Source organism: Euleptes europaea, chromosome 1 (genome assembly GCF_029931775.1).
Source record: "Euleptes europaea isolate rEulEur1 chromosome 1, rEulEur1.hap1, whole genome shotgun sequence".
In the NCBI taxonomy this organism is placed as follows: domain Eukaryota; kingdom Metazoa; phylum Chordata; class Lepidosauria; order Squamata; family Sphaerodactylidae; genus Euleptes; species Euleptes europaea.
The window spans coordinates 177,873,618-177,944,283 of record NC_079312.1 but is presented as its reverse complement, the minus strand read 5'-3'; the positions used below and the strand labels follow the sequence as shown (position 1 = coordinate 177,944,283).

The 70,666-nt window shown below is 50.3% G+C and overlaps 2 protein-coding genes across 2 annotated transcripts; one reads left to right on the top strand and one right to left on the bottom strand.

The window, feature by feature from the left end:
* Nucleotides 1-24,305: 24,305 nt before the first annotated feature.
* Nucleotides 24,306-32,681, top strand: DUSP9 (dual specificity phosphatase 9). The gene is made up of 3 exons (XM_056862117.1): nt 24,306-24,680; nt 27,810-28,232; nt 32,383-32,681. Exons 1-3 carry the CDS (start codon nt 24,320-24,322, stop codon nt 32,679-32,681), a joined length of 1,083 nt encoding a protein of 360 aa, XP_056718095.1. The 5' UTR covers nt 24,306-24,319.
* A 19,719-nt stretch (nt 32,682-52,400) lies between these two features.
* PNCK (pregnancy up-regulated nonubiquitous CaM kinase) lies at nt 52,401-69,956 on the bottom strand. The gene is made up of 11 exons (XM_056858495.1): nt 69,860-69,956; nt 67,607-67,738; nt 66,630-66,704; nt 63,428-63,566; nt 61,123-61,246; nt 59,390-59,465; nt 59,185-59,297; nt 58,465-58,543; nt 55,442-55,529; nt 53,595-53,713; nt 52,401-52,558 (listed from the first exon to the last, which is right to left on the bottom strand). Exons 1-10 carry the CDS (start codon nt 69,934-69,936, stop codon nt 53,603-53,605), a joined length of 1,014 nt encoding a protein of 337 aa, XP_056714473.1. The 5' UTR covers nt 69,937-69,956; the 3' UTR covers nt 52,401-52,558; nt 53,595-53,602.
* Nucleotides 69,957-70,666: the final 710 nt, after the last annotated feature.

The following is a 70,666-nucleotide window of genomic DNA, read 5'->3' as shown; positions in this document are numbered from 1 at the left end:
TGCCTATTCTATTAGGTGCTGTGGAACGCAGGCAGGACGGTGCTGCTGCAGTCGTCTTGCTTGTGGGCTTCCTAGAGGCACCTGGTTGGCCCCTGTGTGAACAGACTTTTGGACTTGATGGGCCTTGGTCTGATCCAGCAGGGCTTTCCTTATGTTCTTATGTTCTTCCCCTCCCCACAAGAGACAACTTGTGAGGTAGGTGGGGCTGAGAGAGTTCAGAAAGAACTGCGAGTAGTTCAAGGTCACCCAGCAGGCTTCATGTGGAGGAGTGAGGAATCGAACCCGGTTCTCCAGATTAGAGTCCGCCGCTCTTCTCCACTGCACCAAATAAAAATAAAGAAGCCCAGAACTCTTCTGCCGAACCGAGAACTCGGCCTAACTCGAACCCGCACTGCGGTTCAGCCAATAAAAGTTTTTGTTTGTGCTCTGTTGGATGCTGTCTATATGTAGAAAGATCTGGAGCTGGAACCATAGGAGAGACTGTGGGTGGGAGAAGGGGAAAGCATCTGTTTGGACCAATGCGAAACATACTTTCACGATTCCAACCTTCATCCCATCTGGCGGTCGGCACCGGCAAACCCTTGTTCCTCCGGCACAGACGTTTGCCGCAAAATCATATACTGCGCGAAGCTCTACGACAACTCCCCAGGAGAAAAAAGCCATAGGTGAGCTAAACGCCCCCCCCCCCCCGCCACACACCATTTTCTGTTCCCATGGTTTCCATTTGCATGTGTGCTATCCGTTTGCCACTGGAAAATGTTCTCTGAGCTGGGGGGAAGAGCAAAGCACGCCTCTCTCATCTCGAATCTCTGCTGATTTCCAGCGGCCTTTAAAAAAGAAAAAAAGAAAAAGATAACCGCAGCCTAAGAATCAATGAGACCCATTAGCTGCACTCCAAAGAGCTGGCTTTTAAATATCTCAGGTATCAAAGCTCCTTGAATTCACCGCAGGCCAGCAGGGAAGTGGGCGGAACGCTAGCAGCAAAATCAAATCCCTCTGGGGGCAGCGAAAAAGACATCGCGGGTCACCACGGGAGGAGAGCGGGGAGCCTCGTGTCGTAGGCTCCGGCAGTGCTAAGGGGACTGAGCGGCAGCGCTGAATGCCACCATTATCTCGGTGTGTTCAAACCACCGGCCCCTATCTGTTAGAATCATAGAAGCCACAGTGTTGGAAGGGTCCATAGAGGCCATCTAGTCCAACCCTCTGCTCAATGCAGGATCAGCCTAGAGCATCCTTGACAAGTGCTTGTCCAGCCTCTGCTTAAAGGCTGCCAGTGAGGGGGAGCTCACCACCGCCCTAGGTACCCGATTCCACTGTCCAACAACTCTTACTGTAAATTTTTTCCCTAAATTCTGCTGGTACCTTTCCTCCCGCAATTTATGCCCATTATTGCGAGTCCTGTCCTCTGCCGTCAACAGGAACAGCTCCCTGCCCTCCTCTAAGTGACAGCCCTTCAAATACTTAAAGAGCGCAATCCTGTCCCCCCTCAAGCCTCTTTTCCAGATTGAACATTTCCCAAGTCCCTCAGCCTTTCTTGGAAGTCTTGGTCTCCTGGCCCCTGTTCACCCTTGTCGCTCTCCTCTGCGCCTGCTAGATTCTGTCCAAATCTTTTTGGGAGTGAGGCCTCCAGAACTGCACACAGTACTCCAGGTGCGGCCTGACCACTGCACTGTACACCGTTACTCCTTAGCAGGAGCAGATTTGACAGTGATTGGATTGCCAAGGTGCGTAGACAGGGGAAGCAGGTCTGTGAATCTCCCCACATAGTTCTTTCCCTGCAGGAATCGGTCCCTCGGTTAGCTATTGAAGGCCCCTGGGCCAAATCCGGTCCTCTGAGAAATGCCCCTCCAACCATCTTGTGCAAATGGAAAGGCACGGACGTAGGGTTGCCAACCTCCAGGCAATAGAAGGAGATCTCCTGTTATTACAACTGATCTGCCGCTGACAGAGATCAGTTCACCTGGAGAAAATGGCAATTGGACTCTATGGCATTGAAGTCCCTCCCCTCCCCAAATCCAGGCTCCACCCCAAAAATCTCCACTTATTTCCCAACCCGGAGCTGGCAACCCTATCTCCCGCCATAGAGATCAGTTCACCTGGAGAAAATGGCCGCTTTGGCAATTGGACTCTATGGCATTGAAGTCCCTCCCCAAACCCCGCCCTCTTCAGGTTCCACCCCAAAAACCTCCAGGTATTTCTCAACCCGGAGCTGGCAACCCTATCTCCAGCCAATAGAGATCAGTTCACCTGGAGAAAATGGCTGCTTTGGCAATTGGACTGTGTGGCATTGAAGTCCCTCCCCTCTCCAAGCTCCACCCTCCTCAGGCTCCACCCCAAAAACCTCCTGCCATTGGAGAAGAGGGACCTGGCAATCCTAACTGCACGGCACGGTATAATGCAAGTGTAGGGTATAATGCATATGGCGTTATACCCTGAACCCCTCTCCCAGGCTCCACCCTCAAATCTCCAGGTATTTCCAGACCTGGAGTTAGCAACCCTAAGACGACCCCTGGGGCGTGAATGTGTCTACAGCCTTGGACAATGAGGCTGTAACAGGCCTTGAGCTTACTGCGCCGAATAATTGTCGTGTGTCGCCACAATCTGCCAAAGGAAGACGACAAACTGTTTATACGATGGGCTGCCAAGCAACGAGCAAGGAGTCTGCGGAGCAGGGTTTGTGTGGGAAACAAGGACTTCCGTTGGGATGCGTGGGACCGTGCATGCACGAAATTCTGCTCGCCGCGCTGTGCCGTGCTCTTCCGTTCTAATGCATGAGAAGTAACCCGACGGACAGGGTCGAACTGCTCACAAACAGCTGAAAGGCTCCGTAAAAAACCAGCTCTCTGCTTGCAACCGGTGAGTGGAACGTGAACCATACCAGAGGATGTTCAAGCACCCATAGTGGCCATAACTTTGTTGGCTCTGATGAATGAACTCAACGGCCAAATTCCTTTCTTATTTCAGGGTTTCGGCTTGACGAAACCCCCATCTTCCCTTTTAAAGGTTTTTTTTTTCTCTTGCCTGGCAGGAAGGGGGAAGTCAGTCGCTCCCAAATATTGCCCAGGTACCAACCTTCAAAGCTTTAGAAATGCTAATGGCCACCTTGGCTAGAGACAATGGGCATTTATGCAAGGGAGTTTTACCTGTGGTTCATTGGACCCACACTTGCCTGTTGGGAGTCTATGCACCAGCAGTCTCCAAGCTCAAATCAGGGAGTATTTGAATCCCCGCCCCTTGAAATGCTGCTTTGTAATTGGCTGTAGTGAGAGAAAAGTTCCCTCCCCCTGCAACCCAATTGTTGCATAAAAAGGCATTTTAAGGACATAAAACAAAAAATGGAGCAATCTGAAAAGAAGGGGGGAGGAGAAATCCAAGCCTCGGCTTTAAAAAGCCTTTCTCCCTCTCAGAATGAGCTCTGAGGAAGCAGGAAGCATTTGAATCCCCGCCTCTGGACATCCTGCTTTGTAACTGGCTGTGAGCGAAACTAAGCGTGTGTGTTCCGCGCTTTGCCTTATGCATGGGGATTTCACACGGGCTGAGCTCAGGGGAGAGGGAAGAAGGGTTAACAGAGGGACGGGAAGTCCCGGGATTTGTGAGGGCTGGCAGCGAGGGCATCTCTAATGGAGGGAAAACTCATGCGTAACTCCAAGGAACAACTGAGACAGACGGGGGGGGGGTAAACATGAAATGACCAATGGAACAGGCTGTTCACACCTTGTCTGGAATCTGACACCTAGAAGGGACACAGAGACGGGGGGGGGGGGAGTTGCCACATCTCTCACGCAATCGACCGATCTATTTGACAGCAGATAACGCAGTATCCGCTTCACAAAAAGAGTCTTTAGCTGTTTTATCCAGGCAGCGATATGTTTATTTCGTGCAATATTATTTTGTGGACATGCTAAAACAATGTGGGCCAGGGAGTCTATTTGATCCGGACAAAAGGGGCATTTTCGTTCTTTTGATTACGCATGGGTTGGCCACTGTGTGAACAGACTGCTGGACTGGGTGGGCCTTGGTCTGATCCAGCAGGGCTTTCCTTATGTTCTTATGGAGGATGGTGCTATCCATGGCTACTAGTCAGAATGTATACTAGTCATGATGCATGCCTATTCTCTCCAGGATCAGAGGAGCAGGCCTATTAGGGGCTGTGGAAGACAGGCAGGATAATGCTGCTGCAGTCGTCTTGCTTGAGGGCTTCCTAGAGGCACCTAGTTGGCCACTGTGTGAACAGACTGCTGGACTTGATGGGCCTTGGTCTGATCCAGTAGGGCTTTCCTTATGGGGCTATCCATGGCTACTAGTCAAAATGGATACTAGTCATCATGCACACCTATTCTCTCCAGGATCCGAGGAGCCTGCCTATTATATCAGGCGCTGTGGAATTCAGGCAGGATAATGCTGCTGCAGTTGTCTTGTTTGTGGGCTTCCTGGATGCCCCTGGTTGGCCACTGTGTGAACAGACTGCTGGACTTGGTCTGATCCAGCATGGCTTTTCTTATGTCTTTACGGAGGATGGGGCTATCCATGGCTACTAGTCAAAATGGATGCTAGTCGTGATGCAGACCTGTTCTCTCCAGTCTCAGAGGAGCATGCCAATTATATTAGGTGCTGTGGAACGCAGGCAGGATGTTGCTGCTGTTGTCTTGCTTGGGGGCTTCCTAGAGGCACCTGGTTGGCCACTGTGTGAACAGACTGCTGGACTTGGTGGGCTTCGTCTGATCCAGCAGGGCTGTTCTTATGTTCTTATGACTTTTCCGCCCATCAGAGGTCAAGTCGCTCTCCCCGCATGTTTGGCCTGCATTTTCAAGATTCTGGCTAAAACAGCTTCTGGAAAATGCGGGCAAAATGCGCGGGGAGAGCAAGGCGACCTCTGACTGGCAGAAAAGGCCTGCATAATCAAAAGGAAGCCCCAATGCAGTCAGCGGGGATGAGTGCGGGGAAACGTCCCTGCATAAAATGCCAGAGATAATAAAATCCCTTTGCTGCCCTCTGCTGGCTGGGACATCCCTTGATGTCATAAGAGCATCATGCATGCTCATGTCTCACTAACAGTGCATTCCTAAAGAGAGCTACACCATTAGGGTTGCCAGGTCCCTCTTCACCACCAATGGGCAGTTTTGGGGGCCTGAGAAGGACAGGGTTTGGGGAGGGGAGGGACTTCAACGCCATAGAGTCCAACTGCCAAAGCGGCCATTTTTCTCCAGGGGAACTGATCTCTATCGGCTGGAGGTCAGTTGTAACAGCAGGAGATCTCCAGCTAGGACCTGGAGGTTGGCAACCGTAAGCCTCAGCCCATTCATTTCCGTGGGCTTAGACTTGTGTCACCGTGCTTAGGACTGAAACGAAACCAAAGGGCTTGAGCTAAACACTATTAAAATATCAACAAATATATCTGTTCTATTATTATGATGCACAATTATGTTAAAAACACAGGGCCTACAATGCAGGCTAACTAAAAATAGTAAACATTTACATACAACACATTCACAGTTGATGTATATCGATACAATGACCAAACTAAGACCAGATGCTTTATGGCCTTCCTCAGTGGTCATACAGAAAATTATTATATAATACACATCCTGACATCTCCAGTAACGTAATACAAGGTAAATATGTAAAACCCTTGTATTATGTGTGGCTTTGTGTAGCAGGGTTGCCAACCTCCAGGTACTAGGTGGAGATCTCCTGCTGTTACAACTGATCTCCAGCTGATAGAGATCAGTTCCCCTGGAGAAAATGGCTGCTTTGGCAATTGGAATCTATGGCATTGAAGCCCCTCCCCTCTCCAAACCCCACCCTCCTCAGGCTCCGCCCCCCAAAATCTCCAGGTATTTCATAACCTGGAGCTGGCAACTCTACTCCTACGGTTGCCAGGTCCCTCTTCGCCACCAGCGGGAGGTATTTGGGGCGGACTCTGAGGAGGGTGGGGTTTGGGGACGGGAGGGACTTCAATGCCATAGAGTCCAATGGCCAAAGCAGCCATTTTCTCCAGGGGAACTGATCTCTATCAGCTAGAGATCAATTGCAATAGCAGGAGATCGCCAGCCACCACCTGGAGGTTGGCAACTCTATCTACTCCCCATGCCTGCGCGGCCATAATTGTGGCCACCACCCTTCCCATGGGCGTAGGGTTGTCAACCTCCAGGTACTAGCTGGAGATCTCCCGATATTACAACTGATCTCCAGCCGACAGATCAGCTCCCCTGGAGAAAATGGCCGCTTTGGCCATTGGACTCTATGGCATTGAAGTCCCTCCCCTCTCCAAAATCCACCCTCCTCAGTCTCCGCCCCCCAAACCTCCCACCGGTGGCAAAGAGGGACCTGGCAACCCTACATGGGTGCTACCAGCCCCGCTCTCCTCGGCTATCCCTCCTCCCCTTTCCAGGTGTCTGCTGCCTTTCTCAGGGAGACAAGCTGGCCCGGTTTCCACTGGAGCCTCCCCGGGAAGAGTATCCGCCACTGAGTGAAGCGGCTATAAATAGAGAAAGGAGGAAAATCAATAACTTGCAGGCCAGACATAATGCAATTGTAAACCACGCTCCCACCCCGTACGGCTCGCACTCCGCCACCTCAGGCCTTGGCTGCCTCGTTGATGTTCAGCCTGGCCCCCGATTGACTTTCGGACCAAGATGAAGCTCTTGTTGCTTCCAGAGTATTTTCAGCCACTGGAAATTGGCTTAAAAAAAAAAAACTCTCCCCCAAAACTCCACCTGGATTTTTATTAATGCCGGGGGTGCTACTAGGGTTGCCAGGTCCCTCTTTGCCACCGGCAGGAGGTTTTTGGGGCAGAGCCTGAGGAGGGCGGGGTTTGGGGAGGGGAGGGACTTCAGTGCCATAGAGTCCAATGGCCAAAGCGGCCATTTTCTCCGGGGGAACTGATCTCTGTCGGCTGGAGATCAGGTGTAATAGCAGGAGTGCTCCAGCCACCACCTGGAGGTTTGGAAATCAAGCAGCAGAACTGGTGCCTAAGATAGGAAGTGATATAAAACAACGGCACTTATGGTAAAAAAGCATAGAACTACTAAAGGCTTAACTAGGAATTTTCAATATGAATTGAAAGATTCAATTCAATATGAATTCAATATAAATTGAAGATATGAATTCATAAGGACAAGCACAAAACACAAAAACAATGTCCATATCAAGACATCATAGAATTGGTAAAGTCCAAGAATAAAGATACCGTAGGTATCCAGTATTGAGTCCTATTTCGGGTTAGCTTTTTCAATTCTGGCAATCCCGCGACGATCTGTCATAGTTCAACAGAACATAAGTTCCAGAACCAAGGCTTGTAGCCATCTAATACAAGCGGATGTGTTTTGTGCTTGTACTTATGTATTCATATCTTATTGAAAATTCATAGTTAAGCCTTTAGTAGTTCTATGCTTTTTTGCCGTAAGTGCCGTTGTTTTATATCAGTACCTGGAGGTTGGCAACCCTAGGCGCTACAGTTTCTAAATTCAAGTCGCGTCCTCGCTGTCATCCTCACATAGGTAAGCGTGTCCCCAAATGACCCTCGATCACAAAAAGGACCGTATTTTCAAACCTGACTCCTTCTGAGTCACCGAAATCTGATTTATTTTCCTGGCAGGGGAAGGACAGTTCATGATTCTGAAGCCCTTGGAACAGGAAATATTACATCAAGTAGGCGTACTGTCTGCTCATGTGCGATCTAAACAGATGCTGTCATTCATGCCGTTGGAACCTGGAGGGTTGGCTCCCGAAAGGAGGATTTCCCCCCAGGACTGTCCTTGAAGATGGTTAAAGAGCCCCACCCCACCCCACCCCGCCGTCAAGTCACAGCTGACTTGTGGTGATCCCGTAGCATTTTCAAGACAAGACAGTTTCTGAGGTGGCTTGCCCTTGTCTGCCTCCGCGTCATGACCCTGGTATTCCTTGGAGGTAGGGCTGCCAGCTCCAGACTGGGAAATACTTGGAGATTTTTGGAGGAGGGCGGGGTTTGGGGGAGGGATTTCAATGCCGTAGGGTCCAATGGCCAAAGCGGCCGTTTTCTCCAGGCGAACCGATCTCTGTCAGCTGGAGATCAGCTGTAATAGCAGGAGATCTCCAGCTAGTAATTGTAATTTTAAAACATTGGGCACTCAGGCTGAAGAAGCCATCATTGGTGAAAGCGTCTATTACCTGGAAGACGTTTCCATTCTACAATAAGTGCCAGCTTGGTCTCCGTTTGAAACACCTGCAGCACATAGCCAGTGGATATAAAAGTCTGATTGGACTCTTGGAAAATCTGTAGGAATTCTTTCTACTTTCGGGACCAGCTCTTACAAAGACTGAAATTATACTGGAAAGTCTTTAAGACTCAAAGAGAAACATTAGACATAGATTTGTTGTATATATTGTTCTTTGAGTTGTCTTTAGATATTTGTGTATAATGTTCTCTTGTTTGTCGCTCACCTATAAATATTGCTTGCACCACATTTTGTATCGACTATCTCCTTTTGAATATATGTATAGAACTGAGCCTTGTGTGGATTGTTTTTGCATAGTACCCGGAGGTTGGAAACCTTACTTGGAGGTCTCCCATCCAAATACTAACCAGGGTCAGGCCTAGGGTCTTCCAAGGCCGTGGTCCAATACTCTAGCCGCTACACTTCGCTGTCTCTCTTTCTGTCTTTTTTTAAAATCCCCTGGCCGTGGAAGAGCCACACGTTTAGCATTTTCAGAGGCCAGTATTTTCAGAAGCTTAAAAACATAAAATAAAATTATGGCCTCAATTCGGATTGCCAACCAGGTTTTTCTTCTTCTGTTGAGAAATCATACCGGCATGGGTACCTGTATATTGCCCCAGCAGGGCAAACGGTGGCTCCCCAGGGCTGTCCTATAGACTTGCCAACCTCCAGTTGAGAGCGGGAGCGCTCTCCTGGAATCACAACTGATCTCCAGGTGACAGAAGTCAATTCCCCTGGGGGAAATGGATGGTTTGAAGGGTGGACTCTATGGCACTGTACCCCACTGTCCTCCACAGGCTCCCCCCAAAAAAAATCTCCAGGAATTTTCCAACTTGGTGTTGGCAACCCTAGCTGGGTGCCATATTCTGAGGCCTCCCCCCGGATCTCTCACCCATATCCTTAACCCTGTTTTCTTCTCTGTCAGCATTCACTCTGATGATGCTCTGGAGGAGGGGAAGAAGAAGAAGAAGAAGAAGAAGAAGAAGAAGAAGAAGAAGAAGAAGAAGAAGAAGAAGAAGGAGGAGGAGGAGGAGGAGGAGGAGGAGGAGGAGGAGGAGGAATTGGTTTTTATATGCTGACTTTCTCTCCCACTTAAGGAAGACACAAACTGGCTTACAATCACCTTCCCTTCCCCTCCCCACAACAGAAACCCTGTGAGGTAGGTGGGGCTGAGAGAGCTCTAAGAGAGCTGTGACTAACCCAAGGTCACCCAGCTGGCTTTGTGTGTAGGCATGGGGGAACCAACCCGGTTCACCAGATTAGCCTCTGCCGCTCACGTGGAAGAGTGGGGGGATCGAACCCGGTTCTCCAGTTCAGAGTTCACTGCTCCAAACCGCCGCTCCTAACCCTCTGCTGGTGGCTGGAGGGTGGGGGGGACGGGACCTGGCAACCCTACCAGTGGGCTATCCTTCATCGCTCCCTTTCCTGCAGCTTTCCCTCCTGTCCTCTTTGACCGTACCTGCCTGGTGACATCACCTCTCTTAAGAGAGAGAGAGAGAGAGAGAGGCCTGGAGAGCGTCAGCCTGGCACACGCAGAGGAGCTGACGGACAGCGAGAATCATCCCCATGAAACAAAGGGCTAGTTTCCCCGTCCTTAAAAGCCTCCTTCCCCTCCTCCCTACTTTAATGGGAGTCGTGTGAGCATAAACAGATGATCTCATCCCTTGGCCGGCTGGTTCCCTTTCTCCATTACCCACTCAGAGATTGCCAACATGATTCCCGTATTCTCTGCAGAGCTGGGCCGGCACATAGGATCACGCAGTGACAGCAAGCTTGGCGAAGTGGTTAAGAGTGGTGGTTAGGGTGGCCTCTTCACCATCAGCAGGAGGTTTTTGGGGCCAGTTGTAATAGCAGAAGGTCTCCAGCTAGTACCTAGAGGTTGGCAACCCTACAATGGGCCCCGACCTGACCTGTAAGCACTGTAAGGTAGGGTTGCCAACCTCCAGGTACTAGCTGGAGATCTCCTGATATTACAACTGATCTCCAGCCGACAGAGATCAGTTCGCCTGGAGAAAATTGCCGCTTTGGCAATTGGACTCTATGGCACTGAAGTCCCTCCCCTCCTCAAACCCTGCCCTCTTCAGGCTCCGCCCCAAAAACCTCCTGCCGGTGGTGAAGAGGGACCTGGCAACCGTAGTGTAAGGTGTAGTTTAGGGTTGCCAGATCCCTCTTCGCCACCGGTGGGAGATTTTTGGGGTGAAGCCTGAGGAGGGCGGGGTTTGGGGAGGGGAGGGACTTCAATGCCATAGAGTCCCATTGCCAAAGCGGCCATTCTCTCCAGGCGAACTGATCTCTGTCGGCTGGAGACCAGTCGTAATAGCAGGAGATCTCCAGCTAGTACCTGGAGGTTAAGCAATCAAAATATACACCACCATACCACTACTCACAGTCAAGAAATAAGTACGGATACGGCTAATCAAATTTAAGTCAATCACAATCACAATACAATTCAAGGTTCTCAAAATTTATCTTCAGTTCTTTCTCATCTTTCAGTTCTTCCTCGGCCCCTTTCAATTTGGTTCAAATTGCATTCATTCAAAAAGTCATTTCCATTTCTCCCGGTCAGGATGCAGACGCAACCACGTATAATTTCTTTTCAAAATTCCTTGCAAGGATATACAATTCTAAATACGTAGGCGCACAGATGCTACTAACCATTCCCATAGGGATATATAGTGTTACTGAAACGATCGTCCCCCTCATCATTCTTCTGAGAACAATTGGATCTTACCCTTATGGGACTTTGGACTCTTTGACTTCTAGCCTACATTTGAGAAGACTACTCAAGATAGGACTGTGGAGATTGTTACCGTGTAGGATTGTGAGCATAGGATTGTAAATAAAATTGTATGTTGTATGTCTTTCATTGCACATTTGCATGAGATTGAGATAAATTTTGAGAACCTTGAATTGTATTGTGATTGTGAGTACCTGGAGGTTGGCAACCCTATCCCAGTTGCTGAGTGAGGTGATGGTTAGAATCTGGCAACTGTAGTCCCTCTTCCCCAAAAGTAAAACCTACGCGATTCTGGCCGAGTTCAGGGCATGGGTGTCACATGGGAGATGTGCAGTTGGATAGCCTCCAATGTTTTTCTAATTATTATTATTTTTGCTTTGAAAGAGCACTCTTGCGGGGGCCCAAATTGTGGGAAAGCGGAGTCATTTCCCCAGTATAAACCGTGTCCGTGAGTTGGCGTTTGCCCTGCTGGGCAAAAGAAATAAAAATAAAATCCGGGTCTCTCCACAGAAACCACTTGGGCAATAAATGTCAGAATGCTGTCATTGCTACGGATTTGTGCATTTTAATGTTATCTGATCATATTGTACTGATTTTACTCATCGCATGTTCTCTAAAAGAAAGTGGCAATTCATAAATATTAGAAGTGGAAAGGGAAGGGAAGGGAAGGAGAGAAGAGCCATTTCTTGCATAGGTGGGATGCATAATAGGTCTTAGAACGTCAGTGGGGACTGATTAGGGTTACCAATGGGGTTGCCAGCCTCCAAGTGCTGATGGAGATCTCCTGCTATTATAGCTGATCTCCTGCCGATAGAGATCAGTTCCCCTGGAGAAAATGGCCACCTTTGGCAATTGGACTCTATGGCATCAAAGTTCCTCCCCTCCCCCAAACCCTGCCCTCCACAGGCTCCGCCCCTAAAATCTCCAGATATTTCCCAACCCAAAGCTGGCAACCCTAGTTACCAAGTCCAGTTGGGAAATTCCTGGAGATTTGAGGGTGGAACCTAGGGCGGGGCGGGACCTCAGTGGGGTATAATGCCATAAACTCCACCCTCCGAAGCAGCCATGTTCTCCAGAGGAACTGAAATCTGTCATCTGCACATCCAGTTGTAATTCCCGCCCGGAGTAGGGTTGCCAGGTCCCTCTTCACCACTGACGGGAGTCTGAGGAGGCCGGGGTTTGGGGAAGGGAGGGACTTCAATGCCATAGAGTCCAATGGCCAAAGCAGCCATTTTCTCCAGATAAACTGATCTCTATCACCTGGAGATCAGTTGTAACAGCAGGAGATCTCCAGCTACTACCTGGAGGTCGGCGACCCTAACCCGGAGGTCAGTAACCCTAGCATTGATGCAGGCTATCCAGAAACTGCGGGAGGACCCAAGTTCATTTCACATCCTGGTCAAGAAAACGCTCTCTAACTGGGATGAATAGATGTCTTTATTTGTGCGAGGGAGAAAAGGGTTATGTGTGCGTCGGCGCATGCATTTTGAAGCAGGGTGGCGGCGGCAGGGTGTAAGGCAAGTCTTCCCTCTGCTTTTGTGAGCTGGCGTGTCTCTCCGTGGGATGAGTGTTATCAGCTGCTTGCATCCATGGCTCAGGGCACGACTGGGACTAGTATGAAAACGGCTGTGTACTAACAAATGCGTGTCCTTGGAATAGAGTCGGAAGGGGCCATACAGGCCATCTAGTCCAACCCCTTGCTTAATGCAGGACCAGCTGGCTTCATGTTTCGGAGTGGGGAAACAAATCCAGTTCTCCAGATTAGTGTCTGCCACTCATGTGGAGGAGTGGAGGAATCAGACCTGGTTCTCCAGATTAGAGGGAGGGAGGGAGGAAGGAAGGGGCTGAGAGAGCTGTGACTAGCCCAAGGTCACCCAGCTGGCTTCATGCGTAGGGGAGGGGAATCAAACCCAGTTCTCCAGATTAGAGTCCGCCACTCATGTGGAGGAGTGGGGGAATCAAACCCGGTTCTCCAGATTGAAGGAAGGAAGGAAGGAAGGAAGGAAGGAAGGAAGGAAGGAAGGAAGGAAGGAAGGAAGGAAGGAAGGAAGGAAGGAAGGAAGGAAGGAAGGAAGGGGCTGAGAGAGCTGTGACTAGCCCAAGGTCACCCAGCTGGCTTCATGCATGGGGGGGAATCAACCCCAGTTCTCCAGATTAGAGTCCGCCGCTCATGTGGAGGAATGGGGATCAAACCCGGTTCTCCAGATCAGAGTCCACTGCTCCAAACCACCGCTCTCAACCACTACACCACACTGGCTCTCAGGGGAGCAGTATCTTGCTGCCCGCCGTGACTTGAAAACGTTATAAATAGAGAAGAGTGCCCACTCAAAACACAGAATGTGGAAAACCCTGTATTGGATCCAAACACCCCTCCCCAACTGTACGTCTTCATTTTTTTTCCCTGCACAGGATGAAAATGGATATGTTGCCAAGGAGATTAGAACCGGAGGAGGATGAGGACGACAGGAACGTGCGCGTGTTTTCATAAAACTATTCTTGGAAATTTACTTTGCCTGGATTCTTTCTTTGCTGTGAATCGCCGAGAGAGGTTCCACCTTGGTTGGCATTAAGATGGCGTTCTCTGTGGTCGAAACTTGGTCCTTGGCACATTCACCCTTTGGCACAGTAGTAGTGCGGGGCGGGGAGATGGAGAAGGAAGTACGAAGATCACATCCATCTCACATTGTTCAACCTGTACAGCGGATGCTAATGGGAGTTTTCAGACAATCTTTGCAAGCGATTTATTGTGTCAACCTCCAGGTTGTGGCTGGAGATATTCCGGAATAACCTACATGACATTGCTTGAACTGACAGACGCCAGGACCATCATCCCCTGAGGTGCCCAGATCTAAAACTTAGTTTACAAATGAATTTAACAGTGCGTTCCTGGGAGGAATGCCTGCGCCGGCCATAGGAGGCAGCGCGACTGCGTTGCCTCCAAAGGAGGTCCCCTCCCCCGAAACCTCCCCGTGGCGTAAAAAATTGGTGCAACCATAGTGTTGCATGGGAGATACACCACCTAAAAAGGTGGCATATCTTGCAAAAATAAAAAAGGGTCGTTCTCGGCCCGAAAGGGCTTTGGAGGCTCCTCCCCCAGCCCGGCGCCGGAACACCTTGGGAATGCCTTATGGGACACCAGAACACCTCCCGGGACGCCGGCACAGGCTTTTACACTGGTGGGACACAGGCGGAAGGCCCCGTTGGTGTCCCGGTGAGGCACTGCCACGGCAGTATCAGTGCCCGGGCTTTCCCACTGGCATTCGGGTAAGGTTGCCAACCTCCAGGGACTAGCTGGAGAACTCCTGCCGTTATAACTGATCTCCAGCTGATAGAGATCAGTTGCCCTGGAGAAAATGGCCGCTTTGGCAATTGGACTCTGTGGCATTGAAGTCCCACTGGTGGCTTCCTGGAGGCACTTGGTTGGCTACTGTGTGCGAACAGACTGCTGGACTTGACGGGCCTGGGTCTGATCCAGCAGGGCCTTTCTTATGTTCATGCCTATTCTCTCCAGGATCAGAGGAGCACGCCTGTTATATGAGATGCTGTGGAATGCAGGCAGGACAATGCTGCTGCAGTCGTCTTGCTTGTGGGCTTCCCTAGAGGCACCTGGCTGGCCATGGTGTGAATGGACACAGGGGAGGAGCCGTAACTCGGTGGTAGAGCATCTGCTTGGCATGCAGAAGGCATCTCAGGTTCAATCCCCAGCATCTCCACTTCAAGGGACTAGGCAAGTAGGTGATGTGAAAGACCTCTAGCCTGAGACCCTGGAGAGCCGCTGCCGGTCTGAGCAGACAATGCTGGCTTTGATGGACCCAGGGACTGATTCAGTAGAAGGCAGCTACATGTGTTCATGCGACTGCGGAACTGGATGGGCCTTGGTCTGACTAGGGTTACCAGGTCCCTCTCCGCCACAGGCGGGAGACTTTTGGGGCGGGGCCTGAGGAGGGCGGGGTTTGGAGAGGGGAGGGACTTCAATGCCATAGTTCAATTGCCAAAGTGGCCATTTTTCTCCAGGTGATCTGATCTCTTATCGGCTGGAGGTTGGTTGAATTAGCAGGAGATCTTCTACTACCTGGCAGTTCAATAAACACGATGGGTACTGATATAAGATATGCAATCCTAAAGGAAATAATACTCAGTACACAGCCACTGATAATTACAAATATATTCACTACTGTAATTACAAAATGAACATCAATGTGTATACAAGTTACCAACTTTTCACATTCAATTAACCTATCTTTGGTTATAAATTCAATTCACGGTGATCCTGGAATCTGTTGATTCCAGGATCACCGTGAATTGAATTTATAACCAAAGATAGGTTAATTGAATGTGAAAAGTCGGTAACTTGTATCTGTTGATTCCAGGATCACCGTGAATTGAATTTATAACTAAAGATAGGTTAATTGAATGTGAAAAGTCGGTAACTTGTATCTGTTGATTCCAGGATCACCGTGAATTGAATTTATAACCAAAGATAGGTTAATTGAATGTGAAAAGTCGGTAACTTGTATCTGTTGATTCCAGGATCACCGTGAATTGAATTTATAACCAAAGATAGGTTAATTGAATGTGAAAAGTCGGTAACTTGTATCTGTTGATTCCAGGATCACCGTGAATTGAATTTATAACCAAAGATAGGTTAATTGAATGTGAAAAGTCGGTAACTTGTATCTGTTGATTCCAGGATCACCGTGAATTGAATTTATAACTAAAGATAGTACTCAGCTCAAACCCAACCCCTCTCTGACTCTTCCTACACACTTGACACTGAGAGACACTGTCCTTCAGTGTCACTCCTCTGAAGATGCCTGCCACAGCTGCTGGCGAAACGTCAGGAAAGAAAATTCCAAGACCACGGTTACACAGCCCGGATAACCTACAAGAACCAGTGAATGTGGAAAGTTGGTAACTTGTATCTGTTGATCCCAGGATCACCGTGAATTGAATTTATAACCAAAGATAGGTTAATTGAATGTGAAAAGTTGGTAACTTGTATCTGTTGATTCCAGGATCACCGTGAATTGAATTTATAACCAAAGATAGGTTAATTGAATGTGAAAAGTCGGTAACTTGTATCTGTTGATTCCAGGATCACCGTGAATTGAATTTATAACCAAAGATAGGTTAATTGAATGTGGAAAGTCGGTAACTTATATCTGTTGATCCCAGGATCACTGTGAATTGAATTTATAACCAAAGATAGGTTAATTGAATGTGGAAAGTCGGTAACTTGTATCTGTTGATTCCAGGATCACCGTGAATTGAATTTATAACCAAAGATAGGTTAATTGAATGTGAAAAGTCGGTAACTTGTATCTGTTGATTCCAGGATCACCGTGAATTGAATTTATAACCAAAGATAGGTTAATTGAATGTGAAAAGTCGGTAACTTGTATCTGTTGATTCCAGGATCACCGTGAATTGAATTTATAACTAAAGATAGGTTAATTGAATGTGAAAAGTCGGTAACTTGTATCTGTTGATTCCAGGATCACCGTGAATTGAATTTATAACTAAAGATAGGTTAATTGAATGTGAAAAGTCGGTAACTTGTATCTGTTGATTCCAGGATCACCGTGAATTGAATTTATAACTAAAGATAGTACTCAGCTCAAACCCAACCCCTCTCTGACTCTTCCTACACACTTGACACTGAGAGACACTGTCCTTCAGTGTCACTCCTCTGAAGATGCCTGCCACAGCTGCTGGCGAAACGTCAGGAAAGAAAATTCCAAGACCACGGTTACACAGCCCGGATAACCTACAAGAACCAGTGAATGTGGAAAGTTGGTAACTTGTATCTGTTGATCCCAGGATCACCGTGAATTGAATTTATAACCAAAGATAGGTTAATTGAATGTGGAAAGTCGGTAACTTGTATCTGTTGATCCCAGGATCACCGTGAATTGAATTTATAACCAAAGATAGGTTAATTGAATGTGGAAAGTCGGTAACTTGTATCTGTTGATTCCAGGATCACCGTGAATTGAATTTAGAACCAACGATAGGTTAATTGAATGTGAAAAGTCGGTAACTTGTATCTGTTGATTCCAGGATCACCGTGAATTGAATTTAGAACCAACGATAGGTTAATTGAATGTGGAAAGTCGGTAACTTGTATCTGTTGATTCCAGGATCACCGTGAATTGAATTTAGAACCAAAGATAGGTTAATTGAATGTGAAAAGTCGGTAACTTGTATCTGTTGATTCCAGGATCACCGTGAATTGAATTTATAACCAAAGATAGGTTAATTGAATGTGAAAAGTCGGTAACTTGTATCTGTTGATTCCAGGATCACCGTGAATTGAATTTATAACTAAAGATAGGTTAATTGAACGTGAAAAGTCGGTAACTCGTATACACATTGATGTTCATGTTGTAATGACAGTAGTGAACACATTTGTCATTATCAGTGGCTGTGTACTGACTACCTGGCCGTTGGCAACCCTGCCTCTGACCCCGCCTGGCCTTCCCGATGTCCTTAGGGAGGATGGGGCTATCCAGGGCTACTAGCCCAAACAGCTGCTAGTCCCGACGCACGGCTACCCTCTCCGGGACGCGAACCCTTCCAGGCTCCCACGACGACCCCACATCTCCCCCCCACCCCACCCCTCGGGCACATTTACATATCGGCCCCTCCTCCCGCCGAGCGGCCAATGGGGGCGCGGCGGGGCGGGGCGGCGGGTCTGTACACAGCCACCACGTGGAGGCGGGGTGGGGAGTCGGGGGGAGCGCAGAGGCGGGCGGGCGAGCGGGGCTCGAACGCGCGGCGGGCGGGGAGGCTGGAGGCGGCCGGCGGGCTCTCTCCCTCCCTCCTTCCTCCGCCCCGGCCTGCCTGCCTGCCTTCCCTCCCTCCTGGCCGGGCTCGCCCAGCGGAGCGCCGCCGGAGCGCATCCCTCGCCCCTTCCCTTCCCTTCTCCCCCGGCTGCGGATGGAGGCCGGTTGATGGGCGGCCGGCCGGCCGGGCCAGGCTCGCCGGCCGCTGCAGGGGCGGAGAAGGCTCGCCTCGCCCGCAGGATGCAGGAGCCGCCCAGGGGAGCCGGGGAGCCCAGCCGGCGGGTGAGTGCGGCGTCTTGGCGGGGCCCGGGGAGGCGTCGGGGCTACCGGGACCCCCCCCCCTCTCCGGGTGACCGGCCGTGGGGTAGCAGCTGGAAAGGGGACCTATCGAAACCAGGGACGGCCGTGGCCCGTAGAGGAGGCACGGTTGCCCGTAGGGAGGAATGGGGGACGGCGCTTGCCCGTAGGGAATCAACGCGCGCTCGCCATGGGGAGCGAAGGAAAGCGCGCTTGCCCGTGGAGAATCACGGATGCTACGCTTGCCCGTAGAGAATAAAGGCACGCGTGCCCATAGGGGATAACCCATAGAGAGTGAAGGAAAGCACGCTTTCCCATAGAGAGTAATGGGAACCATGCTTGCCCATAGGGAATAATGAAAACCGCGCTTGCCCATAGGGGATAAAAGCGTGCTTGTCCGTATAGAGTCAAGGAAAGCACGCTTGCCCATAGAGAATAAAGGCATGCGTGCCCATAAGGGATAACCCATAGAGAGTGAAGGAAAGCACGCTTGCCCATAGAGAATGATGAAAACCACGCTTGCCCATAGGGGATAACAGCGTGCTTGCCCATACCGAGTCAAGGAAAGCACGCCTGCCCAGAGGGAATAAAGGCGTGCTTGCCCATAGAGAGTAATGGGAACCATGCTTGCCCATAGGGAATAATGAAAACCGCGCTTGCCCATAGGGGATAAAAGCGTGCTTGCCCATACCGAGTCAAGGAAAGCACGCCTGCCCAGAGGGAATAAAGGCATGCTTGCCCATAGAGAGTAATGGGAACCATGCTTGCCCATAGGGAATAATGAAAACCGCGCTTGCCCATAGGGGATAAAAGCGTGCTTGCCCATACCGAGTCAAGGAAAGCACACCTGCCCAGAGGGAATAAAGGCATGCTTGCCCATAGAGAGTAATGGGAACCATGCTTGCCCATAGGGAATAATGAAAACCGCGCTTGCCCATAGGGGATAAAAGCGTGCTTGCCCATACCGAGTCAAGGAAAGCACACCTGCCCAGAGGGAATAAAGGTATGCTTGCCCATAGAGAGTGAAGGAAACCATGCTTGCCCATGGGGAATAATGAAAACCGCGCTTGCCCATAGGGGATAAAAGCATGCTTGCCCATACCGAGTCAAGGAAAGCACGCTTGCCCAGAGGCAATAAAGGCATGCTTGCCCATAGAGAGTAATGGGAACCATGCTTGCCCATAGGGAATAAACACATGCTTGCCCATACCCTACCAGAAAAATAAAGCTCATACCCTACCAGAAAATATTTTTGTTAGTCTTTAAGGTGCTACTGGACTCTTGCCCTTTTTGACTACTGCAAACAGACTAACACGGCTACCCACTGTGAATTATGCTTGCCCATAGAGAGTCAAGGAAAGCACGCTTGCCCATAGGGTACAATGGGAACCATGCTTGCCCATAGAGAGTCAAGGAAAGCACGCTTGCCCATAGGGTATAATGCTTGCCCATAGAGAATAAACGCATTCTTGCCCATAGAGAGTAATGGGAACCATGCTTCCCCATAGGGGATAAAAACATGCTTGCCCATAGAGAGTCAAGGAAGGCATACTTGCCCATAGAGAGTAATGGGAACTATGCTTTCCCATAGGGAATAAACACATGCTTGCCCATAGAGAGTCAAGGAAAGCACGCTTGCCCATAGAGAGTCAAGGAAAGCACGCTTGCCCATAGGGTACATTGGAAACCATGCTTGCCCATAGGGAATAAACGCATGCTTGCCTATAGAGAGTAATGGGAACCATGCTTGCCCATAGAGAATAACCCATAGAGAGCGAAGGAAACCACCCTTGCCCGTAGAGAATAATGGAAACCACGCTTGCCCATAGGGAATAAACACATTCTTGCCCATAGAGAGTAATGCTCATGAGAGGGAGGGCATCTTGGCCATCTTCTGGGCATGGAGTAGGGGGTCACTGGGGGTGTGGGGAGGGAGGTAGCTGTGAGTTTCCTGCACTGTGTTGGACTAGATGACCATGGTGGTCCCTTCCAACTCTATGATTCTGTTCTATGAAAGCACACTTGCCCATAGGGAATAATGGAAACCACAGTTGTCTATAGGGAATAACAGAGAGCGTGCTTTCCATTACTCGCTATGGGCAAGCGTGCTTTGTATTACTCCCTATAGGCAAGCGTCGCTTCCATTGTTCTCTGTGGGGAATCTTGCATTCTCTGTGGGCAATGGTGAATTGTCTGTGGGCAATCGCTGTCCTTAGCTTTAGTACATCCTGGGGGAAATGGCCTCTGAGCACGCGCAGAGCGTCTTTTCCCCCTTGAGAACACTATCATAGAGTCGGTCTGCAAGTGTTGTCTAAGAGGAAGATCCTCTTGTGTTGTCTGTGGAGCATCCCACTCGGTTGACTGTGTTGATTTATTCTGTGGCATCTGCCTTGCGTCCCAGTGAGCAAGGTCTCTGAGCATGTGCGGAGTTGCCTTTCCCCCTCGCAACTGTGTAACCCGTCTTGGCATCAGGTGGCAAGTCATCAGTGCCTCTGAGCATTGAGTCCCATGATTAAGGACCCCACAGTAAATCCGTTTTGTAAAATTAATATTTTGGAAGGGGCTATGCCGCCTAACATTTGCCGTTTTTGGGAAGGAAGCAGCCAGGGGTGGATCTCACCCATCCCCCACCCCCTACTAAGAAACTCAAAGAAGCAAAAAATAATTCCTCCCTCCTCCTTAGTATCCTCAGAACAACCTTGCAAAGTAGGATTGGCAGAGAAAGAGCGACTGACCAGATATCACCCAGCAAGTTTCCATGACAGAGCAGGGATTTGAACCCAGGTCTCTAGGATGGCCCAGGCGGCCCTGATCTCAGAAGCTAAACAGGGTCAGCCCTGGTTAGCACTTGGATGGGACACCACCAAGGAAGTCCAGGGTTGCTACGCAGAGGCAGGCAACGGCAAACCACCTCTGCCTGTCTCTTGCCCTCACCTGGATGGCCCAGGCTGGGGCGATCTCAGAAGCTAAGCAAGGTCAGCCTTGGTTAGCACTTGGATGGGAGATCACCAGGGATGTCCAGGGTTTGCAAACCACCTGTGCCCGTTTCTTACCCTCACCTGGATGGCCCAGGTTAGCCCAAGCTAAGCAGGGTCAGCCATGATTAGTATTTGGATGGGATACCACCAAGGAAGTCCAGGACTGCTATGCAGAGGCAGACAATGGCAAACCGCCTGTGCCCATCTCTAGCCCTCCCCTGGATGGCCCAGACTAGCCTGCTCTCAGAAGCTAAGCAGGGTCAGCCCTGGTTAGCACTTGGATGGGAGACCACCAAGGAAGTCCAAGGTTGCTACGCAGAGGCAAACAATGGCCAACCACCTCTGCGAGGGTGACCAAGTTCTTGAGTTAGCAGCAAGAGTACTCTGCCTTGTGGATGGTACTGTGTTCCTAATGAAGGAGGGGCTTTATTTTAATCGCCATCCATTGGAGCACAAGGAGGTTTTGCAGTCTGTGAATCAGCTCTCGATGGGGAGGGTAGGAGACTGGTCTGTGCTTAGAGGGGAACCATATTTGTGCAGGGGGTACACGGGTGCGGGGGAGATGATTTTCCTGACTGAAGTGGGGAATTAAGAGGGAAGCAATCCCCAGATGAGTCAGGCGTGCCCGCGGAGCTTCCCATACAGGCCTTGGAAGTTGATAGGAACACCACGTCCAACGATACTAGGGCTGCCAACCTCCAGGAAGTAAACAAGCAAAAAACAGCCCGCCGGCTCAGAATCAAGAATATAATGATACACATACCAAAGTAAGCAATTACTAACAAAAGCACAATACTAATAGCCACAAATAAGAAACATCCAGCCGATGAACAGGTAATCTGCAAACGGAGCAACCAGAAGTGGTCCACAAAGGAGTCTAAGACCACTCAGCAGTGGCCGATAAACTCAGCTGGTAAATGACACGAAAAACGCTGAGCCTTGCCTCTGAGTCTTGAAAAATCACCATAGGCTTGGTAAAGCACACGATTGTGCGATGCAACAATTGCCTTTGAACCCTCTGCGGTCTGCACTTAATTGATGAAGCATACAGGCTGATGAAGCTTCGGCGAAACGTGTTTCTGTCATCTGGAGGGCACGTTCTAGTCTGTTATTTACCAGGCCTATGATTTTCCAAGCCAGCATAGAAAGCAGGTTAGATACAAAATGAATTTTCCGGATGTCTTTTTGAATAATCACGTTTTCTGCAATTTGACCACCGAGGAAGGCCCAATAGTCCGAAATGCGTATGGTCTATCGGACGGTCATTTATATTTTACATACCATCAACGGTGCTGATTATTTTTGTAACGGTTTGCAGCCTTCAGTCCAGGCTCAGTGTTTTTATCCATTACACCTAATGTGCACCTAATAAACATATAAATATTTTTGTGAAGAATTTTTAGTTCTCAGCTCAACCCTTAGGTTCCCTGTTCTCTAGGGTGCTCTTTAGAGGGAACAGGGAACCTGTGGAGAACCAGCATGGTGTAGTAGTTAAGAACGGTGGTTAGGAGTGGTGGACCGGATTTGGAGAACCGGGTTTGGTTCTGCACTCCTACACATGAGCAGCGGAGGCTAACCTGGTGAACCGGGTTGGTTTCCACACTCCTACACCTGAGCAGCGGACTCTAATCTGGAGAGGATTCCCCACTCCTTCACATGAATCCAGCTGAGCGACCTTGGGCTAGTCACGCTCTCTCAGCCCCACCTACCTCACAGGGTGTCTGTTGTGGGAAAGGGAAGGTGACTGGAAGCCGGTTTGAGTCTCCCTTAAGTGGTAGAGAAAGTCAGCATATAAAAATAAACTCTTCTTCTTCCTTAAGTGGTAGAGAAAGTCGGCATATAAAAACAAACCCTTCTTCTTCCTTAAAAAAAACCCAAATCTGATCCTGAAAAATGAGTCTGTCTCTTAAATTTTTGAGCTGGATTCTAGAGCCAAAGGAAGGTTGTCTGGGTCTGTTACAAGGCACCCCCCCCCCAAAAAAAAAGACTAATCACAGCTTGTGGATGTGTGGAACTGGGAATAAAAGAGTTCCAGGGCGCAGGATGCTGGGCAGCTTTGAGCCCCCAAACCTCTGGGTTGAGAAGCCCAGGGGAGGGGAGGGAGTGTGTACACAGCCAATGTTGTCATCCGGCTCTCTCGGCAGTTGATGCCGTCTTCACTCCAGTTGCCAGGAAGTCCCGTCAGCATCTAGCCAGGATGAGGGGGGGACAGGCTAAGGTGCCAGGAAGGGAACGCGCACTTCCCCTCTTTCCCGTTGCCTTCCTCCTCTCTTTCTCTCTCTCTCTCTCTCTCCAACCTCACTCTCCTCTTTTGCTTTCCCGCTGCAGGTTGGTCCGGCAACAGATCCCAAAGCCATGCGTGCGTTCTCATGTTCTCCGGGACCCTGAGACCTCGCACCCAGCACCCGGGCCAAGGGGGCATCTCTCGCTTCCAGGCCCTCTCCTGCCATTTTCCACCTGGATGCCTGCTTCTGACGGACCCGGCTCTCCCCCGGCCTCTGCTTCAGCACGTCCTCTCCAGTGGTTTTGGGTAGGGCGACGGGCGGGAGGGACCATAAGGATTTTCTGAGGGCCACGAACTGGGTGCTTCTCAGCCGGCAGAACCCTCCTCGAACTCAGGGCAACAACCTCGGAAGCTTGGCCTCGACCCCTTCAGGCGAACAAAGCCAGATCGATCGACGCGGATCGTCCGGCGTGAATTCTGCCCTACCCGGCCTAATTTGGTAGGCGGCAGCTACCTCTAAAGTAGGGGATCCTTCCTACGCATTGACAGCGGGTGAACCGTACCAGAAAGGCATACCGAGAACACGGGTCCCAACAGAGGTGTCTGGGAAGCAGCTTTTTTTCCAAAGAACAGCCAGTTTCAGAAATGTTTTTCCTTGGGGCCATAAGCCCCCACGATCCAGCCCGTCCTTTATAACTGCACTGTTTGGTTTTGGGGAAGCCGGCTCCCGTCCTTCTCCCCGAAAGATCCTTTCTATGCAAAGTTCCTTTCTAATAACCCACAGTGCCCGCCAGCTACCTGTCTAGCGAGAGCCGTCCCCTTGCAATGGGTAAGACGAGCCAGTCTGCGTTTGCAACGTGACGTAGAGACGACTCCGGGACCGAGTTCCGTCGGGATTTGGGGTCCTACATTTGGGACAGCCTCCTTGAAAATTGTGCCCCTATGGATTCCCGCCACGAGCCCCGGAAGAGTGGAATCGCGGGAGGCGGCAGGCGTCGCTTTTGATACCGCCGATTGCATCCTTTTGCCTAGGACAACCGGGAGATCCGGGCGGGGGGCTCAATGCGCTGATTCTGACCCTCCGGACGGTGGCTCGCAGCCGCATGGAAGACCTGGGCAAGCCCACGGCGTGGCTGCGGGCGGAGCTGGCCTCCCCTTCCCCCCGTCTGCACATCCTCGACTGCCGCAGCCGGGAGCTGTACGACTCGTCCCATGTGGAGCGGGCCCTGAGCGTGGCCCTCCCGGGCCTCCTGCTCCGCCGCCTCCGCAAGGGGAACCTCTCGGTCAGGGCGCTGCTCCCCGGGCCGCCGTGCGGACTCGGGGGGGACACCGTGTTGCTGTACGATGAGGGGACGCTCCACCTCTCCCCCGTGAGGGACCCGGAGGAGGACGTCGAGGAGCCGGTGCTGATGACCTTGCTGCAGAAGCTCCAAGAGGAAGGATGCCTGGCTTACTACCTTCAGGGTAGGTGTATGGGGGCGGTAGGGTTGCCAAAAAAAAAACCAGGTGGGGCCTGGAGATCTTCCAGGATTTGAACTGCGCTCTGTCTAGGGTTGCCAGCTCCGGGTTGGGAAATACCTGGAGATTTTGAGGGCGGAGCCTGAGGAGGGCGGGGTTTGGGGTGGGGAGGGACTTCAATGCCACAAAGTCCAATTGCCAAAGTGGCCATTTTAGGGGCGGGGCTGTGGCTCAGTGGAAGAGCCTCTGCTTGGCATGCAGAAGGTCCCAGGTTCAATCCCCGGCATCTCCAGTTAAAGGGACCAGGCAAGTGGGTGACGTGAAAGACCTCTCTGCCTGAGATCCTGAAGATCTGCTGACTGTCTGAGTAGACAATACTGACTTGGATGGACCAAGGGTCTGGTTCAGTATAAGGCAGCTTCATGTGTTGGGGGGGGGGGCTCAGTGCAGAGCCTCTGCTTGGCATGCAGATGGTCCCAGGTTCAATCCCCAGCATCTCCAGTTAAAGGGACCAGGCAAGTAGGTGATGTGAAAGACCTCCACCTGAGACCCTGGAGAGCCCTTACCAGTCTGAGTAGACAGTACTGGCTTTGATTGACCGAAGGTCTGGTTCAGTAGAAGGCAGATTCATGTATTCAAAGCTTGATGACTTTGATGTTAAAATGAGATCACCACGTAAAAACATTTTTAAGGTACCATGGAAGAATTTGTTCAGTTTGACTGGTAGATTTTTATGACAGTTCTCCTTCGTGGCGTAGTAGTTAAAAGCGGTGGTTTGGAGCGGCGGACTCTGATCTGGAGATCCAGGTTTCATTCCCCACTCCTCCACTTGAGCAGCGGACGCAAATCTGGTGAACCAGGTTGGTTTCCCCACTCTTCCACATGAAGCCAGCTGGGTGACCTTGGGCTAGTCACATTTCTCTTAGAGCTCTCTCAGCCCCACCTACTTCACAGGGTGTCTGTTGTGGGGAGGGGAAGGAAAGGCGATTGTAAGCCGGTTTGAGTCTCCCTTAAGTGGTAGAGAAAGTCGGCGTATAAAAACCAACTCTTCTTCGGCACTTAGAGATGCAAAGGGGGAGGTTCTAGGCTCGGCCTTGTCTTCCAGGCCCAGAGCCTGGCGAAATCCACGCGGATTTCTAATTCTCACAACGCCCAAGCGTCTTCCATCACACAGGGCACTGCTGCTGAGTCTGTTGTGCCTCTTGTTCCCTTTGCAAAAGCAAGAAATTCAACAGGTGAAGTCCTGGGCCACACGGGGGTGCAAAGATACAAAAGGCTGCACCTGCTTCTTGTGCCGCTGTCAAGGACACGAAAAGCAGGTACAGCCTTTCGTCGGACTTCCTTATACATTCCTTATAGTATACATCCCTCTTGGGTACCCAACTTTATTTTCAGGTTGGGTCTTTCCCCCCTCTTTGTTTCGTCTTGGTGAAATAGGTTTGCCAGGCCCCCCTAAAGTTCTGAGCTGGACACTCAAGGGGTGGCGTCTGAGAGTTAGGAAATGGGGCCTCATAGACCAGGGGGTGCAGTCTGGTGGGATGGGGCGAAGGGGTTGTACCCAGAGTGTCAGGGTAGGGTCCTGGCTGTGTCTGGTGCACAGAATTCATTATCCTGAAAACATCACCTTTCATTTAAGACGGGGGGGGGGGAGTTAGTTTCTCACCCTCGCAAAGAGAGGTGTGAAAGCGGCGTAGGCGATACTTGTCAAAATCTTAGTCGCCGGAAGGGGGTACTCGAGAAAATTTTGCAGTGGTTGTGGACAAGGATCTGCAAAGCATAGGGCTGTTCAGCTTGGAAAGAAGGCGAATAAGGGGAGACATGATAGAGGTCTAGAAAATTATGCATGGTTTGGAGAGAGTGGACAGGGAGAAGTTTTTCTCCCTCTCCCGTAATACTAGAACATCTGCTAAAGTTGGAGGGCGAGAGATTCAAAACAGATAAAAGGGAGTATTTTTTCACACAACGCATGGTTAAATTGTGGAATGGCGGTGGCGATGACTGCCAACTTGGACGGCTTGAAGAGGGGAGTGGACATGTTCATGGAGGAAAGGGTTATTCACGGCTAATAGTCAAAATTAATACTAGTCATGATGCATACCTATTCTCTCCAGGATCAGAGGAGCAGGCCTATTATATTAGGACCTGTGGAACACAGGCAGGATAATGCTGCTGCAGTTGTATTGCTTGTGGGCTTTCTAGAGGCACCTGGTTGGCTACCAGTGTGAGAGCCACCGTGGTGTAGTGGTTAAGAGCGGTGGTTTGGAGCGGTGGAATCTGATCTGGAGAACCGGGTTTGATTCCCCACTCCTCCGCATGAGCGGGCGGAGGCTAATCTGGTGAACCGGGTTGGTTTCCCCGCTCTTACACACGAAGCCATCTGGGTGACCTTGGGCTAGTCAGAGCTCTGCTAGAGCTCTCTCATTCCCACCTACCTCACAGGGTGTCTGTTGTGGGGAGGGGAAGGGAACGTGATTGTAAGCCGGTTTGAGTCTTCCTTAAGTGGTGGAGAAAGTTGGCATATAAAAACCAACTCTTCTTATACTGTGTGTGAACAGACTGCTGGACTTGATGGGCCTTGGTCTGATCCAGCAGGGCTTTTCTTATGTTCTTATGGAGCATGGGGCTATCCATGGCTACTAGTCAAAATGAATACTAGTCATGATGCATACCTATCCTTTCCAGTCTCAGAGGAGCACGCCTATTATACTAGGTGCTGAGGAACACAGGCAGGATGGTGCTGCTGCAGTTGTCTTGCTTGTGGGCTTCCCAGAGGCACCTGGTTGGCCACTGTGTGAACAGACTGCTGGACTTGATGGGCCTTGGTCGGATCCGGCATGGCCTTGGTCTTATTTTCTTATGGAGGATGGGGCTATCCATGGCTACTAGTCCAAACGGATACTGGTCATGATGCTTACCTATTCTCTCCAGCATCAGAGGAGCATGCCTATTAGGTGCTGTGGAACGCAGGCAGGATACTGCTGCTGCAGTCGTCTTGCTTGTGGGCTTCCCAGAGGCCCCTGGTTGGCCGCTGTGTTAACAGACTGCTGGACTTGTTGGGCCTGGGTCTGATCCAGCAGGGCCTTTCCTTATGTTCTTATGTTCATGTTTCATCTTTGGGTTCTGTCCTCCCCACAGGAGGCTTCAGCAAGTTCCAGGCCGAGTGCCCGCACCTTTGTGAGACCAACCTGGACCCAGCCAGTGCCAGCAGCTCGCCCGTGCCCGTGGCGGCCTCCGTCGTGGGGCTGGGGGGCTTGAGCCTCAGCTCGGACTGCTCAGACGCCGAGTCGGAGCCCCTGAGCAGCGGCATGGAGTCAGAGGGGGCCAGCCCCCCCTCCTTCCCCGTACAGATCCTGCCCAACCTCTACCTGGGCAGCGCCCGCGACTCCGCCAACAAGGACACGCTGGCCAAGCTGGGGATCCACTACATCCTCAATGTGACGCCCAACCTGCCCAACCTCTTTGAGAAGAATGGTGATTTCCACTACAAGCAGATCCCCATCTCGGACCACTGGAGCCAGAACCTCTCGCAGTTCTTCCCCGAAGCCATCGAGTTCATTGGTGAGTTGCCAGGAAAGGGAGAGCGATCCTGACCATTCTCGGTCTCAGGCCGGTGTTGCTAGCAGCTTCTGTGCTTAGGGCTGCCATATGGAGGATGTTGCCAAGTTGTTTTCTGTTGCCCCAGAAGGTCGGACCGGAACCAATGGGTTGAAATTAAATCAAAAGAGTTCCCGTCTAGACATTAGGAAGAATTTTCCAACAGTTAGAGCGGTTCCTCAGTGGAACAGGCTTCCTCGGGAGGTGGAGAGCCTCTCCTTCCCTGGAGGTTTTTCAGTAGAGGCTAGATGGCCACCTGTCAGCAATGCTGATTCTGTGACCTTGGGCAGATCATGAGAGGGAGGGGATCTTGGCCATCTTCTGGGCATGGAGGAGGGGTCACTGGGGGTGTGGGGGGGGAAGTAGTTGTGAATTCCCTGCATTGTGCAGGGGGTTGGACTAGATGACCCTGGTGGTCCTTTCCAACTCTATGATTCTAACCTTCCCCCCCCCCCCCATTCTGAGTATACATACAGATTGGGACTTCCCACCACCACCACCTTCACCACTGCCTTATTTATTTAAAACATTTATTAGTTTCCACTCTCAAGGCAATAAAATACATAAAACCGCTAACAGAATAAGAAGAGTTGTTTTTTATAGTCCGATTTTCTCGACCACTTAAGGGAGACTCAACCCGGCTTACAATCCACCTTCCCTTCCCCTCCACACAACGGACACTCTGTGAGATGGGTGGGGCTTAGAGAGCTCTTAATAGAACTGTGACTAGCCCAAGGTCACCCAGCTGGCTTCATGTGGAGGAGCAGGGAAACAAATCCGGTTCACCAGATCAGAGTCTATCGCTGCAGGCCACCGCTCTTAACCACTACACCATTAATAATTCAAACTTGCCAGTTGGCAGAAAAACTAATAATAACAAAAAATGTATTTGTGGCTATTATGCCAGATAAAATCGAAACTGACCTTACAAGGAATAGATTTACAAACCAAGGCTAGCAAAATTAAAAGTCACCTGATTGGGCAAGAGAACTAGAATTAATTGGATGCCATCCTGAATAAAATCTGTGGGAGGCCTAAACTGTACTTGCTCTTAGGGGATTGATAAACCCAGCTGTAAAATGCATCTGGAGGGGTGGAACTTGGATCGAACTTGGGAGGGGCTGTGGGTCAGTGGGAGAGCATCTGCTTGGCATGCAGAAGGTCCCAGGTTCAATCCCTGGCATCGCCAGTTAAAGGGACCAAGCAAGTAGGTGATGGGAAAGACCCCTGCCTGAGACCCTGGAGAGCCGCTGCTGGTCTGGGTAGACAATACTGACTTTGATGGACCAAGGGTCTGATTCAGTATAAGGCAGCTTCATGTGTTCATGAGACTGCAGTGCTGGTAAGAGGTGGTTAAATCTCCCCTCCTGTGCCGTTTCTTCAATTGGGAATGCCTCCCCAGGGCTAGTTTAAACCCCAGGTTGGGAGGAGAAAAGACAAGCACAGGGTGGTTATCTATTGGGGCCAATTCACACTTTAAAGCTGTTCCAAAGCGTTTTGGGTCAGGAGCGCACCTGAAGTTCCATGGTGGGGGTCAATTTCCAAGGCACGCAAGCCCATCTAAGATTAGGGCTTGGCCCCCCCACCCTCTCCGCACTGTTTTCCCAACATGAAACAGCCCCAGGGAGCCGCTATTTCCCCCACTGGGGGAGCACGTGTATAGCCATCGACTTTCCCCATTGTGCGAACAGCCGTTGCTGATTTCACATTTGTCAAGCTGGGGGGTGGCGGGGAGTCTGGAGCCCGTCCTCCATGTGGACTCTCCCGGGATTGACAAGGATCTTGGCAGGAGTTTTTAACAATGCGCAACCGGCCACAAAACGTGTCATTCCGAGAGAACATTTGTGCCGTTCAGTACGTCGAGTTACGCAAAAGTCGCGTGACATTAGCCGATGTTACATTCATCTGAATTTTTTAAAAGCCATGTAAGCAGTAAAGCGAGCAGTTGAAGCAGGGCTAGAGACCCAAACCCTCGTCAGCAATACTCATTTTTCCTCCCCTGCTCACGAGTCCACCGCCCTTCCGCATTTAGTACTGTTAAATTCAAAGTTCTGAGGATTCCCCACCCCGCTCTCTGTAGCCACATTTCTCAACCTTTTTACCCTTGTAGAACCCTTGAAATAATAGTCATGTCTCAGGGAACCCCTACAAACGATTATGTATGATTTATGTGTGATTACCTTATTCATCACTATTTCTCACGGAACTCTTTTTACCCTTGTGGAACCCTTGAAATAATAGTCATGTCTCAGGGAACCCCTACATACGATTTACGTGTTATTATCCTTTTCATCACTATTTCTCGCTGAACCCTTTTTACCCTTGTGGAACCCTTGAAATAATAGTCATGTCTTAGGGAACCCCTACATACAATTACATATGATTTACGTGTGATTATCCTATTCATCACTATTTCTCGCTGAACCCTTGAAATAATAGTCATGTCTCAGGGAACCCCTACATACAGTTACATATGATTTACGTGTGATTATCCTATTCATCACTATTTCTCGCTGAACCCTTTTTACTAGGGCTGTTGAAAAAAAAATTCGGTATAGTTCGGCTTCGGCAAAATTCAGCCCGTTTTTATTCGGGCCGTGCCGAAGTCCGAACTCCCCCACTTTGGATCCCCGGAAATTCGGGGGGATCCGGAGTTCGGGGGGAAATTCGGCCCCCCGCGCGCCTTCACGGGGCTTCCAGCTGGGAGGCGCAGATCTGTTTAAAGGGCCCCCCACGCGCCTTCAGGGAAGCCCTTTAAACAAGCCCCTCTGCGCTGTCTGTGCAGGCCACGCAGAGGGGTTTAAAGACCCCCGCCCCCCCTCCCGGGACTCCCGGGAAGGCAGGCGGGAGGCTGTCAAGCCCCTCTGCGCTGTCTGCGCAGAGAGCTCAGAGGGGTTTAAAGACCCCCCGCCCCCCACTCCCGGGACTCCCGGGAAGGCAGGCGGGGGGCTGTCAAGCGCCTCTGCACTCTCTGCGCAGAGAGCGCAGAGGGGTTTGAAGACCCCCGTGCTCCAGGGAAGTTCCCTGGAGGCGCGCGCGGGGGGTCTTCAAACAGATCTGTGCCTCCCGGCCAGGAGGCATAGATCTATTTAAAGCCCCCCCCCCCGCGCCTCTAGGGAAGCTCCCTGGAGGTGCGCGGGGGGGGGGAGAAACTGATCTGCGCCTTCCAGCTGGAAGGCGCAGATCAGTTTAAAGTGGCCGAATTTGCCGAATTTATTCGGGAACACCCCAAACTCGGCTAATTCGGCTCCCCGGTTTCCCCCTTTTTTGAGTTCGGTCCAAACCGAAAAACCGCCGAATTGTGGGAAATTCGGCTGTTTTTCGGTTCAGACCGAACCAAATCAACAGCCCTACTTTTTACCCTTGTGGAACCCTTGAAATAATAGTCATGTCTTAGGGAACCCCTACATACGATTGCATATAATTTATGTGTGATTAGCCTGTTCATCACTATTTCTTGCGGAACCCTTTTTACCCTTGTGGAACCCTTGAAATAATAGTCATGTCTCAGGGAACTCCTACATACGATAACATATGGATTTACATATGATTTACAAGTGATTAGCCTATTCATCACTATTTCTCACGGGACCCCTAGCAATTTCTCGCAGAACCCCCGCGAGAATACGCATACCCCTGCCTTTAAGCTGAGCTTTCAAACCACGCTTCTTTTCTATCTGGACCTCGCCCATTTTTGGCCTCCTGCTTCCCCGCAGTGGTGTCCTTCTCTATCCCATGTACCCCGCTACAGGGCCGCTACTAGAAGAAGACGAAGAGTTGGTTTTTATATGCCGACTTTCTCTACCACTTAAGGAAGAATCAAACCAGCTTGCAATCACCTTCCCTTCCCGTCCCCACAACAGACACCCTGGGAGGTAGGTGGGGCTGAGAGAGGTGTGACTAGCCCAAGGTCACCCAGCTGGCTTCATATGGAGGAGCTGGGAAACCAACCCGGTTCACCAGATTAGCCTCCGCCGCTCATGTGGAGGAGTGGGGGAATCAAACCCGTATTCCAGATCAGAGTCCACCTCTCCAAACTACCGCTCTTAACCACTACACCATGCTGGCTCCCACTAGAATTCACCCCCTCCATATTTCTCTTGTCTCTCCCCAGATGAGGCCCTGTCTCGGAACTGCGGCATCCTGGTGCACTGCTTGGCTGGGATCAGCCGCTCGGTCACCGTCACTGTCGCCTACCTCATGCAGAAGCTCCACCTGTCCCTCAACGACGCCTACGACCTGGTGAAGCGCAAGAAGTCCAACATCTCGCCCAACTTCAACTTCATGGGGCAACTGCTGGACTTTGAGAAGTCCCTGGGGCTCAACCGGGGAAGCCGACGCCCCGCCGCCTCCGGCCAGAGCTTCTTTACCTCCCCCACCGATGACAGCGTCTTCGAGCTGGACCCGACGTAGGGGCGGAAGGGGCTGGCTGGTTGTCGTCCTCTACTCTTCGGTCCTACCTGCCACCCCGGCGGCAGAGCTCAGTAGGCCCGACGGAATACCTCACGCCTGAGAGGGAGGCCCGTCTTTCGGGACTGGCAGCCGCTTCTGGAGAAGGTTCAACTTGCCTTTGTCCTTTGAGGCGTCCCGAGTGACGCTTCGTACCTACCGATCTCGCAAATGAGCTGGCACGGCCATAGAAGTAACCAAAGACCCTCCCTGCCCCTCTCCTGGAGAGCCCTGTACAATTTCTGGAGACCATTGTTTCTTGAATAGCGTTTTTTTCTTGGACACCATGCATTGAACAGTCCAGATTAAATTAAGGATGCCAAATGGGCCGTGTCAGTTCTGGAAGCTGCCGGTTTCTGGTGGCGTCCATGTTAATGTTGAATGTTTCCCGTTCTGTAGACCGGATGTTAGAAATGAAGGTCCATGCTTTTCTTACACATGAATACTTTGTGGCTAGGACTTCTGGTTCTAGAATGATATCCAGCTTACTGGAAGACTTACCATAGCATGGAATGAACAAACGTTTTCCCAGGTCAGGAACCCACTTCTCAGTGGTGAGTTGCTCTCTCCCTAAAATGTTTTTTTTTTCCCTGGATGGTTTCAGAGCAACAGGATCCACAAACGTCAGCATATCTAGAACCCAAGAACATCAGCAGACTCTAGAAATTGCCTTAAGGAGACCTCCAATGCAACGTCCGGTCAGGTTGCCTGAAACTGTAGGACGAGGATGGGGACAGCTCCCTCCCTTCGCTTAGCTCTTCGACCACAGGAATCGATTCTGCCCCATGGGGGCTGGAGACCTTGCAGCTCTGGAAACGAGCCACGTCAGCAGATCTCTAAGACCGTAACCGGTTGGGAACCGTCAGCTTTGGCCGCAGGGTTCAGAAGCCTGCATAACCATACCTCATCTTCGCCCCGCCCCACAACTTTGGATGGCCTGCCTTGTCTCAGCAGGCGATCCACTCAGCCACTCTGCAGTTAGTCCAGCAGAAGGGAAATTCAGAACAGGTTTGCACCAGGAAGCCGGCTGGAGGACGCCGCTCATGGGCGGCGGCTGTTGACCCTGTAAGGTGGCGTAGCCAGTGGCCGTGTGTTGAAGTTTGTGTGTGTGTGTTCATGCCAGCATGTGAGCAGTCCCATCTGTGGTGTGTGTGTGTGTGTACACACCGGGCAGTGTCGGGCATACCTGCACGCAGGGCTCCATTTGTACCCCAGATCTTAGCCCTAGAACTTGCTTTCGGTTGCTCCTGCCAGGGTCCAGCCTCGGAACGGAACAGCGAGAGAGTGTATCTGGACATTCACAGAAGAGACGCAAGGAAAAATGAACGAGCAGGGTGTGTTTTTTGTCGTCGTTTTCCTCCGTCTCCCCCCGCCCCACAAGTCCGAGAGGCCTCCGTACATCTGGGACCAAGTGGCAGAGCTTTTGCCTGAAAAGATATAACTCCTAAGCAAATGTGATTACCAGCAATTCTGGCTTTAGAACAGCAGCATTAAATCAACCGCCGCGCATGCGCAGTGCGTGTGATCGGACAACACATGGTGTCTGTACGTTAAAATGCACCCAGAGGGTTCCGTCATTTTCCGCTGAAGGTCCTCGGTCTGTTCGTTTGTGTGTGTGTTTGGTTTTACTTTGGAAAGTTTTTACCCCTCTAGCTGTGAAGAAATGCTTGGAAGTGTGTTGGCCAATAGCTTGCTTAGGCCTCCGGAAACCAGAGGGGGGTCGCTCATTGGGGCTGGGGGTGGGTCAGCTCCCCGCCTAACGGTCTTACCTTAGTACGAGCAAAACCAGAAAAAAAATTATGCAAAATAGTACCAACGGCAGAATAAATTATGCAAAGATCTGAACAGTTATGCAAATTTGCTCCGCATAATTTATGTGCGTTGCGGAATTCAGATTGTCTTTGGATTGCCTGGGTGTAGAATTTAAAAATAAGCATGGAGGACACACTGTACGTTTCTTTCGTGCATAAGCAGCAGGTCCGCAGCAGGTCCGCGTATGGGTGTTTCTCTCCGGAGTGGTGCTCTTTAATGGAAGCTGAACGCCCGTATGGAGAGGAGCTGCCCTTTGCAAACTGGTTGCCATCGGGGCTTCCTGGCCCAGATTTGGTTTTCAGATTAATGTAAATGGCTCCGGAGCCGAAGGGGAGGTGGGCAAACGCCCTCATCGCCACGGATAACAGTCTCTTCAATAAAGCAGGACTTTAAAAACAGTACAAAGAGATGTGACTTTGTGTGAATTAAAGGTGACCTGGGCGAGAATAAATGCATGGATCTTCAGCCTTCTGCCCCATCCAGGAGAGAGCCAGCTTGGCGTAGTGGTTAAAGAGCGGGGGTTTGGAGCCGTGGACTCTGATCTGGAGAACCGGGTTTGATTCCCGACCCGACCCCATGAGCGGCGGATGCTAATCTGGTGAACCGGGTTGGTTTTCCCCACTCCTCCACATGAAGCCAGCTGGGTGACCTTGGGCTAGTCACAACTCTCTCAGTCCCACCTACCTCACAGGGTGTCTGTTGTGGGGAGGGGAGGGGAAGGAAAGGTGGGGAAGGGAAGGGTTGATTCTTAAGCGGAAGAGAAATTCGACATATAAAAACCAACTCTTCCTCCTCCTTGCAATCCAAAATAACTGCTGTTGGCTCTGATCATAGCCATTAGGAATGAATTAGAAATCTGCCAACCCCGGGATTCCCAACCTTTTTGAGCCTGTGGGCATCTTTGGGATTTTGACGCAGTTGTAGTGGGTGCAGCCACAAAATGGTTGCCACATGGGGCGGAGCCAGCAACAAAATGGCTGCCATAGCTTGCCCTCAGTCGCACAGTGAAGATCCTTGTACTGTGGTGGCCATTTTCTTCAGGGGAACTGATCTCTGTCATGGGGATCTAAGTTGTAATTTGGGGAGATAGTTGGGCAGCTTTGGAGGGTAGATACTATGGAATCATATTGCCCCTGAGCTCCCTCCCCTCCCTAAATTTTGCTCGCCCCAGGCTCTGCCCCCAAATCTCTGGGAATTTCCCAACTCAACGCTGGCAATCCTCTTGTGGTTCCTGGCCTTGACGCTCCTGGGGGGTCATAACATGGCGCCACTCTTCCTGTCATGTGACTCCGACACCGCACGACTTTCTTGCAAGCTCAGAAAGTCCCATGCCGAATGGGTCCAAAGTCGAAGGCCTAGAAAGCCAGACACTTGTGCTATCGTGGAGACTCCTACGCCACCAGGATGGGAGACAGGTTTGGGGGCCAATCCCGAGGAGACTGTGGATGGGGACTTGTGCCGGAGGCAGGGATGCATGAAGCCATGAAGCTGCCTTATACTGCCCTTGGTCCATCAAAGTCAGTATTGTCTACTCAGACCAGCAGCAGCTCTCTGGTGTCTCAGGCAGAGGTGTTTCCCATCACCTGCTTGCCTGGTCCCTTTAACTTGAGACGCTGGGGATTGAACCTGGGACCTTCTGCGTGCCAAAGCAGATGCTCTCCCACTGAGCCACAGCCCCTCCCCTGTTTAAAGGATTTGTTTTTCCTCTTTGAACAGACATGAATCTGCCTTGTTCTGAATCAGACCGTTGGTCCATCAAAGTCAGTATTGTCTGCTCAGGCCGGCAGCGGCTCTCCAAGGTCTCCGGCAGGGGTCTTTCCCATCACCTACTCGCCTGGTCCCTTTAACTGGAGACGCCGGGGATTGAACCTGGGACCTTCTGCATGCCAAGCAGATGCTCTGCCGCTGAGCCACATCCCCTCTCCATGGCTCTCCAAGGTTTCAGGCAGGGGTCTTTCCCATCACCTACTCGCCTGGTCCCTTTAACTGGAGATGCCGAGGATTGAACCTGGGACCTTCTGCATGCCAAGCAGATGCTCTACCACTGAGCTACAGCCCCCTCCCCAAAATCTTGTTGCACAAATTTTGCATGTACCTTCGCGACTTGAACACACGAAGCTGCCTTCTACTGCATCAGACCCTTGGTCCATCCAAGTCAGTATTGGCTACTCAGACCGGCAGCGGCTCTCCAGGGTCTCAGGCAGGGGTCTTTCACATTATCTACTCGCCTGGTCCCTTTAACTGGAGATGCCGGGGATTGAATCTGGGACCTTCTGCATGCCAAGCAGATGCTCCACCACTGAGCCACGGCCCTTCCCCATCCCAGAGGGCGTCTGCTTTGAGGGTCTTTGCTGCATTTAAATGTGTGCCCTTCGGATCTGGGGTGAATGCTCCTGCATCGAGTAGAGTCATTGTCTCCTCCTCCCCCCGGCGCTGTTGTCTTCAGCTGGAGCACGCGGTTCCGCTCATGACTTCCCCCCGCACTCTTCCCATCTGTGCCTGATTCCTGTCTTTGGGTTTTGTGTGTGTGTGTGCTTTTAAGCATCCTCTCCGACTCAGTTGCCTGGTAACCGGTTTCCTTTCTGTTCTGAGACGAAGGTGGAGTGGGAAGGAAAGAGGCTATAATCCTAAAAGGGATGCCCAAATTGGACTTCCCCCCCTCCGCCATTCCCCCCCCCACCGTGTCCTCCCCCCCCCCTCTTTGGGAGATGGTGCCGCTGTGCACACCTGACCTGCATGGACCTCAACTCACGGCATACGGGAATCCGTTCCGAAATCATTCTGTGAGCCAGTGTGGTGGTTAAGAGCAGTGGTTTGGAGCGGTGGACGCTTATCTGGTGAACCGGGTTGGTTTTCCCCACTCCTCCACATGAAGCCAGCTGGGTGACCTTGGGCTAGTCACAGCTCTCTCGGCCCCACCTACCTCACAGGGTGCCTGTTGTGGGGAGGGGAAGGGAAGGTGATTGAAAACCGGTTTGATTCAATACTGACTTTGATAGACCGAGAGTCTGGTTCAGTGTTAAGGTAGCTTCGTGTGTGTTCAAAGAAGAAAAACAAGTCGTTCAACCAGGGTAGGGGCCACGGTTCAGTGGTAGGGCCTCTGCCTGGCATGCAGAAGGTCCCAGGTTCAATCCCTGGCATCGCCAGTTAAAGGGACCAGGCAAGTAGGTGATGTGAAAGACCTCTGCCGGAGACCCTGGAGAGCGGCTGCTGGTCTGAGCAGACAATACTGACTTCGATGGACGTTATTCTGATTCAGAATAAGGCCGCTTCATGTCTGTTCAAAGAGGAAAAACATATCCTTTAAACAAGGGAGGGGCCGTGGCTCAGCGGTAGAGCATCTGCTTGGCATGCAGAAGGTCCCAGGTTCAATCCCCAGCATCTCCAGTTAAGGCACCAGGCAAGTAGGTGATGTGAAAGACCTCTGCCTGAGACCTTGGAGAGCGGCTGCCGGTCTGGGTAGACAATATGATTCTGTATTAGGCAGCTTCATGTGTTCACAATGGAAACCTCAAATCTCATACCTGTAGTTTATGCGGGGAACAGGAGGAAAAAGGTAGCCATACAGTGGCATTTGTTGACCTATGTGTATGTAGACCATGGAGGTCTACCAGAATTAAGGGTTGCTTTTCTCTCAGTCTAAGCTTATCTGCAGGAGCCCCGTGGCGCAGAGTGTTAAGCTGCAGTACTGCAGTCAAAAGCTCTGCTCACGACCTGAGTTCGATCCCGACGGAAGTCGGTTTCAGGTAGCCGGCTCAAGGTCGACTCAGCCATCCTTCCGAGGTCGGTCAAATGAGTACCCAGCTTGCTGGGGGTAAAGGGAAGATGACTGGGGAAGGCAACGGCAAACCACCCCGCAAACAAAGTCTGCCTAGAAAACGTCGGGATGTGACGTCTCCCCATGGGTCAGGAATGACCTGGTGCTTGCACAGGGGACCTTTACCTTTTTAAGCTTATCTGCAGGGTTATGGTGAGGACAAATAGCATAAATCCACACTGGCCACCCTAAGGACCATGATGAAGGACCTTCGGGGGGAGGGCGTGTTATGAAACCACTGTTATGTCCATGCCAAGAAAAGCTGCATCTCTGTATGTTTGTGGAAAGCACAGGAGTTCCTCCCGCCAAGGAGAGAGGTTGCTGTCCTTTGAGGGGAAATGTGGTCCTCCTCCTTTGTACGGGCCTCCCCTTTCCACACACACGGTTCTGATTCTCCAGCCTCACACTTCCGTTCCCACCGACACCCTTCCCCTCTCGGCAGCCCTTTCCTGCAAGCTGTTTCCGAGGGATTATTCCCCCCCAAGCTCGCTTCCCGTCAGAGGAAGGGCCGCTTCCCAGACCAAGGAGATTACCGTCGCCTAAAGAGTCTGTCTTTATTCTGCTGTGAAACTAGGGTTGCCAACCTCTGGGTGGGGGCTGGAGATCTCCCGCTATTGCAACCGATCTCCAGGCGATAGAGATCAGTTCCCCAGGTGAACTGATCTCTATCAGCTGGAGATCAGTTGTAATAGCAGATCTCCAGCTGGTACCTGGAGGTTGGCGAGGCAGCGTGGTGTAGTGGTTAAGAGCGGTGGTTTGGAGCGGTAGAGCCTGATCTGGAGAACCGGGTTTGATTCCCCACTCCTTCACATGAGCGGCGGAGGCTAATCTGGTGAACTGGATTGGTTCCTCCACTCCTATACACGAAGCCAGCTGAGTGACCTTGGGCTAGTCACATCTCTCTCAGCCCCACCTACCTCACAGGGTGTCTGTTGTGGGAAGGGGAAGGGAAGGTGATTGTAAGCCGGTTTGAGTCTCCCTTAAGTGGTAGAGAAAGTCGGCATATAAAAAACCAACTCTTCTTCTTCTTCATAGCAGGAGTGGTAAATATTTCTGCTTCCAGATGCTGCTTCCACATTTCTGCTAGGGTAAATGCCTGAGGCCAGGAGGCTAGTGATTGTAAAGAAAACCCAGCTGGATCAGACCAAGGTTATGGCTGCCATGTTTCCAGCAATCTGCAGCCTCTAGGATGTTATGAAAGACTAGCGTAGGGTTGCCAACCTCCAGGTGATGCATATAACTGCATAAGTGCACAGATGTATATATGTGAAAATTATAAAGCATCAGCATGTTAATCAAATATTAATGGTTTAAGTGTATATCCTTTCATTCTCCATACAAGGTTGTCTTTAAAATAGCCTACAACTGTTCTATTTGGATACTACTTCATTCTACAGTTGAATTTTACCTTGTTTTGAAAACCTCCAGGTGGCGGCTGGAGATCTCCCGCTCTTACAACCGATCTCCAGGCGACAGATCAGTTCCCCTGGAGAAAATGGCCGCTTTGGCCATTGGACTCTATGGCATTGAAGTCCCTCCCCTCTCCAAACCCCGCCCTCCTCAGACTCCACCCCCAAAATCTCCAAGTGTTTCCCAACCGGGAGCTGGCAACCCCATGTGAAACACTTGGCAACCCTGATGCCTCTTCACAAAAACTCTATGAGGCCGGGCGATCCTTGTTTTGAAGGTGGGAAACTCAGAGCACATGAAGCTGCCTTCTACTGAATCAGACCCTGGGTCCATCAAAGTCAGTATTGTCTACTCAGACCGGCAGCAGCTCTCCAGGGTCTCAGGCAGAGAAAGGTCTTTCACATCTCACCTAGTCCCGTTAACTGGAGATGCCCGGGATTGAACCTGGGACCCTCTGCGTGCCAAGCAGATGCTCTACCACTGAGCCACGGCGCCTCCCCAATGTAGGGTGGCCAACTCTGGATTGTGAAAATCTTGGAGATTTGGGCCCTTCCCTCCCCAAACCCTACTTTTCCAAGGTTCTGTCCCCAAATCTCTAGGAAATTCTCAGGAGCTGACAGCCCTAGGGTAGTGACTTCAATGGGGTATAATGCCATAGAGTCCACCTTCCAAAGCGGCCATTTTCTCCAGGTGAACTGATCTCTATTGGCTGGAGATCAGTGGTAATCCTAGGAGATCTCCAACTACTACCTGGAGTTTGGCAACCCTCTTTATTGGGTAGAAAATAGAAATGCCACCAGTATATTTTTCTTTATAGCTTCATAACCACCACCATCACCCCGAAAACTGACCAAGGGTCCTCTCCAAGGGACTCTGCTAGGGTTGCCAGCTCCAGGTTGGGAAATCCCTGGAGATTTGAGGGATGGAGTCAGGGCAGGGCAGGGTTTGGGGAGGGGAGGGACGTCAGTGGAGTATAAAGTCACCTGCCGAAGAAGCCCTTTTCTCCACGGGAACTGCTGCCTGGAGATCAGTTCTAATCCCAGGAGATCTCCAGCCACCACTTGCAGGTTGGCAATCCTAGTCCCAACTGTTCTAAAAATGTCCCTTTTCTTTCCTCCTGGGTCTTATTCTCCGCCTTCCCAGTTGAACTGTCCTTCCTGCCAGAGGGACTTTGGAGCCAGATCTGGCTTCCTCCGCTGAGAGAAGAGGAAATGTATCATCCGCTGAAGGGCCCTCCCTCTTCCTATTACAAGAAAACCTTCTCCAGCTCAAGCGAGAAGACGGTGGGGGAGCCGAGAAGATGATGATGGACCGGACTTCTCGTGTGCAAGTCTGAGTGGATTGCTGGGGTGTCTTTTTCAAGGTTGTAAACATTAATATGCATGATTTTGCAACGCCGGCCTTTCAGAAAACTCTCCCTATCATTCCTAAATAAATTGGTGTCATCTGCAAACTTGGCCACCTCGCTGTTCACCCCCAACAGGTCACTGATGAACAGGTTGGAAAGCACCGGTCCCAACACAGATCCCTGAGGGACCCCCACTGCTCACATCTCTCCATTGTAGGGCTGCCAACCTCCAAGTAGTATCAAAATAGACACTTCTGTGTACAAACAGGTTCAACCCAAAGACACACAGAATATTGACTCATATAAACATAACCCAAAATGTAATGGGAATCAAAATACAGAATACAAAGGTATCATGGAATCAACAATGTACTGAAAAATGGTGTTCATTATATGTTCCAATTCAGATATGTTGAGTCAATAGTCTGTGTGTCTTTGGGTTGAACCTCCAGGTAGTAGCTGGAGATCTCCTGCTATTACAACTGATCTCCCTCCTATGGAGATCAGTTCACCTGTAGAAAATGGCTGCTTTGGCTATTGGACTCTATGGCATTGAAGTCCCTCCCCTCCCCAAACCCCACCCTCCTCAGGCTCCGCCCCAAAAACCTCCCGCGAGTGGCGAAAAGGGACCTGGCAACCCTACTCCATTGGGAGAACTAACCATTGATTCTTGCTCCATGCTTCCTATTTTTCAGCCAGCTCTCAATCCGTAAGAAGACTTGTCCTCTTATCCCATGACTAAGAAGTTTGCTTAGCACCTTCTTTGGTGGGGGACTTTGTCCAAAGCCTTTTTGGAAATCCAAATACACCAAGTCCACAGGCTCATTCCTGTCCACATGCTTACTGGCACTTTCAAAAAACTCTGGACCTACCTTTACAGAAGCCATGTTGGGGGTTGCTCCGCAACATATAGATCCCTTCTATATGCTTGACAATTCTATCTTTAATAATGCTTTCCATCAATTTACCTGGAACAGACATTAAGCTAACTGGCCTGTAATTTCCTGGGTGCCCCCTGGAACCTTTTTTATAAATGGGTGCTGCATTGTCCCTTCTCCGGTACAGAGGCTGATCTAAGGGACATGTTACACATCAATGTTAGAAGTTCAGCAGTTTCCCATTTCTTGAAGAACTCTAGGATGAATACCGTCTGGTGTGTGTGTGTGTTAAGTGCCGTCAAGTCGCTTCTGACTCATGGCGAGTTGGCGACCCTATGAATCAATATCTTCCAAAACATCCTATGGCAGCCTTGCCCAGGTCTTGCAAACTGAGGGCCGTGGCTTCCTTTATAGAGTCGCTCCGTCTCATGTTGGGTCTTCCACTTTTCCTAGCATTATTGTCTTTTCCAGTGACTCTTGTCTTCTCATTATGTGACCAGATAAATAACATAAACATAAAATAAATGAATGTGTCTAAATGGGTAGCTGAAGCTTTTCATGGCGTGGAGGCCAATAACTTGCACTGCTAAATAACCCCCCCTCCCCATTAAGCCTCTATTAAGAGGTCAGGATATATTTTTCCCCTTGCAAGCAGTTCGCAACCCTAAGTGCAGTTCTTCAAACAGTGGGGAGAATGAGAGCCAAGTTCCTGGATGGACGCCATGACAAGCTGAATTGTGATTTGTCACCTGCTGCCTTTCCTTCCGTGAGGGGAGACGTGTTCTGGCTATCCTGACCCAAGCCCTAATCCAATGCAGGGGCCACCTTTCCCAAAGATAGCATCAATATTAGCTTCCACGCTACACCACATTTGCACGGCCGAAAAAGGAATCGAGAGCATGGCAGCACCATATTTCCCCAAAACATCCAACAATCTCCCTCCTCACTGGCAAATGCGGTCTTGGTCTGCATCAACAGAGGTATCGTGTTCAGATCATGCAAAGTGATGGTATCGCTTTACTCTGCTCTGGTTAGACCTCACCTAGAGTACTGTGTTCCGTTTTGGGCACCGCAATTTAAGAAAGTTGTAGACAAGCTGGAACGTGTGCAGAGGAGGGCAACGAAGATGGTGAGGGGTCTGGAGACCAAGTCCTATAAGGAAAAGTTGAAGGAGCTGGGTATGTTTAGCTTGGAGAGGAGAAGGCTGAGAGGGGAGATGATAACCATGTTCAAGTATTTGAGGGGCTGTCATAGAGAGGATGGTGCAGAGTTGTTTTCTGTTGCCCAAGAAGGCCGGACCAGAACCAACGGGTTGGAATTAAATCAAAAGAGTTTCTGTCTAGACATTAGGAAGAATTTTCGAACAGTTAGAGCGGTTCCTCAGTGGAACAGGCTTCCTCGGGAGGCGGTGAGCTCTCCTTCCCTGGAGGTTTTTAAGCAGAGGCTAGATGGCCATCTGTCAGCAATGCTGATTCTGTGACCTTAGGCAGATGATGAGAGGGAGCGCATCTTGGCCATCTTCTGGTCACTAGGGGTGTGTGGGGGGGAGAGAGGTAGTTGTGAATTTCCTGCATTGTGCAGGGGGTTGGACTTGATGACCCTGGTGGTCCCTTCCAACTCTATGATTCTATGCCAAGAACTTACTATTATATTTACTGGAAGTAAAGTAAGCATATCTCCTTCGACAAAGATCTTGCTCTCCAGCGGTCCTTTCTTTTGTTTCTCAGCTGTGAGCATTTGTTTCCCTTGCTTAGTTTATTGCTTCCTGTGAAGTCACAGCAGTCCTGAATGGAACCGTCCTTCCCTTTGGAGGGGCAGGCGGGCTTCCATTATTTTGCTTCTCTTTGCAGCAAAAGCCGTAGTCCATTTGCTTTCTTTTATTTTTCATTATCTCAATTTGGTGATAAATAAAAGAACCAAACGGGCAGTTGCTCATGCTACAAAGTGAAAAGCAGCAATTGACGGCTATTCCCCCCCCAAGAAATTAAAGATCTGTACCATTTAGGAATACCATGTAAGTCTTAAAGCTGAGAAACAGAAATTGCTCCAAACCACAGATGGAATGGGGAAAACCTCATGGGACTTTCTTTTCAATAACTGCATCATATGTGGGGAGAAATGGCCACAAATCAGGGTTTAAAGAAAGATGGGGAAACAGTACAGAAAATGCAAAGGATGCTGTTGACACAGTCCATAAAAACTGTGATAACAAATTATGTCTGTTTCAGACTATTCTTTTATTCATTTACAAAATTTGTATCCCACCTTTCTGCCCTTACAAGGGCGGAGAGGGACGTGGCGACCCATTCCCCCCAACCCCTGCACCTCATAGGCTTCATCTCTGTTCTCTCTTGTCAGTTTCAGCAGCAAGAGTTAAGCTCAGTAATGGAGCCACCTGTCCCCCCCACCCTCATTTCCATTGACTATTTTAGTGGGGGTTTTTTTTGCTAAAATAATACTAAACCAAAAATCTTCAGGGCAAAAAGCCCCCATGCATACAGTTCTGAGAATTCGGACCAGAAAAAGATGTATCTGCAGAGCGGCAAACCCAGCCAAATTTCCCCTATCAGGAGAAGGCCCTTGGAATCAGTCATGCTCTTGACTGTGGAGGAGGAGGAGGAGGGCTCCGAGGGGCTGCACGCGGAGCCATGCGGGGAGGTGTGATTCAGCCAGGAGACAGGCGGGATTCGTCATCCGTTGCATAACCTGGCAGCGCCTCCTCCCGCCCACCAGCCAGTCAGGAAGCCAATCTGTGCCGTGCTCCCTGACTCCAAAGCAGGGCCTGCCTGCCATCTGCTGGCGCTGGCGAGCAAACCTCCTCCAAGAATCCCTTCCCTCTCCCACCTTCGGGAGGATGGCACAGGTTTGTCCGTGTGAGTTTCTAGAGCAGGGAGCGTGTTGCCCAGCCTAGAGGGATATTAGGCTAGCAGAGTGCTGGAGGCATGTAACGCAGCAGAGTCCGTCTGGTTTGTGTGTGCTGCTAAGAAACCAAAGTTACGCACAAAGCCTCTTTACCTTTCCAACACAAATGTGGGTACTTTATTGTAAGTAACTCCATTCTAAGGATGGTGTAGAGAGAGGATTCTAATCTCGACTTACTAGCTAGGATGGATAGAGATACAGGAGGCATGTACTGCCCTCAGGGTGCCAAGGTGATGGAGGAGGAGGAGGAAGAGGAAGAAGAAGTGGTTTTTACATGCCGACTTTCGCTACCACTTAAGGAAGAATCAAACTGGTTTACAATCACCTTCCCTTCCCCACAACAGACACCTTGTGAGGGAGGTGTGGCTGAGAGAGTTCAGAGAGAACTGTGACTAGCCCAAGGTCACCCAGCTGGCTTCATGTGGAGGAGCGGGGAAACAAATCGGGTTCCCCAGATTAGCCTCTGCTGCGTTTTTCCAATTTAGAATATTTTCCTTTTTTTATTATGTACATTTATAACTATTAGAGGCAATTGTTGACATGTTTGCAATGGGCTTATGGCTACATGCAAATAAAATTCATTCACATTCCAGTATACAAATAATGAACAAAACCATAAAGCTCATATACTGTAGTTTGTAATTATTTGTATGCTGTAATACACGTTTTGCAATTTATTTGAACCTTTGTTGTTACTACTACTTTGTAAAATTTTTGGAGCAGCTACAAGTTATTAGTTAAACACATAAAGCTGCCTTCTACTGAATCAGACCCTGGGTCCATCTAAGTCAGTATTGTCTACTCAGACCGGTAGCGGCTCTCCAGGGTCTCCGGCAGGGGTCTTTCACATCACCTACGTACCTGGTCCCTTTAACTGGAGATGCCGGGGATAGAACCTGGGACCTTCTGAATGCCAAGCCGAGGCTCTTCCACTGAGCATTGTAACCTCTGTTGCTGTGCACAAGATCCAAGGAAGCCAGCTGTGATGGAGGAACTTCACCGGCCATATCCCACCCAGCTGCGCAGCAAAGATCCCAGCAAAGATTGCCCCATTTTCATTAGCCTGGCTCCTGTGCTTTTAAGCAGCGATCCAATGCCCAGAAATGTAGTAATTCATGTGTTCTTTTCCTGACATGGAGATGAAAAGCTTCGCCTGTGGGACTCCCATTTGGCTGCTGTCGGAGGCATATGGTGTAGTGGTTAAGAGTGGTGGTTCGGAGCGGTGGACTCCGATCTGGAGAACCGGGTTTGATTCCCCACTCCTCCACATAAGCAGCAGAGGCTAATCTGGAGAACCGGGTTCGATTTCCCATTCCTCCGCATGAAGCCAGCTGGGTGACCTTGGGCTAGTCACAGCTCTCTTTGAGCTCTCTCAGCCCCACCCACCTCACAGGGTGTCTGTTGTGGGGAGGGGAAGGGAAAGTGATTTTAAGCCAGCTTGATTCTTCCTTAAGTGGTAGAGAATTCGACATATAAAAACCAACTCCTACTCCTCTTCTTCCCGTTCCTCTTCTTCACCGGACTCCCGTTGGTCTGACTGCTCTGTTGAAGGCGAAGAAAATCCAAATGGGAGACCGTCAGGCCGCAATCCGGATCTTCCTCGTGTTCCTTTAAGAATGAGCAGTGAAGCGAAAATGAGGGCACAGCGGCTCACCTGGGCCTTTGTGCCTCCATCTGTGCTGGCAAGCAAGGTGCCAGGTATGCTTCCCAGCAGGTGAGGGGAGAGAAAGGGAACAGATGGGGGCGCACAGAGAGAACCTCCTGGTCGCCACCTGGCCGCTATCTAGGGAAGGAAGGCTCCCAATCGCAACAGAGGCAGCTCTTCACCGGCAAAAACAGAGTTTACATAACCCGATCTCCAAAACCGGAAGATGCATTTTCACACCGGCGGCTAAAAAAAGCAGTTTGGAAGGCGAGTCTTCAGTGCATGTTGGCTGGAAATGAACAGCCGCTTCCTTCCCAGCCTTTTCCACCTTAGCGACAGATCGACAGAATGCACATTTCTGTTGGAAGGGAAGGACTTTGTGCTGTCTCTTAACCTCAGGCATCAGGGGGAGACAAGAAGAAGAAGAGTCGGTTTTTATATGCCGACTTTCTCTACCACTTAAGGGAGACTCAAACCGGCTCACAATCACGTTCCCTTCCCCACAACAGACCCCCTGTGAGGTAGGCGGGGCGGAGAGAACTGTGACCAGCCCAAGGTCACCCAGCTGGCTTCGCGTGTAGGAGTGGGGAAACAAATCCAGTTCACCAGATTAGCTTCCGCCGCTCCAAACCACCGCTCTTAACCACTACGCCACGCTGGCATCCCATCTGCACGAGCTCCCTGTTCGTTTCCGGGCTCAAGGCGAGATGCTGCGTTTTTCGCCCTTGAAAGCTCTCTCCATGCTTTGAGCTCAGAATAGCCGAAGGACCGCTTTTACTCCTAGCGACCAACCCAACACCTGAGATGGGTGCAGGGGGTGGGGTGTCCCCTTGGTTCCTTCCCTAAATGCAGATATGTCTTCCAGTGGGCACTTAGAGCCAGCGCGGTATAGTGGTTAAGAGCAATGGTTTGGTTAAGATTACTTTTACAACAAAATACCCCTAAGACTTCAGAGATGATGTTGTTAAGCATTATACCAGACCATATTATAACACAACGAACTTTTTTACTTTATGCCACCCCAGCTGCAAGAATGGTCTATGCAGCTAAGTGGAAAATGACTGAGACACCGGACAAAATAGACTGGATACATAAAATGTTTGAACTAGCAGAAAGGGCGAAACTGACTGCGTTAGTAAATCAAAAAGACAATGATGAATTTGTTAAGGAGTGGGAGGCATGGATTGTATATTGTAAAAACGAACTTAGTATGCAAAATGTTAAAGGCTATGACTTAGACTAATTCAAATTGTTATGAATGGTTATACTATAGAAATACATAAATGGGGAAGTTAAGTAATTTTTTTTTAACCACTGTGGAATGTTTTATAAAGAATTAGAAAATAATTGCAAAGAGGACTATGAAGATAAGTTAGAGATAGAAGAAGGAAGAGGGGAGGTCACAGGAGGGGAAGATGTTGATAGCATATATAGTAGATTAAACTAAGAATTGGAAGAGATTATAGGATAATGTTAATTTATTGTATGGAATATATGAAAAAAATTTTTTTTTTAAAGAGCAATGGTTTGGAGCGGTGGGTTATGATCTGGAGAACCAGGTTTGATTCCCTGCTCCTCCACCTGAGCGGTGGAGGCTAATCTGGTGAACTGGATCTGTTTCCCCACCCCTACACATGAAGCCAGCTGGGTGACCTTGGGCTAGTCACAGCTCTCTTAGAGCTCTCTCAGCCCCACCTACCTCACAGGGTGTCTGTTGTGGGGAGGGGAAGGGAAGGCGATTGTAAGCCGGTTTGATTCTCCCTTAAGTGGCAGAGAAGGTCGGCATATAAAAACCAACTCTGCTTCTTCTTCTTAAATTGGATCACGGAGTTAAATGGAGCTGCAGGGCATGGGCCTTTGGTCTGATCCAGCGTGGCTCTTCTTCTGTTCTTACCACCCCAGATCGCCAGCAATCTCCCAAGCTGGCATTGGCAACACCGTGGGGCGGTCATGCTAGGCCCAACCGGAGACCCTGATCCTTGTGAGATGACCCCCCGCGACTCCATGATCGCTGGGAAGATATATAGTGCCAGATCGGTAATTTTCCAGGAAAGCACACCAGATGTTGTTGCTCTTATAGAAGAGCTCCCGGTGTGTTTGCGAAGATCCCTCGCATCCTCTGGATTGCAGTCTGAAAGCCACTGTTTTTTCAAACAGACTGTGGCCATTTATTCAGGGGAGGTTTTGCCTTGGATTTGCCACTCTTTAGATGTACATTTTCCCCATCCAAATGCTCCAAACTCAACAATAAGCCCCCATGCAGAGTTTTGAGAATTTGGATGGGGGAAATGTGCATCTAGAGAGCGGCAAATCCAAGGCAAACCCTCCCATGCATAAATCTTCCCCTTCGCCCAATGCCAACACCACTTCCTTCTTCGGTCTCCCCAGGAGACACGTTAGGGTTAAGGCGGTTTCCAAGCGTTTTTGAAGCCTGGCAATTCTTTGTAAAAAAACAACACACACACACACGCCTCCGGTTTCTCCAGATCCAAACAGAGAAAGACCAAACACCACCGCCTCCGGAAAAATCCTTTCCAGTTCCTGAGAACAGGTAAGTTGCTTGCAGGAGTGTTTTGGGTCACTAAGCCATTCTTTCTCACTGGCCGTTTATGCAGGGTCAATTTTGATGCTCACTCAAAGCTCTTTTTTAAAATGCGACTTTAAAAATGCCCATTCACGGTCCCGACGCAAAAGGAGAAACTCCACCCCCCCCACACTCGCCTGCTCCTTCGTTCCTTCCATTAGCAACCGCCGTTTGCATAGCTGTGATTTTGCATGCTCGCTTGAGGGGATCCTTCGCTGCGGGGGGGGGAGCAAACACAAATGGTCACGTTAAAGGGGCTCTTAAGAAATGCGAAGCACTTCGCAGTCACCTCCTGAATGACGGTTCAGCATGAAAAACTCAAAAAAGAAAATATGCTGGGCAATTCAGCATGGAACGCACTGCTAATCACCAAGCATAAATGGCCACTGTGTTCGCCGTGACATCTTGAATCCTCTTCCCGGGGACGTAGAAGGAAGCAGCTGGCGTTAGCTAGGATTACTCACTGCTGATGATTTGAAGGCATCTTTTGGGCAGTTTGTCAGATGGTCTGTCTTGAATGGGGTTGCCAACCTCCAGGTGTACGAGCCGGAGATCTCCCGCTATTATCTCTATCTCCAGCCGATAGAGATCAGTTCACCGGGAGAAAACGGCCGCTTTGGCTATTAGACTCTATGGCATTGGCGCTGAGAGCCAGTGTAGTGTAGTGGTTACGAGCAGAGGTTTGGAACGGTGGAGTCTGATTTGGAGAACCGGGTTTGATTCTCCTCTCCTCCACATGAGCGGCGGAGGCTTATCTAGTGAACTGGATTTGTTTCCCCTCTCCTACACACAAAGCCAGCCGGATGACCTTGGGCTAGTCACACTCTCTCAGCCTCACCTACCTCCCCGGGTGTCTGTTGTGGGAAGAGGAAGGGAAGGTGAAAATAGTCCCGGGGTGACGTCCCATCCTGACGTTTACTAGGCAGACGTTGTTTGCGGGGTGGTTTGCCGGTGCCTTCCCCAGTCATCTTCCCTTTACCCCCAGCAAGCTGGGTCCTCATTTTACCCACCTCGGAAGGATGGAAGGCTGAGTCGACCTTGAGCCGGCAACCTGAAACCAACTTCTGTTGGGATCGAGCTCAGGTTGTGAGCAGAGCTTGGACTGCAATACTGCAGCTTACCACTCTGCGCCACGGGGAACTATGACATCTTGCAATTTGGATGTTATGCCTCTGTTGAGAAAGAGGCCCCCACACACAGACACACACACATACACACTTTTCATCCAGCAAAAAAAACCCCACAGCCGTTTCCACACAGCTTTTCACAATTTCCACTCGTTTATTGACACAGGTGTGGGGAGAGGGGGTAGCATACGGGGAAACCCCCCCCCTCCGGCCCCCACAAGAACCACAAGGAATTCTCCAGCTCCGAGCAACACAGCGAAGCAAATGTTCAGTCCGACAGGGAACAAAAGGAACGAAAAAAGAAAAGGCGGTGGAAGGTGGGGAGGAGAGGGCTTGTCAGCTTGGCCGTCCCTCTCCCCCCATCAGGGGCTTCTTTGGAACATGGGGAGGGGGTCAGCCTGCTCCGAGATGGAGGAACTCTGGATCCCGCTCAGAGGGACACAGGCCTTGCGCCCTAGAGGCCGGGTCACTTCTACTAGGGGGAGGAGGAGGTAGTGGCGGCAGATCTGACCCTCAAAACAGAGCTTGTTCCCACGCAGCTGCTGCCGACTGAGTCAGACCCTTGGTGCATCCAGGTCAGTATTGTCTGCTCAGACGGGCAGCGGCTCTCCAGGGTCTCAGGCGGAGGGCTTTCACATCACCTACTGCCTGGTCCTTTTGACTGGAGATGCCAGGGATTGAACCTGGGACTTTCCGCATGCCGAGCAGAGGCTCTGCCACTGAGCCACGGCCCTTCCCCTACTGAATCAGACTCTTTGGTCCATCAAGGTCAGTATCGTCTGCTCAGGCCGGCAGCGGCTCTCCGGGGTCTGCGGCGGAGGTCTTTCACATCACCGGCTACCTGACTTTTTAACTGGAGATGCCAGGGATTGGACCTGGGACCTTCCGCGTGCCGAACAGATGTTCTACCGCTGAGCCCGGTCCACACCCCTGTTCCGCCTAGCAGGAAGCGCCTGCTCCAAACAGCACCCAGCCGGCTCTCTCTTTCTCTACAGTTCTGATCAGACTTTGTCTAACGTGGCCTAGCTACCGACAAAAATAAAAATACAAATGGACGGTGAAGACAAACCGCAGCATCCCAAGAGCAATCACGGCACATTCTTTACCCACGGTGTGAACTCAAGGTTTGATATTTACATAACACTTATGTGTAGAAGCGAGACAAACGCAAGGCGAGATAACGGCTTCCTGTACCAAAGAGATGCATAACCTCACAATCTTGCCCCACACCTCAAACCCCCTTTGGGGTTTTTTTTGTTGCAGCTTACTGCAGTAAACGTGTGTTTATGCTTCCCTGCACCCTTCCTTCACCTTTCCCTTCCCCTCAAAGAAAAAAAAAACCCACCTTCACAAACATTTTTTAGAATAACCGTAAGCCTGCTTCAGAATTGGGAAGGGAGTTGGAAACGGCACTGGCGCTAGCCAAGAGGTGCTCATCCTTCCCGGGTTCAGGAAGAACCCCAGTGGGAGCTTGGAAACTGTTTCTTCTCCAACACTTACTCCAGAAGGGAAGGGGGGAATATATTTGTCTGGAAAGCGGCGACCGTGCTACCAAACCACCTCCGCCACTTTTTAAACATTACCCCTGTCTTCACCCACAGGGAGTTCAGCAAAACCCAACCACACCGCCTTCCGAGTCTCAAATCCTGAACTCCCCGGGATTGACTAGCCAACTGCGCCTTCATTCTGGCCCAGCGACCTCTCGCAAACAAAGACGGGAGGACCCCTCAGCTTTACCGACCGCCGTTCGTCCCTGACTCTTCCCGATCCCCCCATTCCCACATGCCTCTCGAGCTTCTTAGGGGGATTCTACATCCCTACTGGCTTCACTCCATCTTGCGGCTACCGTTTTTGAAAAAAATTCTCACGGGGGAGGAGAAAGACGGTCTCGGATCCATTTTTGAACGATCCCTCCGGCTTACAGAGGGAGACACTCTAGCCTCCCCGCCACAAACCCGCGTTCCCGACTCAGCTCTCTACTGGCCTCTGCAGCTGACATGGGTTGAAGTGGGGTGAGTTAACACAGCAAGGTTGTGACGGGTTCCCCAGCCTCGAGGGGAATCGGACTTCGGTCCTCGGCGGAGTGGTTTTGGGCCCCTCCACGAGCAGACTGGCAAGTGACGGACTCCGGTTAAACTCTTGAGCCTCTCGGGCCAGAGATGTCCCCAGAAGGAGGCGGAGGAAATGAAAGGAGACACCCCTCCTTGGACGAGGGGGCTGGCGCAGCGTCGTGGCTGTGAAGCCGCATGCAGGAGGGTAGCTCATGCAAAAGGGCAGCGGCCCAGGCTCTTCGGGTACCTGCGGAGGGCAAGGAGAAGGAGAAGAAGTGGAGAAGAGATGAAGAAAAGAAGCCAAAGAAGAGAAGAAGAAAAAGAAGAGAAGTAGTGAAGGATGAAGAAAAGAAGAAAAAGAAGTAGAGATGAAGAAAAGAAGCAAAAGAAGAGAAGAAGAAAAAGAAGAGAAGTAGTGAAGGATGAAGAAAAGAAGAAAAAGAAGTAGAGATGAAGAAAAGAAGCAAAAGAAGAGAAGAAGTAGAGAAGAAGAAAAAGAAGAAAAGTAAAGCAGAAGAGGTGAAGAAAAGAAGAGAAGTAGGGAAGAATTAAAAAAGAGAAGAAGAAAAGAGGAAAAAGAGAAGTATAGAAGAGATGAAGAAAAGAAGAAAAAGAAGAGAAGACGTAGAGAAGAAGAGAAGAAAATGAAGAGAAGAAGAGTTGGTTTTTATATGACGACTTTCTCTACCACTTAAGGAAGAATCAAAATGGCTTACAATCACCTTCCCTCCCCCTCCCCACAACAACCTCCCTGTGAGGTAGGTGGGGCTGAGAGAGCTGTGACTAGCCCAAGGTCATCCAGCTGGCTTCATGCATAGGAGTGGGGAAGCCAACCCCATTGACCAGATTAGCCTCCACTGCTCCAAACCACCGCTCTTAACTTCCTCCTCTCTCACTGCAGCCCCCCAAACCGCCCCCCCCATTCTGCTCATGGAGGGACAAGGGACCCTCCCTAAAAAAATGGGGGTAAAGTGGAGGTTCACAGCAGAAGAGGAGAATTGGCCAAAAATCCCACACACACCCACTTTGCCAATAGAAGTGGTGTTCGCACTTTAAACCAATGGACCCTCTCGAGAACAAACCCAAGTCGGCCAACTTTTCTTTTTCTCTCCGGCCCCGCTCCTATTAAACAGTCAGAGGGTTTCCCTCCCTCTCTTGATTTCCTAACCGAGAAAATCTCCACCTGCTTTCTTTCTGCAGGACAGGGCACCATTTGGGTGGGCAGAAGGGGTGGCAATCCCGCTCTCCGTAGCCCCAGCCGACGACACCTTTCTAATACCCACCTCTCCGGTCACCATTTCCCATGCTCTCCCCCGGACGTTGCCTCTCCGATTTCCTCGCCCTCCGCGCCCGGCCCCAGCTTGGTGATGTGGCGCAGGAAAGACGTGGCGTTGAACGCTCGCTGCAAGAACCAGAAGGAAAAGGGAACGGGGTCACGCCAGGGAAGCGGCAAAGACGCCGCTCTGCCGTGGCTCCAGCCACCTGCTCGCTGACAGTGGATGGCGTGGTTGTTCAGGGCAGAGGTGCCAATGCCGCTGAAGACACCTACGGCCCTGGATGAGAAGGGGGGGACCAAGTCCTATGAGGAAACCAAGTCCTATGAGGAAAGGTTGAAGGAGCTGAGCTGGGCATGTTTAGCCCGAAGAGGAGAAGACTGAGAGGGGATATGATAACCATCTTCAAGTACTTGAAGGGCTGTCATTGAGAGGAGGGTGCCGAATTGTTTTCTGTTGCCCCGGAAGGTCGGACCAGAACCAACGGGTCGAAATTAAATCAAAAGAGTTTCCGTCTAGACATTAGGAAGAATTTTCTAACCGTTAGAGCGGTTCCTCAGTGGAACAGGCTTCCTCGGGAGGTGGTGAGCTCTCCTTCCCTGGAGGTTTTGAAGCAGAGGCTAGATGGCCATCTGTCAGCCATGCTGATTCTATGACCTTAGGCAGATCACGAGAGGGAGGGCACCTTGGCCATCTTCTAGGCATCGAGTAGGGGTCACTGCGGGTGTGGGGAAGAGGTAGTTGTGAATTCCCTGCATTGTGCAGGGGGGTTGGACTAGATGACCCTGGTGGTCCCTTCCAACTCTATGATTCTATGGTTTTAGTCTGGAAACTGTTTTAAGCTATTGGTGGCCTGTTTTTATGGTCCACGTTTGTGTGCTGTGCTGGGTTTTTTAATGCAGGATTTTAATCTCTCTTTTAACGTTTGTGCTTTTTATTTTGCAAGCCACCGTGGGCAGGTTTTTGGAGAGGTGGCATTAAATTGTTCTAAATGAAATAACAGAAAATAAAATAAAAACACCTTCCTGGGCTTTGGGTATCCAGAAGCAGCAAATAATTTAAAAATCCAAAGTGGCCGGGGTGGGGGAGGGGGGAGGCTGTGGCATGTAGAAATGTAGCTGCTCAGGTTTTTCTCGCCTTTCCTGCTGACTTTGCCATGTGGCTAGAGCTGGACCAAAGCAAACCCAAACCTGGCAATCCTGATCGCCACTTCCCCTCTCTACTGGTACCAACTGGTTTGCTGCTTTTCCTCAGTCTTGTTTATGCTACAAGCATAACCTTCGTTCACCTGCCCGCTTTCGGAGGCAGGGGGAAGAGGCAGAAGAAGAAGAGTTGGTTTTTATATGCCAAATTTCTCTGCCACTTAAGGGAGACTCCAAACCGGCTTACAATCACCTTTCCCTCCCCACAACAGACACCCTGTCAAGTAGGTGGGGCTGAGAGAGCTGTGACTAGCCCAAGGTCACCCAGCTGGCTTCGTGTGGAGGAGTGGGGAAACCAACCCGGCTCACCAGATTAGCCTCCGCCGCTCATGTGGAGGAGTGGGGAATCAAACCCGGTTCTCCAGATCAGACTGCCCTGCTCCAAACCACCGCTCTTAACCACCACACTACGCTGGCAGTACATAAACAGAGCCCGAGCAATGTAATCTTAGTAATGGCTTCTGGACATGCACAGAGCGAGCAAAAATCCGCTCCTTCGTCTCACGCGTGTGGCCTCCCTGCCATGAGGGCATCGTTTCCAAGCGTACTTGAGCCCTAACGCCTCTCTTTTTTCTCTTTTTACCCCCCACCCAAAGTATTTCAGAAGGAATGAAGAATCCCACCCGCCTGCAAGCAAATGTCCCCCCCCCTTACCTTCCACTGACTGCGAGCAAAGTTCTTCTGAATCTGCTCACACACGGAGCCGTGGATATCTTTTTCCAGGGCCGTGTCTCCAGAGATCCTAAGAGATACAGAACAGGCAGAGGCAATATTTTTCATCAGGCTCCTGAAGGGGCTGATCTGGCAGAACTGATGCATAACTCACAAGAGCTTGCTATTTCCGGGCGAAAGTCACGACGTTATGGGATTTCCACAGTAAACACATAGGCCATTTATGCAAGGGTATTTTGCTCGCGATCCCTGCTGGACCGCTTCGAGCCTGCCTTTGCATTATTCATGATCCTACCCACTTTTAGATGTCACTTCGCTCCCGCCTCATTCTTTCCCCGCAGTTCTAGGGTGCTGTTTTATAACTAATTTAAATTCTGCTTCGAGGCAAGAGCAAGGCAAATCCCCATTTCCATGCATAGTCCTGGGGGGTTTCTCTCCCTACGCCCATTCTGGCTTCTCCCTCCCACATGTCTGTCCCTTCCATCCAACCCCTTCCCTCAAAAAAAGTGAGGAGGAAGGCGGAAGAAGAAGAAGAAGATGATGATGATGATGAAGAAGAAGAAGAGGTTTTTTATATGCTGACTTTCTCTGCCACTTAAGAGAGACTCAAACCGGCTTACAATCACCTTCCTTTCCCCTCCCCACAACAGACACCCTGGGAGGTAGGTGGGGATGAGAGAGTGCGACTCGCCCAAGGTCACCCAGCTGGATTTGTGTGTAGGAGTGGGGAAACAAATCCAGTTCAGCAGATTAGCCTCCGCCGCTCATGTGGAGGAGTGGGGAAATCAAACCTGGTTCTCCAGATCAGAGTCCACTACTCCAAACCACCGCTCTTAACCACTACACCACGCTGGGAGTGAAACCTTCATGAAATGTGCAGGAAGACGCCAACCAAAGAGAGGCTGGAAGGCAGCTCCTGGCAGGGAGCTGTTGAAGAAAGGAGGAATACCAAGCTTTGCAAAAGCCCATGCATAGACAGGGCGCAGAGTCCCTTTCAGAGCTGACCCCCCCCCCCCAAGTAAACTGCAACAAGGCTGCATTTTCAGGGGGACCCAGAAGCTGTGATTCACTGGGGATGCATAATTAATCACAAGGTACTCCTGGGATTTCTTCGGAGGAGGGGGAAGCCCTCATGCATGTGATGTCTGAAAACTCGGATCAGAAAACTGTGCAGCAAACCAAACACAAAATTCCCCTGCAAAAACGGCCATAAAGCACCAAGAAGATATAGGCATCGAAACGACCAGACAGGAGGCCCAGAGTGGAGTGATTTGCTGGCATGGTAACGCAGCTGCTGTCTCGCCACACAGTTCACTCCAGGTAGGACTGTTTTCCCGAAACCGAGCGGAGTGTTTAAAATTAGGTCTGCCGGCGGCGCCTGAACTCCCAGCAGAGCGCAACCCGGGAACAGTCAGAGGACTAGGCGATGCAATGTGATGCTCCCCCTCCTCTTAGGGACTAAGTACAGTAATGCACGTACAGGAGCCTGAAGCCTTTGTAAAAGAAGAAGAGGAAGGAGGAGATGGAGCTGGAGGGGAGATTTTACCTTCTCGAATGACACACACATACACACACACAAGTAGCACTTCCCTTGCCAGGTTCAAAATGCGCGTTTGACCTTGTTGGCGGAAGTGAGGGGAATTTGGAGTGGCGACTGTTCTGTCAGGGAAGAAGGGAAGCGTTCATCTCCCCGGCTTCCCCTCTCAAAACTGGCCCCCTGTGAAGCTATTTTGCTTTAATTTAAAAAAAACCACCAAGTCTTGAGGCTTTACTGCACATGTCTTCACAGAACATGCAATTAAGGTTGCCAAACTCCAGGAGGTAGAAGAAGAGGAAGAAGAAGAGTGTTTGCATGCCGACTTTCTCTACCTTTTAAGGAGAATCAAAGCAGCTTGCAATCTCCTTCCCTTCCTCCCCGCACAACAGACACCTTGCGAGGTAGGTGGGGCTGAGAGAGTTCGGAGAGAACTGCGACTAGCCCAAGGTCACCCAGCTGGCTTCATGTGGAGGAGCGGGGAATCAAACCCGGTTCTCCAGATTAGAGTCCGCCACTCATGTGGAGGAGTGGGGAGTCAAACCTGGTTCTTCACATTAGAGTCCACCGCTCTTGAATGACAATGTACAATTTTTGAGGGAATGGGAGGCGTGGATAATTTATTGTGAGAATCAATTTCTAATGGGACTGTTTAAAGGATATTTTTTGATTTAATCTCTCCTGTACACTTTGTATTATGATTATATTAAGGTATTGAATGAATAACACTAGATAAAATAAGATAAGATATGGTAAATATATATTCATTAAATAATATGGGGATTAGCTTGATCGACAAAAGTATTTACATTTTATTTGTAGATGGAAGAGAGTGAAGGGGAAATCATATGTTTACTGTAGATTTTTTAGTATTTTTATTAACTTTTAGTGTTAAATGCTGATTTTATATAGATGTATTAATTGAAGGAAAACAATGAAATTTTTTTTTTTTAAAAAAGAGTCCATCACTCTTAACCGCTACACCATGCTGGTAGTTGGAGATCTCCCACTATTACAGCTGGTCTCCAGGCGACAGAGATCAGTTCCAAGTGACAGACATCAGTTCACCTGGCGAAAACAGCTGCTTTGGAAGGTGGACTCTATGGCATTATACCCCATTGAAGTCCCTCCCCTCCCCAAACCCCACCCTCCCCAAGCTCTACCCCCCCAAAAAACTCCAGATATTTCCCAACCCGGAACTGGCAACCCTAAATATAACTTAAGGAACACAGCAAGTAACACAGCATTCGAGAGGGACACCGCCACTCATGAAAAGCAAATACAACGGACTTATTATCCCTGTGTCTGTGTCTTTACTTAAAAATAATATACACTGAAAATAATATACACTGAATAATATACACTTAAAAATAATATACACTAGGACACTTCCTAGTGGGAATGCTAGCTGCGGGTTAAACTCTTTAATGTGCTCTCACCAAAACACACCTTCCTCTCAGGTGGGACTTACCAGGGATGCTGGAGGGCCTGTTCGCAGGTGAACCGTTTCTCGGGGTCCCGTTCTAGAAGATGCCGGATGAAATCTTTCGCTGGCCAGAGACAAAGACATAGGCCTCGATTAGATGGAGGATCTCCCGAGGTTCCAGGAGGAAAGGCGGGACACTAATGTTTTAATAAATGCATTAAAAAAATAAATAGTCCCCAAAGTACAGCTACTCGCCACTTAATTTGCACTGGCAGAGGTTCCCAAACTGTGCTCCACGGAGCACTTGGTGCTCCGTGAAGCATCTCCTAGTGCTCCATGAAGAGATTGGAAAGAAAAATACTACTGTCATTCGGTTTAGTATCTAGGTGCTAGGTGGAAATTGGTGCTCCGTGACGAATTTCCCTCCTGAAAAGTGCTCCGTGACTCAAAAAGTCTGGGAACCTCAGGTCTAAAGAAACAAAACAACTCCCACCCACCCCAAAAAAAAAACCCAACAACGTGCCATACATAACATCAGGACCATGCGTCCCCTTCCTTCTCAAAATGGCTCTCGAGTAAAACTAGTCATTATTCAGAGTTTCAAAGGGCTAATAATGCCTCTGAGGTTACAAGAGGATGGAGAACCAATTCCCAAGTTAAGCTCTCTGCCCCAAGCAATAATTCCCGCAGCCAGAAAAAAAAAAAGAGGAATGTTTGCACCCCCCTTCTCTTTGGGGTCTCACCCCCAGCCTGGCCCCCGCTCACCCGACTCGGAGATGTCATCCCAGTACGGGGAGTCAAACTCGTATTCGGCTTTCAGAATCTGGTTGAAGAGCTCGGAGTCGTTCTCGTCGTAGAAGGGGGGGTAACCGCAAAGCCTGCGAGGTGGAGGGAAAGCCGCATGTTTCGGTGTGAATACGCAAGGGAGCGCCCTCCCAATTCTAACCCAGGGGAGCGGGGAGATACGCACAAGATGTACGAGATGACCCCGAGGGCCCAGGAGTCCACGGCTTTTCCGTAGGGTTTCTGCTCCAGGATCTCGGGGGCTGTGGAGGACACAAAGGTCAAGAAATGAGAGGAAGGCGGGCGGCGACCCCTGCCCTTTGCCCATAGACTCATAGAGTTGGAAGGGACCACCAGGGTCATCTAGTCCAACCCAATGCACAATGCAGGAAATTCACAACTACCTCCACACCCCCAGTGACCCTTCCTCCATGCCCACAAGATGGACAAGATGCCCTCCCTCTCATGATCTACCTAAGGTCATAGAATCAGCATGGCTGACAGACGGCCATCTAGCCTCCGCTTCAAAACCTCCAGGGAAGGAGAGCTCACCACCTCCCGAGGAAGCCTGTTCCACTGAGGAACCGCTGTAACTGCTAGAAAGTTCTTCCCAATGTCTAGATGGAAACCCTTTTGATTTAATTCCAACCCATTGGTCCGTGTGCTTTTGCAAAGCTGGTGGGCTTCCCCAGGGATGCCTGTGTCATCTACTTCAGTTTTAAGAACAGCCTGCTGGATCAGACCAAAAGAGTGTCATTGTAAGCAATGGGATTCCCCTCCAAGTCCACTGAAGTCAAGGGGTTTACTCCGTGTAGGATGACAGGACAATCTAGTCCAGAGTCCCGATTTCAAAACCTCCCACAAGAAAAGCATGTTGACCACACCCTCTTTGTTTATCATTATTAGATTTCTCCCCAGCCTTTCCCAACCAAGGTCGGGCTCTCACTTTTTAACTTTAATATCTGTTCTTCAAAGGTATTCTTCCAAATACCAAATTCCATGTAGCTATCGCAGCCATTTTTAGACCTTACGCATCAACAAGGCCTTATAATCTGAGGACGCCAAGATAGGCTTGTACTACCCGGAGTTCTTCACCTGGGTTACAGAAATGAGGGACTTGCACACTGGATGGGGGATATACTTCTGGGCAACAGTGTGCGTGAACAAGATCTTGGGGTACGGGTGGGCCATAAGTTAAATATGAGCAGCCAGTGTGATGCAACAACCAAAAAAACCTAATGCAATCTTGGGGTGCATTGACAGAGGCATAACATCCAAATCGCAAGATGTCACAGTTCCGCTGTACTCGGCATTGGTCAGGCCGCACCTGGAGTCCCGTGAGCCGTCCTGGAGGCCTCACTTCAAAAAGGATGTGGACAGAATGGAGCAGGTGCAGAGGAGGGCGATGAGGATGATCAGGGGCCTGGAGACCGAGCCCTACGAGGAAAGGCTGAGGGATGTGGGAATGTTCAGTCTGGAGAAGAGGAGGTTGAGGTGGGACATGATGGCTCTCTTTCAGTATATGAACGGCTGTCACTTAGAGGAGGGCAGGGAGCTGTTCCTGTTGGCAGCAGAGGACAGGACCCACAACAATGGGTTTAAATTGAGGGCGGAAAGGTACCGGTTGGATATTAGGGGGAAATGTTTTACAGTAAGAGTTGTTCAACAGTGGAATCGGCTACCTAGGGAGGTGGTGAGCTCCCCCTCCCTGGAAGTCTTTAAGCAGAGGCTTGGCAAGTGCTTGTCAGGGATGCTCTAGTCTGAACCTGCATAAAGCAGGGGTTGGACTAGATGGCCTCTATGGCCCCTTCCAACTCTAGGATTCTACGATTCTATGACTTTACCAATGAAGCTGCCTTGCTATCATAGAGAAGCCCCCCCTTCCCCAGTCTCCTCATGGTGACCCCACGCTGTACTCACCCACGTAGCCAGGGGTGCCACACGCCGTGGCCATGATTCCATCGGCCTCAATCTTTGACAGCCCGAAGTCCGTAATCATGATCTTGGCGTCCTCAAATGGAGTGGCGTAGAGAAGGTTCTCGGGCTGTTTGGGAAATGAAACGGATTAGACCCCTCCCACGTGACCCGTGCTCCAAAAGCCACCAGCGGTGTAGATGGGCAGCAGGCCATTTCACACACACAACACGCACCTTCATTGGCACATAAAAAGGAAGAACATACATTAGGATAAATCCGAGTGCAAATAAATAAAATTGGATAAAGCCATCCCAAATCAGTGATTGAGGAAAGCTACGCCTCATTCATGATATCTAGAGTTTCCGTCTAGACATTAGGAAGAATTTTCTGACAGATAGAGCGGTTCCTCGGTGGAACAGGCTTCCTCGGGAGGTGGTGGGCTCTCCTTCCCTGGAGGTTTTGAAGCAGAGGCTAGATGGCCATCTGTCAGCAATGCTGATTCTATGACCTTGGGCAGATCATGAGAGGGAGGGCACCTTGGCCATCTTCTGGGCATGGTGTAGGGGTCACTGGGTGTGTGTGTGGGAGGGGAGGTAGTTGTGAATTTCCTGCATTGTGCCGGGGGTTGGACTAGATGACCCTGGTGGTCCCTTCCAACTCTATGATTCTATGATTGCTAACTGTAAGAACCTTGCAACTGATTCAATTATTTGTGGGTATAAGATAGGATGTCCTGATCTCGTACGAAAGCCATTCCCTGTTTACAAACAGCGGGTCAATGAATTTGGATCGGCTACAAGCATAAAAGGAACAATTAAAAAGGACGTGCACAAGTGATTCAATTTCACCATTCCTGCAAGGGCAAACTCTGTCCACAGATGAAATTTAACAGGTTGAGAATCCCTTATCCGGACTGCTTGGGACCAGAAGTGGTCCATATTTTGGATCTTTCCATATTTTTGGAATTTTTGCATATACATAATGAGATATCTTAGGGATGGGACCCACGTCTAAACACAACATTCGCTTGTGTGTGAGTGTGTGTATAAAGGTAAAAGTCCCCTGTGAAAGCACCGAGTCATTCCTGACCCATGGGGTGACGTCACATCCCTACGTTTACTAGGCAGACTTCGTTTTACGGGCTGGTTTGCCAGTGCCTTCCCCAGTCGTCTTCCCTTTACCCCCATTTTACCCACCTCGGAAGGATGGCTGGCTGAGTCAACCTTGAGCTGGCTATCTGAAACTGACTCCCGTCGGGATCGAACTCAGGTTGTGAGCAGAGCTTTTGACTGCAGTACTGCAGCTTACCACTCTGCGCCACGGGGCTCTTTTTGTATATACATATACATACATACATACATACATACATATACACACACACACATACATGTACGTATGTGTATATATGTGTGTGTGTGTGTATATATATATATATATGTATACATACGTATATATATGTATGTATATGTATGTATATGTGCGTCTGTGTGTGTATGTATATTTGTGTGTGTGTGTGTGTGTGTGTGTGTGTGTGTATATATATATATATATATATATATATATATATATATATATATATACATACACACACATACACACACATACACACATATATACATATAATGTATAATTTATTCACATAGCCTGAGTGTAATTTTAAAAAAATATTTTTAATAATTCTGTGTACACTGAACCATCAATAGTGCTGCTGAGGGCCTCTGAGTAATGCATGTGAGCCGGCTCAAACCGTCTGGTTTTCGGACCAGTCTGGATTTCCTATGTCCGAATATCGGATGTCCAGATAAGGAATACTCAACCCGTATCATCACAGCAAAGTCACCAAGGCACCGAAACAGTGCTTAGCCCAAAAGACCGCCTTCATAGATGGTGAGAGATCTGAATCTAACTCAGCGATCTCTGCCCCGCAGAAGGTATCCCAGATACACAGAGATGTGCTTTATTGTTCAAAACCAGATGTCTATAAACAGAGAACAGGCTCCACCTGTTTGGCTGTCTGCCTGGTCATCTGGCGGGATTCCTTCAAGTGTTACTATCGATAGGGGATGGGCTGTGGCTCAGGGTTAGAGCCTCTGCTTGGCATGCAGAAGGTCCCAGGTTCAATCCCCAGCATCTCCAGTTAAAGGGACCAGGCAAGTAGGTGATGGGAAAGACCCCTCTGCCTGAGACCCTGGAGAGCCGCTGCCAGTCTGAGTAGACAAAACTGACTTGGATGGACCGAGGGTCTGATTCAGTATAAGGCAGCTTCATGTGTGATCCTAGGACATCCCGAAGCCCTTCGCCTTCTTACCTTGAGATCTCGATGGACGATACCCAGGCTGTGCAGGTAATTCACCGCTTCCAACACCTGCCGGACCAAGAGGCTGGCATCCTTTTCCGTGTAGTAGCCCCGCTCGATGATGCGGTCGAACAGCTCCCCGCCCGTCACGCTGCAGGCCAAAGACAGCTGGTTTGCAGCCTGGATTTCCCTCAAGAGTGTTAAATTATTTAGCTGCGAGGCCCTTCCTCAAACGGGAAAGGGAATTGAGAGGAGCTGTGGCTCAGTGGCAGAGCATCTGTTTGGCATGCAGAAGGTCCCAGGTTCAGTCCCTGGCCTCTCTAGTTAAAAGGGACTAGGAAAGTAGGTGATGTGAAAGACCTCCGCCTGAGACCCTGGAGAGGGGCCGTGGGTCAGTGGTAGCGCATCTGCTTGGCATGCAGAAGGCCCCAGGTTCAATCCCCGGCCTCTCCAGTTAAAGGGACTAGGCAAGTAGGTGATGGGAAAGACCCCTGCCTGAGAGCCATGGAGAGCCGCTGCCGGTCTGAGTAGACAATACTGACGGATGGACCCAGGGTCTGATTCAGTATATGGCAGCTTCATCTGTTCATGTGAAAAAAACCAAAATAACCTCTTCCTCAAAAAAAAAAAAAAGAAGTATGTGGCAAAAATGTATTTTTTAGGTACACGAGGCATTCATTTTGAAGATTTTTAAATATCTTGTTTCATGTTACACAGGAATTATTAATCTTATTGCTATTATTATTTACTTAATTTAGGCCCCACCTTTCTCCCCAACGAGGGCCCAAAGCAGCTTACATCCTTCTTCTCGCCTCCATTCTATCCTCACAACAACCCTGCGAGGTAGGTCAGGCCGAGAGTGCGTGACTGGCCCATGGTCACCCAGCAAGCTTCCATGGCTGAGTGGGGATTCAAACCTGAGTGGGGATTCGACCTCAGATCCTGGCCTAACACTCTAACCCAGGGGTGTCAAACATGAGGCCCACGGGCCGGATCTGGGCCCTTGAGAGCTCTTATCCGTCCCGTGAGCCAAGGCAGCCAGCCCCACCCTTGACATTTACGTTCTATCTGGCCCTCGTAACTAGTGAGTTCGACACCCTCCCTGCTCTAACCACTACACTGCACAGGCTCTCATTGTGCTGTGTGAAAAAAAAGTTGTTAAATGATATTATGTGTATGTGTTTAGCGCCTTCAAGTTGCTTCCAACTCATGGCATCTTCTGGGCATGGAGGTGTCACTGGGGGTGTGGAGGGGGGAGGTAGTTGTGAATTTCCTGCATTGTCCAGGGGGTTGGACTAGATGACCCCTGGTGGTCCCTTCCATCTCTATGATTCTATGGCGACCCTATGAATCAAAGTCCTCCAAAACGTCCTATCTTTGACAGCCTTGCTCAGATCTTGCAAACTGAGGGCCGTGGCTTCCTTTATTGAGTCCATCCATCTCTTGTCGGGTCTTCCTCTTTTCCTGCTGCCTTCCACTTTTCCTAGCATGACTGTCTTTTCCAGTGACTCTTGTCTTCTCATAATGTGACCAAAATACGATAGCCTCAGTTTAGTCATTTTAGCTTCTAAACATTACTACCTTTCCCAAAACGGAGAGTTCATAAAAACCAGCAGTTTCCTCCAAACCAGGGAAATCATCTTTAAATCTTTCATTTAAATGGCACTGCTAAGATCCTTGCAAATTCATTTATGCTCCAAAAACCACGGACATTGTGAATTAAGGCCACTGCCTCGGTTTTTGCACAATGCCGGCGGAACCGCAGACGTTGCGCAACGTGACATTCGGTGCTTCTTTGGCTCTCGAATGCCCTGCCTGCTACTCCGCCCCCGGTTCTGTCCCCACCGCCGCCACCACCACCCCTGATAAGAATTTGGGGACGCTCCGCAATTATCGAAACGGGATGTCCGTTCGAAGGAATGAAAGCTCGCAGCGACGCTTCTATGGAAGCAAAGGATAGCGGAGCGGCACCAAGCCGAGGTCGGAAGCGAGCGCGAAAACGTTCTCTCGTAGGACGCTCGCCGTGCTCCCAAGGAGGCAGCCTGAATGCACAAATCCACTCACGCTCCAAAACACATGGAAATGTTAAGTGCCTACCCACGCTTTACATACGCTGAAGGTATCTTGATTTTAGATGGCTGGATCCAGCAGGCCCTTTCTGGGCTTTCCTCAGTGGATGCAGCCTTCCTCTGAGATAACATGCTCCTTTTAAATGTATTGCATAATTCTGTTTATTTATTTACTATACCAGCGTGGTGTCGTGGTTTGGAGTGGTGGACTCTAATCTGGAGAACCGGGTTTGATTCCCCGCTCCTCCACATGAGCGGCGGAGGCTAATCGGGTGAATTGGATTTGTTTCCCCACTCCTACACATGAAGCCAGCTGGGTGACCTTGGGCTAGTCACAGCTCTCTCAGCCCCGCCTACCTCACAGGGTGTCTGTTGTGAGGAGGGGAAGGGAAGGCGATTGTAAGCCAGTTTGATGCTTCCTTAAGTGGTAGAGAAAGTCGTCATATAAAAACCAGCTCTCCTCCTCCTCCTCCTCCTCCTTCCCTGCCTTTCTCCCCAGCAGGGACCCAAGTTGCTTACATCATTTTCCTCTCTTCCATTTTGTCCTCACAACAACCCTGTAGGGTAGGGTAGGCTGTGGGTACGTGACTGGCCCAAGGTCACCCAGCAAATTTCCATGGCAGGCTTTTACTCTATTGTACCACTGTACTATTGTGCAGCAGAGGAGGAGGAGGAGGAGGAAGAGGAAGAGGAAGAAGAGAGGTAGAGAAGAAGAGATGAAGAAAAAGAAGAGAAGTAGGGAAGAAGAAGAGAAGAAAAAGAAGAGGAGAAGAAAAATTAGAAGTTTTTTATATGCCGACTTTCTCTACCACTTAAGGGAGAATCAAACTAGCTTACAATCACCTTCCCCTCCCCTCCCCACAACAGACACCCAGTGAGGTAGATGGAGCTGAGAGAGTTCGGAGAAAACTGTGACTAGCCCAAGGTCACCCAGATGGCTTCATATGCAGGAACGGGGAAACCAACCCAGTTCTGCAGATTAGCGTCCGCCGCTCATGTGGAGGAGTGGGGAATCAAGATTAGAGTCCACTGCTCCAAACCACCGCTCTTAACCACTACACCACGCTGGCTCCTAGCCTTGGGAGTACTCCCCACCCCCACGTTAAAACAAGGCCCCATTCAGAGTGCAAAGAACCGTGACTCACAGCTGCATGGCCAGGTAGAGATGAGTGGGGCTCTCATAGATGTCCTCCAGAGCCACGATGTTCTCATGCTGAATCCTGCAATATCAATGATATTGTCAGTCAGAGATGGAAGGCTCTGACCTGGAAGCCTGGGGAGGGCCGTGGCTCAGTGGCAGAGCCTCTGCTTGGCATGCAGAAGGTCCCAGGTTCAATCCCCAGCATCTCCAGTTAAAGGGACCAGGCAAATAGGTGATGTGAAAGACCTCAGCCTGAGACCCTGGAGAGCTGCTGCCGGTCTGAGTAGACTTGGATGGACCAAGGGTCTGGTTCAGTATAAGGCAGCTTCGTGTGTTTGTGTGAAGCCCTGGGCCCCGGCAGCTGCCCCCGCCTTGGCGTTTGCAGATGCCGGTCCAGCTCTTGAGTCTTATCTGGCTCACAGAGAAAACTGGGAGGGGACACCATTAGAACAAGCACAAATAACACTGTAGGATTCCAAGCCCACTCTTTAACCTCTTATGCATAGCGTTGCCAGCTCCAGGTTGGGAAATACCTGGAGATTTTGGGGGCAGAGCCTGAGGAGGGAGGGGTTTGAGGAGGAGAGGGACTTCAATGCCATAAGGTCCAATTGCCAAAGCGGCCATTTTCTCCAGGGGAACTGATTTCTGTCACCTGGAGATCAGTTGTAACAGCGGGAGATCTCCAGCCACCATCTGGAGGTTGGCAACCCTACTTATGTAGCTCTGCCCAGACCCAATAGGTCCACCTCTGTTTAACTCCACATTGCAGGGGCGGGGGGAGCTCAACTCTGCATTGAAATCACATCCCCAAAGTCTGTCCCCTAGTCCCAGATCTGCAGGACTGGTTATTCAATCAAAAACTCTCTCTGCATGCTCAGAGGTACCCTTCCGACCATTTTTCTCACGTGACTTGGGGCTGCATCCTGGTTACTGAAAACCGTTCCAGTGTACAGTCTGAAAAGGACATACACCTTGACTTACTTTTTGAGTACTGCAATTTCATTTTCTACTGCAGCTTCCTTGCCCCTCAGGGCTTTCTTAGGAATACACTTTAGCGCCACCAGGCGCTGGGACCCATGCTCCTGGGCCAGAACCACTTCGGAAAAAGCCCCTCTGAAAGACAAAGGCGGCAGAAGGTCAAACAAAATATTGGAAAATATTTTGCAAGCGGCCTTGTTATTACAAAAAAAAAAATCTAGAAAGTAGGGTAATACCTTTATAAAGATAAAACTAAAATTCATAAAGTACCAAGCTAGCTTTTCAGAATCACAGAGCTCTTCCCTCTGGCTGAAAAATAAAATAAACCGTGGGGAATAGAAAGCATGTGGCTATTTAAGATTCAAGAAGCGTTTTTTGCGTGTGTGGAAAAAGTACTGAGGGTCACCCTTCCTCGGAAAATATTTAAAAACGCTAGTTTGAACGTCACTGAATGTCAAATAAATACTTGGGGAGGGGGGAGTAGAAATTATCCGAGTGTTACCAAACTGTAGAAATTACAGAACCTTAAGTTCATAAGAAAGGCCATGCCGGATCAGACCAAGGCCCAGCAAGTCCAGCTCTTGGAAGCCCACAAGCAAGACGACTGCAGCAGCACTATCCTGCCTGTGTTCCAAAGCACCCAATATAATAGGCATGCTCCTCTGATCCTGGAGAGAATAGCTGTGCATCATGACTAGTATCCATTTTGACTAGTAGCCGTGGATAGCCCCATCCTCCATAAGAACATAAGGAAAGCCCTGCTGTGGATCAGACCAAGTCCAGCCGTCAGTTCACACAGTGGCCAACCTGGTGCCTCCAGGAAGCCCACCAGCAAGACGACTGCAGCAGCATTTATCCTGCTTGCATTCCACAGAACCTAACATAATAGGCATGCTCCTCGGATCCTGGAGAGAATAGGTCTGCATCATGACTAGTATCCATTTGGACTAGTAGCCATGGATAACCCCATCCTCTATAAGAACGTAAGAAAGGCCATGCCGGATCAGACCAAGGCCCAGCAAGTCCAGCAGTCTGTTCACACCGTGGCCAAGCAGGTCCCTCTAGGAAGCCCACAAGCAAGACGACTGCAGCAGCATTTATCCTGCTTGCATTCCACAGAACCCAACATAATAGGAATGCTCCTCGGATCCTGGAGAGAATAGGTGTGCATCATGACTAGTATCCATTTGGACCAGTAGCCGTGGATAACCCCATCCTCTATAAGAACATAAGAAAGGCCATGCCGGATCCGACCAAGGCGCATCAAGTCCAGCAGTCTGTTCACACAATGGCCCAACTAGGTGCCTTTGATGGACCAAGGGTCTGGTTCAGTAGAAGGCAGCTTCAGGAGTTCATCCCACACCCTGCCTCCTTCCAAAGAAGAAATCGGGATTCGTGGATTCGGTCAGGAAAGGGTTACGCCGCTAGCGACATTTCCTTCCCCAAATTCCCTGGACTTTGGGGCTATTCTTGGCCCATGCGCGTCAGAGCTGTCTGGGAGCGCCCCTCGGCCAATGGGAGGAGAGCATGCAAATGAGGCGCATCAGGCTGCCGCATTCCCGGGGCTTCTCTGCAGAAAACAGCATCTGTAGGGGAACACGTCTGCCAAAGTTGGGGGGGGGGGTCTGAAGGCTGGAAAAGTCCTAGGGAACAGATCTGGGGGGGGGCTAGGGCAGGGAGGATCGGCGAAGGGGCCGTGTGCCAGGCTCCAGAAAAGCCACAACGGCGCACATCAACATGTTGTCCTGTTTTCCCCCCAAGGAAAAGCCTTTTTGGTGCATGCTGCGGTATTGAACAGCATGCGTGCACCACCACCACCATGCGTGCACCAACAACAACATGCGTGCACCAACAACAACATGCGTGCACCACCACCACGCGTGCACCAACAACATGCGTGCACCACCACCAACATGTGTGCACCACCACCACCAACATGCGTGCACCACCACCAACATGCATGCATGCACCACCAATATGCGTGCACCACCACCACCGTTGCCCAATACTGAAGCTGAGACGGGGTGGGAAATCACAGCTTTGATGCAGGGTGAGGGAGAACAAGCCCGAGAGAGTCTTTCAGGGTGGAAAAGAGGCGCATCGGCCGAGATGGGGTGGGGAGGAGAGCTCCGAAACCAAAGCGGTGGTCTCTGCGGGGGTCCTGCAAGGCCTTGACTGCCAACGGAGCTCCTAAGCCCTGCCAAGGGGCACCGGCAGTGCCCACACCGGTCTCCCTGCGGACCTCTGTTCACTTACGCGCCCAGCTTCTCTTTGACGTCGTAGACGGCGGAGATGTCCTCGACCTTTTTCTTCCAGCCTTTCCCGAGCGGCATCGCGGAGAGCTACTGGGGACCGCTGCAAGAGGAGCTGGGGAGATGTGGGAAGAAGATCAGGGGGAAATTTGTACACATCCTCCAAAGGTCGCTAAACGGGGTCAGCCCATTCCCAGGACTTCTTGGGACAGAAAACATCCCAGTGGTTCCTACGTCACGCCCTACTGAAAAATCCACCCACGGGGAGATTTTGGAGCCCTTCTCCACGTACGCATGAATTAGCGCTGGTGTGGAGACAGGGTGGTTACAGCGTCAAAACAGGATCCGGGAAGGCCAGGTTCAAATCACCACTTGGCCATGGATCTTGACTGAGTGACACCAGACCGGCCGTGCTCTCTGCCTAAACCATAGGGTTGCCAACCTCCAGGTACTAGCTGGAGATCTCCTGCTATTACAACTGCTCTCCAGCTGATAGAGATCAGTTCCCCTGGAGAAAACGGCCGCCTTGGCAATTGGAATCTATGGCATTGAAGTCCCTATCCCTCCCAAACCCTGCCCTCCTCAGCCTCCTCCCCAAAAACCTCTCGCTAGTGGCGAAGAGAGATCTGGCAACCCTACTAAACCACCTCACAGTGTTGTTGTGAGGGTAAAAATAAGGGAGAACCATGCCCGCCATCCTTCGCTTCTAAGAGGAAATGCATAGGGTTGCCAACCTCCAGGTACTAGCTGGAGATCTCCTGCAATTACAACCGATCTCCAGCTGATATTAGAGATCAGTTCACCTGGAGAA

Excerpts from the sequence above, each read along its gene's own strand:
- DUSP9 (XM_056862117.1), top strand. The coding sequence starts at position 24,320 with ATGGAAGACCTGGGCAAGCCCACGGCGTGGCTGCGGGCGGAGCTGGCC. Across the intron at positions 24,681-27,809 it reads CCTGGCTTACTACCTTCAGG|GAGGCTTCAGCAAGTTCCAG; the intron begins GTAGGTGTATGG and ends TCCTCCCCACAG. Across the intron at positions 28,233-32,382 it reads CGAAGCCATCGAGTTCATTG|ATGAGGCCCTGTCTCGGAAC; the intron begins GTGAGTTGCCAG and ends GTCTCTCCCCAG.
- PNCK (XM_056858495.1), bottom strand. The coding sequence starts at position 69,936 with ATGCCGCTCGGGAAAGGCTGGAAGAAAAAGGTCGAGGACATCTCCGCC. Across the intron at positions 67,739-69,859 it reads GTCAAAGAGAAGCTGGGCGC|AGGGGCTTTTTCCGAAGTGG; the intron begins GTAAGTGAACAG and ends TTTGTCTTTCAG. Across the intron at positions 61,247-63,427 it reads TCGTCCATCGAGATCTCAAG|CCCGAGAACCTTCTCTACGC; the intron begins GTAAGAAGGCGA and ends TTTCCCAAACAG.